The 72,089-nt window shown below is 45.2% G+C and overlaps 1 protein-coding gene across 2 annotated transcripts; it reads right to left on the bottom strand.

The window, feature by feature from the left end:
* Positions 1-15,786: 15,786 nt before the first annotated feature.
* On the bottom strand, positions 15,787-44,591 carry MFGE8 (milk fat globule EGF and factor V/VIII domain containing). 2 transcript variants are annotated; one of them, XM_055002822.1, is made up of 10 exons: positions 44,349-44,591; positions 36,583-36,711; positions 35,182-35,307; positions 33,055-33,192; positions 30,132-30,313; positions 28,620-28,775; positions 24,863-25,007; positions 19,419-19,603; positions 18,048-18,203; positions 15,787-17,302 (listed from the first exon to the last, which is right to left on the bottom strand). In XM_055002822.1, exons 1-10 carry the CDS (start codon positions 44,419-44,421, stop codon positions 17,159-17,161), a joined length of 1,434 nt encoding a protein of 477 aa, XP_054858797.1. In that variant the 5' UTR covers positions 44,422-44,591; the 3' UTR covers positions 15,787-17,158. The 2 variants fall into 2 exon arrangements, with proteins under 2 accessions (XP_054858797.1, XP_054858796.1); XM_055002821.1 differs by having other exon boundaries at positions 19,419-19,621.
* Positions 44,592-72,089: the final 27,498 nt, after the last annotated feature.

Here is a 72,089-nt window from a genome sequence, read left to right on the forward strand (position 1 = left end):
GGCAAACTGTTTTATTTTCTGGTTCAGTAGGCAAGCCCATGAGAAAAACTGAATATCATGATAGTGGTGTATAGCTAACAATCGGTTGTGTCTCTGGTAGGAGGACGCGAGGGTTGGAGTTACTTCGAGATCCGGGTCTGTGGGAACACGCTCCCAGCCGAGCCTTCTCTTTGACATTTACAAGCATGCCAAGAAAGGCAGAGCCGGGGCTTTGCCAACATCTACCTTGCAGCTGTGAACCGTCAGAGATCCAGCTGTGGATGTCTTTGGCAAGCCAGTGCTGATTTGGAGGCGAAGGAGGGCTGGAGAAGGGGGTGGGACACTTATTGCTACATTCATCAGGCGTGAAATCATTCCTAGCCAGTCCTGTTGGCCTCCTGAGAAAATGGCACGGTCATTGTTCATTACTCTAGCAAGAATATGTACAGGATTTTCCCCCCATCAGCTAATTGGTTTCTTAACAAGCCTGCAGTGAGTGCCTGATTAGGATCTCATTGGCGCCTGGACACCCTCGGGTTGCTATGGTGGCTCTTTCCTGGAATGCCTGTTCTTCGTTGCAAGTCACCCTGGCGAAAATCCATGGGGATAGTGTAGAGGGTTATCCACGGAGGTTTAGCTCAATGAGCAAAAGGACAGCCACAGTGTCTTGGAAAATCCACTGGCAATTGTGTTCCCAGGAGATGGAGAAAGGATTGTCAGCTTCTCAGCTGGTCTCTGTATTATTATTATTATTATTATTATTATTATTATTATTATTATTATTATTATTATTATTATTATTATTATTATTATTATCAGGGCTCATTTTGAGGGAGAACGTGCAGGAACGCAGTTCCCTGAAGAGATCACATGACAGGTGGCCCCGCCCACCTGACTCTCAGCATTTTGGGCCTGTTTCAGCCTGATTAGGGACGAAACAGCCCAGATCAGGCCTCTGACTGGAGGTGGATCACTCTCCCGCTCAGCATTGGCCAATCCTGACCATTTTGGGCCCCGTTTTCAGTCATTTTCAGCCCCTTTTTGCCATTTTGGGCCCAATTTTGGCCCTGAGCGGCCAGGATTGGTTCCAAAACAGCCAGGATAGGTGATGTCAAGGGGTGTGGCATATGCAAATCAGTTATGCCAATGCGACACTTCTGGTGCTGATGTAACCCCTGTGAGGTTAATTGGTTTAGCCCAGTGGGGTGGAGTCAGAAGCTAGAGGCAGGCTGCTGAGGAGGAGGCTGTTTGCTGGGGAGCTTAATAAATTATAAGCTCTTATCACCTTGAATAAAGTAATCAAATGTTGTATGTAAAATATGGTTTAAAGTGGTTTTTGTGTATTGTGTGTAGTTGGTGTTACTGGGATTGTATTATTTTTTTTCAGGGTTATAATTCCCAACCAGAAACCTGAAGCCTGGGTACAGCTGCTTCGAATGGATGAGAGAGGACTCATCATCACTTCTTGGATGTTGAACTGTTTGCCTTTTCAAGGACATTGTTGATTTGGAGTTTTTTTTTATGGTTGCACTTAAGAGTTAATTTTTTTAAAAAAAGTTGTATTTTATTAATTGTTAAAAAGTTTAAAAGAAAAAAAGTTATTTCTTAAAATTTTGTGAAAGTTGCTTTCTAAGCCCCATAGAACCCATGAAAAGAGAAGTTACACTGACAAGGGGCGTGGCATATGCTAATGAGTTATGCTAATGAGTCCCTCCCGCTCTTTTTCTACGAGATGACCCCTTCTTGTTGTTGTTGTTGTTATATCCCACAGGCTCAGGGTGGGTTACAACAGAAGATAAAATATACAAGCTTTTAATGGGATCTACAGATATTGATTCGTTCAGAATGTGCAGGAGAGTTCTACGGACGTCATGGATCTTCAGAAAGACAAATGAATACTTGTGGATCAAATCAAGCCTGAATTCTCATTTGAGGCTAAGAGAACTGAAGCTGTTGAAGCTAAGAGGCTATTGTTCTTTGGCCATGTCATCAGAAGATAAGACTCACTGGAAAAGACAACAATGCTAGGAAAAATTGTATGCCTTAGGAAATTAGAGCAACCCAAAATGAGATGGATTCATTAATTAAAGGAAGCCATGCCCTTTAGTTTCCAAGATCTGAGCATGGCTGCTATTGATAAGATGTCTTGGATGTCATTAATTCATAGGGTCACCATCAATTAGAAGCAATTTGAGGCATGTAACAGAAAGAGAGAGAGAGAGAGACATTAATAGATGTTATCACATCTTCATGCTGTGATTTCCACAGATTAATCTGTAAGCAGGCCATTTTAATCCAACTAACTTTAGTTAGTATGTTTAGTTAGTTTTTGTGTATATACTTCCTTTCAATTAACCAAGGTGGTTGGCAACACAGTACAATACAATAAAATCAATACAAAGCCATTTAGCTGCAAGAAAAATGCATTTAAAATATTAAAAGTCAATAGAGTGCCATAAAAACCAATAAAATATAATAGCATCATTCCACTTGCCACCCATTTCTTACACCTGTAGCTCAAAGGTTGTTTGGAAAAGGCAGGTCTTCAACCTATACGGAAGGCGCTTAGGGAAACAGCCTTTTTCAACTCCTGCCAGGAGGGTGTTCAAAGTCAGGGGAGCAACATTAGTTATGCAATCTGTTATAAAGCAAGGTAGCATTAAAATGTGTTTCTTGGTGATGGTTTTCTCTGACATATTCCACTTTGATCGCTGAGGCATACTATTTTTCTGCATTTAAAAAAAACCTCAGAGAAAAGCATTAGTCTTAAAATTTGTACTTTCTTAAAACAGTTGCCTGCCCCCACACATTGAAAAGGGATCAGCCTGCTATTCATGTGCTTACTTGCAAGTAAAGTCTCACTGATCTGTGCTGGTTAGCATTTGAGTTGCCAGCTCCTGAACGTAACTTTACAAGCATGACCTGGACGGTCCAGGACAAAACTGAGATGGTTATCAAAGAACAGTGACTCCTATTTATTCTTGCTGCAGCAGACTAACATGGAATTCTTCTTTAGACTTAGCAATTGATGGCAGCCTCCATAGAGGCCCTTTATATTAAAACCCAACAGAGCAGATGCTGTTATCTCTACAGCTTCTCCATTCTTTATTCTCCCGGTCCCTTCCCTCCGAAGAACATGTTGTGTTCTGTTTGCATTTCATTTTGCCGAGTGGTACCTCTCCCTCACCCCCAAGCCCACACACAACTTCCCTTCCAATCTCTATTCTGCTTCTAGGAAGTCATTCCCTGGCAGCTCTGCTATCATGGGCACAATATTTCCACAGCCACCAGACACTGAGTCACCTGCTCCATTGTTTCAGGTCAAAGGAAAAAGCTGCTTGCTGTTATGCGTGTGGCAATGGGGCAGGAGATACTCCCGGGAGGGCCCAGGAATGTGCTGAGGCACACGCTGCCCTTTCTGCTTTCCTGGAAAACACGGCTGGGGGAGGACAAAGCTCAGGGTCAGTTGCTGCCAAGATCCACAAATGTATCCAGTAGAGGTGGGCATGATCCAAAAAAAAAATACTGATCAAGCTGATTGTGGATCGGTGCCAGCAACGATCCCGAATTAATGATCCACACCGGTCATCTCCCGTTTCCAGTCCGTGGATTGTGGATCGTGGAGGCCAAAGAGGAGGGGCGCCCCACTGTTCCCAGCGATACAGGAATGGTGGCTGATGCCGGCGGCAACTGTGTTTGTGTTTGGCTGTCTGTGTTTGGCCGTCAGAGCTGCCTATCAGGGTTTGCAGGGATGAAATTGGAGTGCCCATGGCTACAGAACATCCCCTTCCCCCTCTCTCCCTTGGGTGTCTTCTCCCAGCTGGTGACTGCTTTGCTGCTCCGTGGTTGGAAGGAAGCCCTGCTGATCAAGGCAAGCTGGGCTTCCATTCAGGTTTCCAGGGTGACAGAAGGAGGGCAAACACAGCTCAGGCATTCCCCTGGCTCCGTTGCCAGGGGAATAGATTGCTGGCGCCTGAGTGTCTGGCTTCCCGATCCGAGCACAATCACCCCGATCAAGCCCCGATCCAGCCCCCACTCCTGACCGCTGGATCATTGGCTGGGCCCGAGCACGATCTGCCGGGTCCCCATTGCACAATCGCCATTATCGTGGGGTTTTTTCCGATCATAATGCGGATCATGCCCATCTCTAGTATCCAGCACTGATTGGCTGAATTGCCGTTATGTCAGAGAGGCGGCAGCAGCCATTGGCTGAGATGCTATGATGTTTAAGAAAGACAGGGAAGGCAGAAGGAACGAAGGCAGGAGATGACACCCATGCTGAACTAACAGTCCTACACAAAACCACTTTGCTCAGTACACAGGGCTGGCTGGTCCAGTGTACAAGCAACCCTGGTGGGCTTCTGAGGCCTTTGGCTATCATCACTGCGGACAGTGGCATGACAGAAAGGGATGGGCCACAACTCATGTCCATCATTGCCTCCTGGACCCACACAGCCACCAACCTGGCTTCCTTGCAACATGTCTGGTAAAGTACAGCCTTCATCTCCTCCTCTCCCACCTTTTGTGGGTCATTATACCAACACCTTCATAGGTAAACAGAGCATTTTTTGGCAATACTCAGGCCCAAAACAAGCCAACTTCTGGTCTCAGGGAAAAGGGATAGAAGGTCTTCCGAGGTGGCATACAAATCCTCTAAATAAATACAAACCCAGCAAGAAGGAAATACAAGCCTGAGAAAAAAAAGATCATTGGGAGGTTTGGAACGAGGGAGCAGTGAGGTCCAGAGAAGAAAGGGGGAAAGGAAAGCCGGGAGAGAGAACTGGTGAAGAGGAGAGGTAGAAATCGTTAGGAGCTGGAGAGCTGAGGAATGCTTCAGATAGAACTGCACGCCGTGTGCAGATCAGTGATGATTTTAAAGGACAGTTCTGTTTTCTGTTACAGACTGGGAGCTGCAATTCGTACTGGGAGAGCGGTAAAGGGAGGGGAGAGGGGATTCCGCTTTGCTAATTTTTTTTACCCTGTTTTTATCCCTCATGGGTATCCAAAGTGGCTTACCTATACAGCAAAAATTGTTTAAATAAACAGAGTACAGTGTGGCACATGCCGCATCCTGGGCTTCTTTCGGATCTGCTGGCTTGGCTCACTCAGAGTCACAGGTGACAAACCACGGGAGGAGAGCCCTTGGGATCAGGTGAAAGGGCTCGCTGCTCTAGTCGCACCCAGGTTGAAATGCCTCCATCGGAAAAGGAAACAGAAATGCAGTCTAGAGCTTCAGCTGACAGACGTGAGCCAAAGAATGCTTCCACCTGAAAAGCGCTACCTCCAAGAAAGAGAGAGAGAGAGAGAGAGAGAGAGAACAGCACCGAGTTTTGGGGAAGGCAGGACAGGGAACAGTTACTTCTCTTTTCTCTTGACCAGGCACCTCCCCCCCGCACCTCCCCCACCCCCCAATCATACCTGTCATTTGTAGAAGAAAAACGTATTTTGAAATAATCACAGAATTACACATCACATGCAGATTCCCCACCACAGCCAGTTTGAAAGACCCAGCCAGGGCCCCTTCCCTGCAAAATTTAACAAATCAGCATTTCACCACCGTCCTGCCAAGTTGTCCAGGATACCTGCAGTTGATTGAGAGGCCTGTAAACAATAGCAAAAAGGAACCAAGGCCTTTGCACCATCCTTCCCCAGCACTTGGGTTTCCCCCCCCCCCCCCCACACACACACACCCAACCTTAATTGCAGAGTTCCAGCCAGGGCATGCCTCAGCTCATGAGACAATCCCTACCTGTGTCTGGTTCCAAACAGGTCGCTCTGACCCTTTGCTCAAATCCCATTCAAAACCCGTGTTTTGTTTCTACCGAAAGGGAAGTCAGGATTCAAACGGGCCTGGAAATGCCATCAGCCTCTGATCTAGAGATGTATGGGGATTTTCTGCTGCAAGGCAGCAACAAGAACGAGCCTTAATGTATAAGGTAAGCCTGTTCTACTCCCATCTCCACAACAGCAATTAGAGGTTCAAAAACAGGAAAGAATCTGGCTCCGTGGCACAGCCTCTGCTTAGAATCTTTGAAGGTTCCGTCCCTAGCTGATTCCGCACACGTTGGATAATGCACTTCCAATCCTCTTTATAGATCATTTGGAACGGATTTTTTCATGTGCAGAACAAAAAATCCACCTCAGTCGATTGATAAAGTGCATTGAAAGTGCATTATCCAACGTGTGCGGAATCAGTCCTATTTACCCTTTCTTTCCAAAGGTGGTAACACTTGTCAGTGACCAAATAAGCCCCCCCCCCAAAAGCATTTCAGTGCTTTAGGATTGTCCCACATTCCATTTATGAAGCCGTTGACTTCACTGGAGGAATCTGCTCTTCCATTTGGCTTGCGGCTTCAATGAACACACAGTTCATTAACTGCTTTCCTCCCCTTTCCTTCCCACCCTCAGGCACCAGTTAGCTCGGCTGACAGCTCAGAAGGATGGGGTGATAGGGTCCTCACCCCAACTCTTACTGGTGCTAAGTTCCTGATAGGCATAACGTGAGGCCCAAAACACCCTAAAAATGTCATGTTTGCATGCCTTCCATTTCTTGGGACTGGAAATCTTTAAAATCCTCATGCAACTGCCTTTTACTGAGTTAGACAGTGTGGCTAGCAATAGTTTTCCTGGGTCTCTCTCAGGCCTGATTGCATGATTCATTTCTCTCCCCCGCACCCCCCCCCCGCCCAAGTACATCCCTGGGTCAGGTTGACAGAGGTGGTCTGGGAGTTTTGTGCTTCCTGAGCATGCATAGGTTTAATTCTGATCATAACAGTGGCGTGTGAGCAGTAGGGGCTTATGCCTTCCCCAGTGCTGATTTCCCAATCTAAAATGCCCTTCAGGAGCCACCATTTCTGAAATCCAGTTTGGTGTGGTGGTTAGGAACAGCAGGACTCTAATCTGGAGAGCCAGGTTTGATTCCCCACTCCTCAGCTTGAAGCCAGCTGGGTGACCTTGGATCAGTCACAGCTCTCTCAGAGCTCTCTCAGCCTCACCCATCTCACAGGGTGATTGTTGCGGGGATAAAAATAACACACTTTGTAAACCGCTCTGAGTGCAGCATTAAGTTGTCCTGAAGGGCAGTATATAAATCGAATGTTATTATTACTGAGAGGCTACATGTTTCATTTCCCCAGTGGGGTAAATAGAAGCTCTCTGGGACAGTTTCAGGGTGGTAAAATTTTGGGGAGGGGGGTGTCACAACCCTTCTTCTTGCAGACTCTGTTTTTGATCCAAATTGTGCCCATATGCACCTGGGTAGTACAGAGTCTGTGGTGTAGTGCTTAGAGTGCCTGACTAGAACCTGAGAGCCCCAGGTTCAAATCCTCACTCTGCTCTTTTGGTGACCTTGAGTCACTCACACAAGCTCAGCCTAACCTACTTGGTAGGGTTAGGATAAAATGGAGGAGGAGAGAATGTTTAAGCTAGTTATAAACTAGTTGGATTAAATGTTTTTTTTAATCTAATGCTTGTTTGCTTTGTTTCTACTTGCACTTACATTATTTATACACGAAGCATTCATGAGTTAATTTAGTTGCTAAACTTTTCCCTGTTTTTAGCATTACAGAGAGATATTAGCTATAATGGTAAAGTCCAGCAACCAGTGGGATTTTTTTGGACAGTTACCAAATAAAGTATATATGTTTGTATGCCACTTTGAGTCCCTGAGGTGAGAAAGGTGAGGTATAAATGAAGTGAATAAATAAATAAAATTCCCAGACCATATCTGTCAACCTTTCCCATGTATCAGGGAAAAATGTTTCACACAGTAAGGTCCACAGGTAGAGAATTCTTTCACTACTTACTACCTGATTCATCCCACCCCGCAAAGGGAGGCCACATACAACAGGATCTTTTTGGTGACAGCCCCAAGACTGGAATTCCCTTTGCTGCAAAGCACCTCTGGCAACATTCCCCTTCCAATCATATTTTCACTGTCTTGCAGAAGGCTTTTGGTTTAGAAATGAACTCAGATTGTGGGGCTACAAAGTCTTTCTTACTCCGGTGGAGTACCATATCAGATTTAAGGTTTGGGTGTTAACCTATAAAGCCCTATGTGGACTGGGACCAACATATCTGCAGGACCGCCTCTCCATATATGAGCCCCAGAGGATTATTTATTTATTTATTTATTTATTCAATTTATATACCGCCCATCCCAGGGGCTCTGGGCGGTGAACAGTTAAAATTGATAAAAACAAAAACTAAAATCAATATACAAATAATAAAACAAATTAAGGATGCTTCGATGCTTCGATCCAGTGATAAACAGCTGTTAATGATCCCTGGCCCCAGGGAGGCCCACCTAGCGTCAACCAGAGCCAGGGCCTTTTCGGTCCTGGCTCCAACCCGGTGGAATGCTCTGTCTAAAGAGACCAAGGCCTGGCCGGATTTGTTATCTTTCCGCCTGCCCTACAAGTCGGAGCTGTTCTTCCAGGCATATGGTTGACGCTGGCTAAGGCCTCTCCGCTGGCCGAATAGAGGAAAATGTGCCCTCCCTACCAGATGTATCTACCACCCAGCCTTCTGTTAAACATCTGTGGAGATAATTGGGTGGAGGATTTTCTCAAGAAATGCTGCTATACTGTTTTAAATATTTATGTGGTTTTATCTGTATTTTAAAGTATATATATTTTAATATATTATATTGTATGTAATCCGCCCTGAGCCTGCTGTTGTGGGGCGGGGGGGGGGGGAGATTTAAATTGGATTCAATAAAATAAATAAATAAAATAATTTAGGCTGATGTGGTTTTGTTGGTTGTTTTTAGGTGCTTTTCACCTGTCTTCCACCCCCTAGTTGCTGGTGAGTTGCCTTTTGAGTTGTTTATTGCTATGTATATTTTACTAATATTTTAAATATAGTTTTGTTATTGTTATCTAATCTTAATGTAATAGGCTTTGGATTTTATACCTAACAGGGAGATGAAAAGATTTATATACGGGTCCCGTTCACATGTTAAATTTTTGTGAGCATACACCTTAAGTTAAAACTATGAATGCACAATGGCCTATTTGCAAACATGTGTCTTGAGAAGCATGTCCGCTCACAAACATGTGCTCCAGTGGACCGGCAGCTACTACTTTTGAGTGTATGTTCAATGGGAAACTTAGATTTGCAGCCCTGTAATGGGTAAACTGATGAAGCTGAAATTGATTCCCAATCGCTTATCTGCAAATCCAAACACAAATATTGAGGAAAAGCTCTGTACCCCAAAATAAGGCTTGGAGGAGTGAATATCATACACCTTCATGTTTGGGGGACTCTGCCCTCCGAGAGGACCTGTGCTGGATCCTGCTGCATAGCCCAGTTCTTGTGCTAAGTGCTTTAAAGAAGGATGTCCCCAGGACAAAAGCTGACACTTTGAAGCTGTGCAGCAGCATTCAGTGGGAAATATTCATTGCATTAAAAAAGCGGACTTCAGCAGCAGTCCATCAACAGAGGGGTCTCGCATTGATACCTCGCTATCCTTCCCCCCCAGCCCTCTTCTGTGCTGTGTATCTAGCCAGGAATTTCCTGGTTGTGGGAGAGAAGGATGCCCAGCTCTTAACATTTCCTGCACAGCTGTCTTCCAGGCACCGGGCAGACCGATATGATAGGACTGAAGACAAGGTTTGTCTCTGCAGCGTGACCTGCTGCCCGAGGAGGCTTCAATCAATTTCCTGCCTTTGCATCCTGGAAACTTCATCTGTTTTTGCTCCCCAGAAAACATTTATGACCCCTTTCCCTACAGCCTACATGGCCTGGATTACATCAAAGTCTCAACATACCTCTGGACTCCCTTGATATTAACAAGCCAATACGTGTAAAAACATGCCTGAATTGGGGGGGGGGGGGGAGAGAAATCACAGCAATGTGCAACTCAAGAATGTTAGTATTTCTTTGTTACTTGTCTTAGTGATTTGGAATGGTCAGTGAGTTTTGACCCTGGGGGCAGTGTTGTGCAGTAGTTAGAGTGTCAGACTAGGATCTGGGAGCTCCAGGTTTGAGTCCTCATGCTGCCACAGGAGTTTGATGGGTGACTGCCCAGGCCCATACTCTCAGCCTAACCTACCTTACAGGGTTATTGTGAGGTAGAACAGAGGGAAACAATGTCAGATACTTTGGGCCCCCTTTAGGGAGAAAGGAATGGCATAAATGAAGCTAACAAATAAATAAACTTATGATACAACCAGAGATTACAGTAAGAGATTTTTTAAAAATCACAGTTACTCCACAGAAACACCAGTGGATAATCTTCAGATTTATAAAACAGCCCATTCCTTACAAAGGACGGTAACATTTTAAATTAAAAGTATGTTTTGGATTTTGCTTCAAAATTTCGCTAGTTTTGAATGATTTGCCTACATTTCATATGCCCTGTTTCAGTCATTCTTACAGCATCCCTGCAAATTAGATTTTTATTGGTGTGATACATGTGACAGATGAGGGACTGAAATAAAATACGCTCACTTAAAAACTAAAATAGCAGTTACATTTGGAGATAACCTACATTTTTAAAAAATGCCAAAAAAGTAGCCATTGAAAGGAGGGGTGCAGACTGGAGGGCGTGGAAAGGTTTTTATTCATTTATTTATTTATGCATGTGTGCGCTCATGTGCCATCAAGTTGCAACTGATTTATGGCAATGCCAGGTAGGGGCTGTCAAGGCAAGTGAGAAGCAGAGGGGGTTTGCCATCGCCTTCCTCTGCAGGGTCTTCCTGGGTGGTCACCCATCCAAGCACTGACCCTGCTTAGCTTCTGAGATTGGACGAGATCACGGCCATTTTCACACTGCTTACCAGCCACGGAACATCGCACCAAGCTCCCAGAATGGCAGTGTCTTCCTGGTGAAATCGCGCCGGGAAGATGCTGCCATTCCAGGAGCTTGGCGCGACATTCTGTGGCCGGTAAGCAGTGTGAAAACGGCCCACGTTCTACCATGCCACCTTCCCTTCCCCTTAGTTGCATTATATAAATAATGTAATCCATCTTTTCCCCAGGGACTCAAGGTGGATTGCTGGCAGTAGTGGAGAATGCCCTCAAGTCATAGGTGACTTATGGCGACCCCTGGTGGGGTTTTCACAGCAAGAGACTTATACACAATAAATCCATTTAACCCTTTCTTTACCTCCTTTTTCTTGATCTCAATCCATCCACCCACCCCCAGCTTCCCCAGTTGCTTTTAATATTGGTTTTAAAAATCAAGAGTTCATCATTGTAGGATGTGGATTTAATCGACATAACATAATCATGGATCTTTTACATCATGCATGTAGTTTGAGCTTACGGCCACTCAGCAAATTCACGGTTATGACCAGATTTGAAATAGGATAACATGTTGAATGTATGTAAGTAATAGAACAGAGAGGAGAAACAGTTTGTAGTATAATGTGTTATATTTTCTGTTTCCATTGTTTTTATGTACTGTTACATATTTTGCATATGCTATTTTATGCATTGTTTACTGTCTTTACTGTTTACTTTTTTTCCCTTGCAAATAAAATTTAAAATCTTTTTTTAAAGAAGATTTGAAATAGGGAGTTCACCGCTCATTCTCTTAACCATTACTCGTCGCAGCAGCACCATCTGCTCCCCATATCTGATGAAATCATTGGTAGCTCTTTTAGACATTCATTACTCCAGCGTCCTCCACATTTTGAGATCCTTGGCAGGGAAGGTATGAACATTAATATTACATACTTGCATAAAACTTTCAACTGGTCCATCAAAAGCCAGCAAGTCAATCTGTTTTTTTTTTAATCTCTAATTGGTTGATGGTCTTGCTTATTATGGGGAGAGGATTAGTTGGATCACAGGGTGGGGCTTTGCCAACTGGCAGGGCTGTTCCCCCATTCCCTTGGCAGGGAGTTTTATTCTATCCATCCCCGTCTCGGACAGCCGCCAGGGCTGAAGAATTTACTAGAAGCTACAGGGCAATTAAAAACTGATCCATCCTCCTCCAGGGCTGCCACCTCAAACCTTTGATTTTTAAGCAGCTGCAGAACTGCCTTGCCTTTTGGGATCTGTCTGGCCTAACTTTCCCATACATAAGGGACCGTCTTTGCTCACTCCCAGATGAACCATGTATTGGAGCTAAATGAAGCAAATCTGGCTGAACTACAAACCATACAAGGCCATCTGATTACCTGAAAGAAGCCACACACAAAAATTCCCAGCCTCCCATTAAAAAAAAAAAAATCCCACTTTTTCTCCTGAAATGGTTCGCTGCCCCGGAGAACAGGCAACGCTTGTTCAACCAGCCCTGAGACATGCTTTGATGCTCCTGGCCCGTGACACAATCTGTCTGTAAGGCCATCATAGTGCAAAGAATGTTGAGAAGCGCTGACGAATTTATACAGTTGAGGGGGCTTCCTTCTTCATAAGCATTCAAGCTAGCCTTCCTGTGGCTTGGATCCATTGGAGTGGAAAGCCAGATTTAACCCTCCTTGCTTGGCTAACAGCCGAAGGACACCTGATGCCAGGGGATCTGGGACCGGAACCCAGATGTGTAATTGAACTGCAAAAGGCAGGTGGGTGGGGATACAGACTGCAATTATGGCACCCAGGAACAGGTTTAACACTTTCCCCCCATGCAGTTTCCTTCATCAGCACTGGCTTCTTCCATGGCTTTAAGGCCGGAGAGAAAAAGACAGGCGCTTACACTGCGTCTGTCTTTTTTACCCTCTTGGAAATCAGTGGGGGGGCAACTTCACTTGGGAGGTGCGTAAAGGATGGGGAATTCAACGCTTCCTTCTCCGGTGTCATCTCTGGTATCACAGCTCTGATCCAGACTGAAAGCCTCGCTGCTTTTGGAAGCTAAATTTAGAAGCTAAATTCAATTATGAACACACATGCATAGCCGTGCGCTGCTGGATCTTTAGCACATTCACGGCTGATCAAAAAACACACCGATACATAGCCAAAGAAAGGCTTGTCCTCATTTCCCCAGATCAGCCAAACACTGGGAGCAGAAGGCCCATAGACCATTCAGGGGGCAAATGGTCACTTTTCTTGCTCCAGTGGTTTTCACCTGCTCCTACATTTTCTTTTCCATATTGAAGTCGTGCTATTCCCACATCACCCCATGCATGCCGGGCACATGCCTTTTGTCCTTCGCTCAGAAGATAATCAAAGCCTTCTGGGCATCTCCAGCTTTTGAATCCATCAAGTTTGGAAGGGGGGGGAGCCTTTGGCCTCCAGCAAGGAATTTCCTTTTCCAGCTGACACTCCTGCTCAAAGTCTCCTTTACACAGCAGCAAGGGAGTCTTCCCCAGACATCTCCAAAGCAGCTGGAATTAGTTACAGGCAGAATCCCAGGCCTCAAAGCATGGCGTTCCTGCGGATGGGAGAGTGGCTAAGAGGCAGGGAGCACCCCCACAACGACTATGAGAAACCCGACGAAATGCTGTCAGCAGAAGCAATCACATTTCTAGATGGGCCACGTGGACCAAAGCACTGGGACGAGCATGCACGTTCTCTTATAATATCCAACACTAATTGAGATTTTTCTACCTCTCCTGAGGTTAAATCTTTAAAGGGGGAAAAATCCCTTCATGGTTTTGGTCCTTCATATCTGCAGAACCACCCCTCCCTCTGTGTTCCCTTACAGCAGCTTTGCTCGTCTGAGCAGGGCCTTCTGCAGGTGGCACCCTGCAAATGGGCAAAATCAACAGCTGCCTGTACACAAGCATTCTCTGTGGTGGCCCCAACTTTATGGAATGAGCTACCTGAGGAGGTCAGGAAAGCTCCCACTCTCCCAGCTTTCTGCAATCTATGCAAAACCAAATGATTCAGGAGGGGTTTTTTTTTACACAAGTAAGGCAATGATTCTGAGAGATGCTTTGGTAAAGGGGTGGGGACTGCAGGCTACACCACTGTGTACTGTCTGTTGCTGTAAATATGCTCAACCTAGATAGTCTCCACATTATTTAATAAGACCTATAAAATATTGAATTGCTTATGTTTTGTTTCCGCTCTGGATCAGATTTCTGCTTCCCCCGCTCCCAAATTTATGCAATCCGTACCTTATTGTATTGCTCATTGAATGTCCCACCCATTGATCATATTGACTTAGAGTCTCTCTGCAGAGGGTTTGTTAATTTCTTATTTGCCTCCAAGAAGGCTTGGTCAATTTCACCTCTCCAGTCTGAAATTGTGGGATCACAGTGGGCAGCAAGGAATGGAAATGGGCTAGAGCTGCCTTCCAGAGTCAGGCTTTGACCTGGAGAGGTTGTAATGAGCTGAAGTTTCCCTTCTGGCATCGCACAGCCCCTTCACACAGCTCCCGTGTAGCAAAGCCTTTGATCTGCCGCCGGCTCTGTCTTTTTAAACTACCCTTCCCGGCTAACATTGCATCTCCTGACTCGTGTTCTTTATGTATCAGATGTCTCATGTAGAGAGACACTTACACCATAATCCACCATGATCGCCAAATCCCTCTGAATTTCTGTTGCTGGGCAGGGGGCATTCTGTGTCCTGGCTGTGGGCCTTCCAGGGGCCTTGTTGTTAGCCACAGTGGGAAACAATATGCAGGAGTAGGTGGACCACTAGGCAGACCCAACTCAGCAGCGCGCATAAGGGTGACCGCCATAACTGTGAATGCAATAATGGCACAATGCCAGCACTAGAAACAAAAAGGGGAAAGGAGAGGTGGGAGAGACAGAAAGAGGGAGTGCAGATGACAATCGAGTCTGTGTGCAGCTGTTAGTTAGGAGGGAAAACAGACCTTTAAGGGAAACACTAAAGGAGGCAGGATAATGTAAACACACTTTAGGCTTCACATCACCATCATCACCAAAAGCCAACAGTTACCAGTTTCCTCCAAGGTGGGGAACAAATCTAGCCTGAGCATGTCAAAAATGGTATTTACTGAGACCCTCTTTGCTGGAGGGGCACGAGGATCCAGCCCTCTTCTGCACACCCAGGTTCGAAACAGAATATTTTAGAGCAAATGCACTAAAGGCACAGAGGAAAATGACGGGATCTCAAGGTGGTAGCGTAGTGGTTAAAGTGATGGATTAGGATCTGGGGATCCGTTGCCTTTCCCCTCTGCCATGACACTCACTGGGGGCCAGTCACACGCTTTCCACCAAACCTACTTCACGGGGTTGTTGTGAGAATAAACTGAAGGAGGGAGGATAAAGCACATCACCCTGAACTCCTTGGCAGAAGAACTAGATAGAAATACGCTGGATAGATTTGGTAGTTCTCTGCTACAGGCTGGTGTAGCTCATCCCCTAACTAGAATTCAAGGGATGGAAGGCAAGAGTTTAGGATCACACCCCCTTTCTCTCTCTCCTTTCCCACCCTCTCCTACTGTCAGATACAGATCAGTGCCAAGTCTTAACCTTAACACCAACTTGGACTTAACATTAAACACTGGCTTTTTAAAACGCTTGACTCCATGTCTTGCATAGAACACCTGGTTAGCACTAACTCGGTCAAGCACAGCAGTTACAATCTGTGCCTGAAAGCAAGCAAACTCCAGGAGCGGGGTGGGTGGGTGGGCTGTGGTCCATCCCCAATTCCTTAACCACGATTAAGGGACAGGCCACCTCTGTGTCTGCCCTGGCTCTGCATGGAGAACTTGTTAACCTATAGAGGTCTGCCAGGTATTATGGGGGGATCATCTCAGCCATTTCTTCATAGGGTTGCCCCACTAGAAAGCAGTTTCAAGGGCAGGAGAGAGGTAGTCTTCTTGAGCCACACAATTTGGAAAGAAACCACGTTTACATTGCCCCATCACACCTCTGTTCTTTCAAGGACCAGGCCATTCTGGGGTTAAAACATGTAGGAAGAGACATCAGAAAAGCAGACCTCTTCAGGCATTTTTATACAGCATAGCTTTACTGAGCTCTGCTCCCTGCCGGGAAGTCATGGTCACCACAGTCTCTCGGCTTTCCTAGGACTTTTATTTTTGTCATTGTTTGAGTTAATTGCTTCCAGAGCTCAGACACCGTCCCCAGTCCACTGAAGCCCCTTCTATTAGGTTTGTCTGACTGAACGACAAGCCATATACACACCCATGCACCCGTCCCGCCAAAAGGACATTTTGCAAGTATATACTCCTTTTCAAAAAACAGCCCTTTCTTCCCAGCTTTGGCATCGCACAGTCCTGTTTCTTTATCATGCTCTACTAGATGTACGTGAACATGAGGATCTCTTGAACGATGCTATGGTGGGAGGCAGGAAGAGAAGCAAAGCAGCATGGGTAGAAAACATGGCCGAGTTTTGGACAGTGGGAGGGTTAGGGCAGCTTCCAAGGAAATCAAAGCATGCTGGGGGGGCATGCCATGTGCACACAGAATCTCCATGGCTTGGCATCTCGAGAAACCTTAGCAAAGGGAAAGGGGCTCTGACTGGGACTGTACAGACCCTGCCAAAAACAGAATGGAGCACGAGGTGAAGAATTCGGTTTTCATTGCTAAAAATCAAGTTTCTAAGGAGCAAAAACAAGCTTGAAAGTGGGTGTGCAACAGCTATAGAAATCTCACGAGAGAAAAGGAAGGAGGGATAGCACAGCTTCTTGCTCCTCCCCTGACTAAAAAAAACCAGATCATGCAAAACTATGCAAATCTGCTGCACTGGCAAAAGAATGACTGCTGAATTCCGCTTAAAGAATGGAGCGCTCGCTGCTCCACTTACATCCTTGGCTGCCTCTAGACTACAAACTTGTATTCATTTTATACCAGCTAAACCATCCTGGCTTCCTCCAAAGACTCCTAGGAGCTGCGGTGTTACGAGGTGAGGCTGCTGAGACTTCTCCTACTTGAAAGCCCTATTTTTCTGCTCCCAAAGTTTCTTGGAGGGAAGGAATGACAACTGCACAGAGCAGCTCTTAAAGTGCATTGCTAGAGACCCTCTGGAAATGAGAGGACCGTGGTGAGGCCATGCAGAATGGGCAGCCCCCCACAAAGGAGTCTCTGCACTACCCTGTGGTGTTTGCAAGCAACTGTGAAACCAGGAAGGTAAGGAAAAGGGAAGCAAAAAAACTTCATTTCTGACAGCTGCCGCCTCTGGGCCAGGCCAGAAAATGCTCCCCATGCCATGGCTCCACATGGCACGGCCTTTGTATCAACAGTTCCCTGGGGTACAACATGGCAAAGAAGATGTTGCAGCAGTAAGCACATAGGTCCAGGGAAAGGAGAAGAAAAATCAGTCTGCTTCTCCACTCCACAGTCCCTCGCCCACAGGAGACCTATTCATCACAGCCCAATAGCTCCACACGTAACGTGATGCGGTTGTGCCAAGATTCAGGCAGGATGCGCACAAAGCGGGCGTAGATGGGCACATCGAACACATTCTTCTTATGAGAGTAGTTGTCGGAGTTCCCTTGAAATATCTGCAGGGTGAAGAAAAGGAGGCAGCACTGTTAGAATTCGATTTATATACTGCCTTTCAGGACAACTTAACACCCACTGAGAGCGGTTTACAAAGTATGCTATTATTATCTCCACAACAATAATCACCCTGAGAGGTAGGTGGGGCTGAGAGAGCTCTGAGAGAGCTGTGACCGACCCAAGGTCACCCAGCTGGCTTCAAGGCGAGGAGTGGGGAATCAAACCCGGATCTCCAGATTAAAGTCCCACGCTCTTAACCACTACACCAAACTGGCTCTGGGGGGAAACCCTACAGTATGGCAAGGAAGCGGACTGGCCTACTTTACAGGGCTGTGATTTTGGTGGGAGAGCTGAAATGCCTTTTAAAAATGAAAAACGGCATGATGTGGCGATTGTAGATCTTAGCTATCCACCCAGAAGACTTTTCCTTTCCCATTCATCCAAGGGGCTTAAGGGCAGCATACATGGATGTCCTTTCCTCCATTTTACCCTCACAACCACCCTGTGAGGTAGGTCTGGTCAAGAGGGCATGACTGGCCCAAATTCGCTCAAAGGGCTTTGATTGGTTCAGTAGGGATATGAACCCAAGTCTCAACTCCTGGCATGATATCTGGACTAATACACCACCTTGCACTCAAAGCCAGTCACCTCTGCTTTAAAAGGGGCTTAGTAGAAAATGTTTGGAATGGCTTTTTCCTCCCTAAGACATCAGACAGCTAATGCAGATGAAGGCATCTTCATACGTACCTTCGTGCTGTTTGTTCTGCTGTCCCTGTAGAAAGTCCAGGACTTGCCATCGTTGCTGTGGGCCACTTTGTAAGAAGCCACGTACTGAATGTGCCCGAAGTCACGAGCCCCTTGCGTGATGACACCAGTCACCTGTTTCTCTCTCTTTAGGTCGATCTACAGGAGACAAGAAGAGGGGTTAACGGGTATGAGAAAGATGCGCTGGAGAACCCAATGCTGACTGCTGCTATCTCAACTGGAAGTCTGTTACCATAAAATACTAGATGTGTTTGGGGCCCCCAGGGAAACCTGTTGGGAGGATGGGTGAAGCTCTTTTAGGATTCGACTGGCATTCTTCATGGGATGATAATCTGTATTTTTGGTGTAAACTCTTTTTCATGCATTCTTGGAACTTTTTTGGTTTAAACCAAAGATGAAGTCACAAGAGAATGGGCAAAAAGCAAGCAAGAACCATTCCATGGGAGTGATTCTGCACACATTGGATAATGCACTTCCAATCCTCTTTATAGATCATTTGGAATGGATTTTTTTGTGTGCGGAACAAAAAATCCACCTCAAACGATTGCTAAAGTGCATTGAAAGTGCATTATCCAACGAGTGCGGAATCAGTGACTGGATCCATCCCCAACTGAAAGAATCTTTTACCTGCTGCTTCTAACGGCCACTGATAGAGCCAGAGGAAGGTCAAGATCCAGTCAAATAAGAGTTCACCAAGGAAACTTTCATATGTATACTTAAAACATTTGCACATACACATCAGTTATCTATATATCCCTCAATTGTGAAAGATCTCCTTGTATCTCAAACTCAAAAACAGGGTTGTTTTTGTGGGGGCGGGGCGTGCATATCAAGTAAATCTAAGCAAACTTCTATACAGTTGGTAACATTTATTAAGAAGTCACCTTGCTAGAGAAATTGGAATTTTAAAAAGTCTTGGGACGATTTTTGTTTGTTGCACTGTGTTGCACATTCCAGCATATTTGGGTAAAATCACATAGCTAGTAGCAGAAAAGCAACTTGCAATTGACAGTGCATCCTACTGAGTGCCAGAAACCATCAACTTTTTTATGATAGAAGCAACAGCCGGACACACCTAGAACATTTCTACAAAACAAGAGTCCATTTCTCAGGTTGAGAGAAGCTACTTTTTTGAGCATGCAACTCGTCTTTCAACTGAGTCAGCCTGGCTTTAATGTTACTTTTTTTTTAACCTTCAGCCTGAATTTGAACAGCCCTACCCATAAGCAGTTATGCAAAGCTACTGGTGTTAGAATACACACATGCTAAGGTCAAAGGTTCAGGTTCATAGACCCCGTTCTTACAATGGCCTTTAGTCCCGCCTCTTTCTGCCTAGCACCAATCCAGACATACCTGAAGCCACTCTCCCTGGCTATTGGTGAGGGCGGACCAGGCGTTGGTTTTGCCCGTCTTGTCGAGGCGGGCATAGCGCGGATGCCAAGTGAAAGCATCAATGCCCCACGTCTTGTACGCACTGGAGGCTGTAATCTGCTCATCTGAGATTTGGCGAGATTTCATGCCCAGGGGGTCCGAGCAACCTGCCGTGTTGAAATACACTGTAACACAACAGTTTACAGACACAAGTGAAAGGGAAATGTCCAGAAGTGACAGACCCTTCAAACAAACCCATCAAGCAGACAGACGCACCCAAACATCTTTTTATACCAGTGGCTTTCAAACTCCCAGAGAACATTTTCCATATTCACTGGCAGGAATCCCTCCACCTCTGCCACACAGTCCCTGTGTGGGGCAGAGGATTCAGAAGTGCTTTCTCTGGCATGCTTAAGTAAGGTCCTAATTATTCTTGTCCTGCCAGTGGGGCTATTGGTTGGACAGTGCTGGAAACAGCAGAAGTCTAGGGGCACCTTAAAGACTAACATTTATTTAGCTTCTGTGAGTCAGAGCTCAATTCTTCTGATAGCCTTTTGTCTCTGGTTCTCAGAGGCACCCGAGGCACCGTTAAGGGAAACAGGATGCTGAATTCGATGAACGTTGGTTTGGTGTGGCAAATCTTGGTCTGTTATGTTCACTGAACACACCCCACACTTCTGCGGCAGATGGCCACTGGAAGCAACAAGTGAGGTTTTAAGAAGCTTCTCCACAATTGCCAACTGATACATTTCCAACAGATCCCAAGATTCCTGGTAATGCAGTTTGATAACCACTGTTCCAAACACCAGTGCAGGGAGGACGAAACCACAATCCCTAAAAGAGAATTCCAACATGGGCCTGCAAAACATTCACAAGGCATGTTTTGATTTTGGTGCCTGAATCCAATCATTTTGTAATTTTGATCTGTGCTAATTCAAAATTTCCAAGACTGGACAGCCAAGAGTCCGTATTTGGCCAATGCGAGGGCTGGAAAGGAACAGTGTTACCTCTGGAGTAACTTGCTTGTGGGAGAATTGAGTCCCATGGGAACTTACAGCGCTTGCGTGGAATGGAACGGCTTATGAATTCCTTGAAAGCCAGCATGCCAAAGCAAATCACATTCAAATATTTCCCAGACTGTAAATTTCTTAAGATGGAAAGATAAGCAATACACTTGCTGAACATCCAGTGAGAGCCAGTATAGTGTAAGAAAGCAGATATGGAAGTAGTGGTTAGAGTATCAGTCTAGGATCTGTTAAACACAGGTTGAGTCCCAACTCTGCCATGATAGTTTGCTAGGTGACCTTGAGCCAGTCACACCCTCTCAACCTAACCTACCTCACAGGGTTGTTGTGAGGATAAAATGAAGAGAGGAGAAGAATGCACCGCAGTATGGGTCCCCACTGGGCAGAAATGTGGAGTATAAATGAAATAAATAAATAAATACCCGTTCTTCATTAAATATACTTCTCAGTTTCCTTCTCTCTCTCTCTTTCACCCATCCAGACCAGTATTAGGCCTGGTTTCCATGACACTCAGGCGGTCGAAACCCTTCCATGTAGAATGTTGGGCTCTATAGAGTCCCATTTGAACTACTGCTGTTGCTTGGCACAAGTGAAAAATCCCACAGGCAGGTACTTATGCCAGGTTACCGTAGGTTGCCAATCTCTAGGTGGGAACAGGAGTTCTCCTAGAATTACAGCTCATCCCCAGACTACAGAGACAGTTCTCCTGGAGAAAACGGCTGTTCTGGAAGGTGAAGTGGCATATCTGCGGGACCGCTTCTCCTCATATGAACCCCAGAGGATTCTTCGTTCTAGTGACAAACATCTGTGAAAGGTCCCTGGCCCCAGGGAGGCCCGCCTGGCATCAATCAGGGCCAGGGCCTTTTCACGCCTGGCCCCAACCTGGTGGAAAGCTCTGTCTAAAAAGACCAGGGCCTGGCAGGACTTGTTATCTTTCCACCGGGCCTTCAAGACAGAGCTGTTCTGCCAGGCGTACGGGCAGTGCTAGGCGGAGCCCCTCTGGCCAGCTGATTGTAGAAGATGGCCTCCCTACTAGTAACACCCGCATCTAGAAATTTTTTACTGCTACGATGCTCTGTAGAGGCTGGTCGGTTGGATCTGGTGCTGCTATGTACATGTACATACATGCACTTTAATTGTGTAATTTTGGATGTCTCAAGGGTTTTTCATTTATATTAACTGTTTTATGTATTTTAACCTGTATGTGATTGTAATCTGCCCTGAGCCTGCTGGTGCAAGGAGGGCGGAATATAAATTGAATATAAATAAAAAAATAAGTAAATATGGCATAAGACCCAACTGATCTCCCTCCCCGCCCCAAACCCCACCCTCGCCAGGATCCACCTGGAAATCTCCAAGATTTTCCCAGCCCAGAGCTGGCAACCCTACGCTACCATCAAGTTTAAATCGAGTATTCTGACTGGTGGTAACTCTGCAGTCTGAGGAGTCCCCCCTCCCCTTTCAACAGGGATTCTTTTTGATGGAGGTGCCTGGGACCTAGGCAAAGCCATTTCTGTAAAGCGCATACAGAGCTTCAGTGTTAACTTTGTAACTTATAAGAAATGAGTGGAGCTCCATGGAAGTATCAGGAGGTTTTTTTCCACCCCTTCTCTTCTCAATTGTGTTGCTTCCATTTGTGCTTATGCAAGAATAACATTCTTGAAAGCATTATTAAAGAACAAATTAAGATCAGGACCACCCCCAAAGACTTTTGCGTAAGGGGCCATGAACTACGGCTTGGTCAATTCCAATTGAAATTTAGATCGTGGGTTCCTTGGGGCTGCTTTTGTTGATACTCTAAAGTGCTATGTGCATTGACGATAAACAACCAACATAGCAGCAGGAGCTGTAACTAATCCTGCAGTCCTTAGCTCCACCAGCGGGTGTCACTGTGGTTATTGATGCAGATAGAGGAAGAGTTGAGAGCAGAAAGCCAAAATCTCCAGCAGATGGCCAGCGCCTGGCCCAGAAAATGGCAGGAAACCATTCAGACTTGGCTGCCATTAGGGAAGCTACTGAAGCCTCGTTCTGCCAGGAGTTGTCAGGTCCCATGCAGCTTTGAGTGCTCCACTCAAATGCAGCTTATCAATTGTGAGGGTTGTGTGTCACTATAGCCTCCTCTTAACTTCCTAGCAGTTGACTGAACATCTCTATAGGGTTGCTAGGCCCGGCCTGGTAACCAACAGGAGACTGGAGGTGGGGGGGAGCTACTGGCAAGTGTGATGTCACTTCTGGGAAAAATCTGGAAGTGACAGCACACCTCTCTAGGAATTACCAGAAACTCTATCATAAAACCATGGATTTCTGAGCAATTCCTGGAGAGGACCAATGTAGATTCTGGGAAGAACCTGGAAGTGATGTAGGCCAGAAGGCCATTTTTTATTTTATTTTTCTAATACTGCCAAGCACAGGAAATTCACTGCCTCCACCAGGGGACTGGCAACTGTACTTCTCCATGTCAAGTAAAATTGATTAAATTAGGCAAAATAGTGAAAATTTAAGAATCTATGAAGAAATGCATGCCAATTTTTTTCATGAAGTTTGCAGAGGATGCAAAATTACATTGACCTTCAGATTGCCTGGATGAAGCATTTTAATCCCCTCCCCCAGTACAAAATACACACAGCAAAGTCAGGTCCCAACCATGGGAATTTAGCCAAGGCGTTAAGAGTGAAGCCCCACTTCTCAAGGTAAGTGCGAACAGAGTCTGAAAATCAGAGATCCAGAGGAGTTAGCCGTGTTAGTCTATAGTAGCAAAATAGAAAAGAGTCCAGAAGCACCTTTAAGACTAACCAACTTTACTGTAGCATAAGCTTTCGAGAATCACAGTTCTCTTCGTCAGATGCATGATGAAAGCTTATGCTACAGTAAAGTTGGAGGGTACCCTCCATGCATCTGACGAAGAGAACTGTGATTCTCAAAAGCTTGTGCTACAGTAAAGTTGGTTAGTCTTAAAGGTGCTTCTGGAAAATCAGAGGGCAGCAAGAAGCAATGGCTTCAGCCACACAGAATCTCCCACATAGCTATAACATGGATAGTTTCGGCGCATCATTTGGTTTATTGTCGAAGGCTTTCACGGCCGGAGAACGATGGCTGTTGTGGGTTTTCTGGGCTGTATTGCCGTGGTCTTGGCATTGTAGTTCCTGACGTTTCGCCAGCAGCTGTGGCTGGCATCTTCAGAGGTGTAGCACCAAAAGACAGAAGTCTCTCAGTGTCACAGTGTGGAAAAGATGTAGGTTATTTGTATCTACTCAGGAGGGGTGGGGTTGAGCTGAGTCATCCTGGAAGAGTTTCCCAGGGTGTGGAATGCTAATGGCGGGAGGCTTCACTGTATCCTGAGGAGGTTCTTTTGCATATGGATTGGTACTTGATGTGCTAATCTTCTCTGCAGGGCTATTGTCAGGGATAGAATGTTTTGTTAGCCTGGTGTTTTTCAGAACTGGAAACCATGCTCTGTTCATTCTTAAGGTTTCTTCTTTCCTGTTGAAGTTTTGCTTATGCTTGTGAATTTCAATGGCTTCCCTGTGCAGTCTGACAAAGTAGTTGGAAGTGTTGTCCAGTATTTTGGTGTCCTGGAATAAGATACTGTGCCCTGTTTGAGTTAGGCTATGTTCAGCCACTGCTGATTTTTCAGGTTGTCCAAATCTGCAGTGTCTTTCATGTTCTTTTATTCTTGTCTGGATGCTACGCTTTGTGGTCCCGATGTAAACTTGTCCACAGCTGCAGGGTATACGGTATACTCCTGCAGAGGTGAGGGGGTCTCTACTGTCTTTTGCTGATCAAAGGAATTACTGATCAGATGGGAAAGCTTATGAAAAAGCATAACCTTCAAGCAGTATTCAGACCCACCCGAAAAATACAACAGATGCTACGATCAGCAAAAGACAGTAGAGTCCCCCTCACCTCTGCAGGAGTATACCGTATACCCTGCAGCTGTGGACAAGTTTACATCGGGACCACAAAGCGTAGCATCCGACACTGCAGACTTGGACAACCTGAAAAATCAGCAGTGGCTGAACATAGCCTAACTCTTACAGGATGACTCAGCTCAACCCCACCCCTCCTGAGTAGATACAAATGACCTACATCTTTTCCACACTGTGACACTGAGAGACTTCTGTCTTTTGGTGCTACACCTCTGAAGATGCCAGCCACAGCTGCTGGCGAAACGTCAGGAACTACAATGCCAAGACCACGGCAATACAGCCCGGAAAACCCACAACAGCCATCATTTGGTTTGTTTCTTCCTTTTTTTTTCATTGTCCAAACTCCCCCACACCACCCCCAGTTCTAACATGGAAGACTGAAGCAAACAGCCAGAATGCCGCCATCTGATTAGCCGCCCCCCCCAAAGCAAGTGTGTCATCACCCAGTATGGTGAGGCCAATGGGAAGCATTTACCATTCATTTCGCAGCCAATCAGCTCAAAGCGCAAAGTGCAAGCCCTATGGCAGACCAGGGGATGGATGCGGATGTACTGGGCTGCAATCGGTGGATTAAACAGATTGGTCACCGTGACACCGTTGTCTGAGTTGCCATCAAAGACCTGCAACCGAGAGAAAAAATGCCTTGGGGTCAGGGCTGGTATTTGACACCCTCCACCACAGCCAGCCCTTGTCCAATGTTCCAACATCAAAACAGTTTTGAAAAAATTAAAACGAGTGTTTCACTCTCATCCTAACTAGTTAATATTGGCTTCCTCTGATTAAAGTTTTAGTCAAAGAAGGTACCAGTGAAAGCAATTTAAAGCTGACAGCTGTCTACTAGTTCATGAAACCAACTCCAGATTTTTCTGCTTTCCTATGTGGTGAAGTGAAGCTGCCTAACCACATCAGTGGAAGCCAATATTAACTGGTCCATTACAGAAATAATTCTTTTAAAAGTATTTGTACCCAGCTTCTAAGATTATCGTTGTCAAGGCAGCTTCTAAGAATTGTTAAAATGACATGACGGATGAAAAACAGCAATTAAAACCCACAATAAAATAAAAAAGACCACAATGAAATCATTACTAGAACAATTACTTTAAAGGGAGGAATGGGGGGGGGGAGGAAAAAGGCTTCTCTTTCTAACAATGAGTAGTTTTTCAGTGAAATTGCAAGTTCTGTTGAGGCTCAGATAATATACCGAGGCATTTAAATGTAATCAAGTAAATAATCATTAACTGGTTACAGGCAGATGATTAACTAGGTAACATTCTTGCATGGAAAATGCTTTACACTGACAATGGAGGTGCTGTCTTTTGGGCTAATAAACCAGGATAGCTAACCTTGAGCTTCTGTGTTATTAACAAGTGTACTTCAGCATATTGTACTTTAGACCAATTGCTTTCAACCTTTCTGGATCCAGAACCCAACTTAAATCCCCAAATGGCAGAATGGGGCCTAATGAATAGTAAATGCATGATGGTGGGATACATTAGAGGACTACGATGGCTGGGTCAGGCCATTTAGGGCAAAAAGCACAGAAGGGGATACTCTAAAGTTGCCTGGGCTAAAAAGTCCTCTTCCCCTTCAAGGCACCTTGCTTCATCCTGCTGCTTGTCCCAGTATGCATGCAGAGGGGCAACGGTCACAGCGCCCTTTCTTTCAATGCATACACATTAGCTGCAGGTTCTTCCCAAAAGGGGGGGGGGGGAGAATGACTGGTGTATAGGGCTTGTGACCCACTTCCATGAGTTGAAGACCACAGAACAGAAAGCTTCCCATACATCCTCTCTGTAACCTGTGCACCGCTATCAGTAATTTTATCCCCAGATTGCAGATGGGAGAATGATGCTGAGTAGGTCGAGAATTAAGCTTATAGCAGAGGTAAAGAGAAATTTGAACAAAGGGATTTTGGTTTCTCCGCTTAAGTTTATTAGCTCTGCACTGTGCATAGAAGCTAGAAGTTTGAAGAGATGAGAACTCAGAGGTCGAATACATGTGTTACAATGATTTGTAAAAAAAGCAAAAAATTTTACAATTATAAATTTAAAAGTGTCTCTGTTTTAGTTATGAGAAAGACCTAAGCAGCTAGTCAGAGGAGACGGCAGCAAATGGACTTATCTATTTACGCCTGGTCATCTCAACTTTCAATTTCCCCCCTCTGCAAAAACAATCTGAAGATCCAACCCATGAAAAGCAAAATAAAAGAGTTCAGAATGAACGTAAGCGTATTTTAACAGTCCCAATTTTTTCCAATTGCACAATTTGCATTCCCGGGATGCCCGGAGTTTAAAATTTTGTGCACGTGTGTCTTCCACACCCCTCTTTGAAATATATATTCCAGATTTAGCCAGCCACTGTTTCCGGCCAGCCACTAGCACATTTGCTATAACAATCATCTAAATTGTTTTTGAACCAACTATTTTTGGGTGTGCCTGTGTGTTGGCTGTATACGCAAATTTCTTATGCCTAGACGTGGAACGCCTCTCGCCTTTCATGCAGAAGCTAACGCCAGTCACATGTGTTTTGTGTTGCCCTTCCGACAGGGCGAGAAAAATGTTTTAAGCTGGGGGAAAGAAGGAATGGCAACTATGCAACAAGGGGCCATGTGCTTCTGATTACACAGCTAGTCAAAGCTTGCAGGAAGGGTGGGGGGAGCAAAGAACTTTTGGACTTAAAAGGATTCAACAGCCTCCCATTAGGGGAGGGGCAGTGGCTCATTGGCAGAGAATCTGCTTGGCATGCAAAAGGTCCCAGGTTCAATCCCTGACAACTCCAGTTATAAAAAGGTGGTAGGTGATGTGAAAGACCCCTGGCCTAAGACCCTGAAGTGGTGCTGCCAGTCCGAATAGACAGTGCGAACACTGATGGACAAAGGGTCTAATTCAGCTAAGGCGGCTTCGTGCGTTCATACACCTGCAAGTAGGAAGCCGTTAATTTTAAAAAGTGAACTGAATATTTTCAGTGTTCATGAGCGAACATGCTTAGATCATTCCTTCTGACAGCGAGGGGGTGGAAGAAGTGACAAGTGACTCACAGGAGACCAAGGAGGCGTGGAGCTGGCCCCTTTTGCAAATATTCCAGACCTCTCTGCTGATTTTTCCACTTTCAGAACCCAAAGAACAGCAAGATTCAAGTCCAGCTGCACCTTAAAGACCAGTAAGATTTCCAGGGTATAAACTTTTGAGAGCCAAGCTCCCTTCATCAGATACCACAGAAATCTTGTTGGTCTTTGAGATACTCCTGGACTCGAATCTTGCTGTTCTACTGCAGACCAACAGAGCTACCTGCCTGAAGCAGCTAAAACTTGGAGCTACAGGACTGCATGTTCTGAGTTCAGGTCTCCTCTCTGCTATGGACTTGCAGAAGAAGCCTTAGCAATCTCTTTTCACCATGGGGATATCAATACTCCCTTAAATTTTGCCAGTATGGCAGTGTGGTTAGATTGTCCAATGAGGATCGCAAAAAGACTCAAATTCCACTAGGTGACTTTAACAACAACAACAACATTCAATTTATATATCACCCTTCAGGACAACTTAATGCCACACTCACAGTGGTTTCCAAAAGTCTATTATTATTATCCCCACAATAATCCCCTGTGAGGTGGGTGAGGCTGAGAGAGCTCTGAGAGAGCTGTGACTGACCCAAAGTCACCCAGCTGGCTTCAAGTGGAGGAGTGGGGAATCAAACCTGGTTCTCCATATTAGTGTCCTGCCGCTCTTAACCACTACACTAAACTGGCTCTTTTTAGGTCAGTCACATGCTCTCAGCCTGACCAGTGGTGGAGAGTGCTGTCAAGCTGTAGCTAACTTATGGAGACCTATGCTGGGGTTTTCCAGGCAAGAGACTGACCAGAGGTGGCTTGCCATGGCCTGCTTCTGCATAGCACCCCTGGTCTTCTTTGGAGTTCTCCCATCCAATTACTAACCAAGGCTGACCCTGCTTAGCTTCTGAGATCTGAAGAGATCAGGTTTGCCTGGACTATCCAGGTCAGGGCCAACCTGACCTACCTTAGGATAAACATGGAAGAATCAAGGAAGGATAAAAGCAAGGGTGGAATAAAATATGACTAGATAGTACAAGCAGCTCACATGGCACTTTGAACACTAGGAAGTGCTAAACAAATGCTGAGCATTATTAGGAAATAGAGAACGTAAAGGCCATTCAACCCTTTGCTTTTTCCTTTCCTTCCCTTAGCCACAGCCCTCCCATAACCTCTATTTTCTTACCTTATCATGATCCCGTTTTTCATCCCTGAGGTAGACAAACTCGTGTCCGTCTAGACTGTAGGACACTTTGAAGGTTCGGATATATTCTGCCCGGCCTACGCGGCGCGCACCTTGTGTCATGATACCAGAGAGCTGCATCTTCCTCAGTAGGTTTACCTGGTGTTGAGGGGGCAGAATTACCCAGATTGGTTGGCTGAACATCAGGTCTGCAAGACGCAGTCCTGAAGCACATCTACCATATAGCTAATTTATTTTTTTTTACTAAAATTTTCTTTATTTAAACTATAAACTATACACCATAACATAATGAACAATAAACAGAGAATAAGAAAAAACATACAATTCTAAACATGACACACTAACAATAGATATATCTATATAATTAAAAGGGAAAGGGAAAAGAAAACAAAAAACCTAGATGACACTACAGGTTGAGTTCCGATTTTCTCCACAACAAGTATATATCATTTCTAGAGTCACACTTATTCTAGGTTATAGCTAATTTAAGACTTAAGAAAATAAGCTAATAATAATAATAATAACAACAACAACATTCGATTTATATACCGCCCTTCAGGACAACTTAACACCCACTCAGAGCAGTTTACAAAGTATGTCATTATTATCCCCACAACAAAACACCCTGTGAGGTGGGTGGGGCTGAGAGAGCTTCCGAGAACTGTGACTAGCCCAACGTCACGCAGCTGGCTGCAAGTGGAGGAGTGGGGAATCAAACCTGGCTCTCCAGATTAAAGTCCCATGCTCTTAACCATTACACCAAACAAGTGAGCGGGTCTCCCACTAACTTCTTTTTCAAGTCTACTCAGATTGCACCTCTCCTCCTTTTTCCTGTGCATGAAGATATGCTAGTTCCAAGTTTTACTGCTGCCTTTAAGAGCCTCTCTACATGAGACATCTGACACGTGTCGGGAGATGCAATGTTAGCCGGGAAGGGTAGTTTAAAAAGACAGAGCTGGCAGCAGGGCAAAGGCTTTGCTATACACTAGAACTGTGTGAAGGGACTGTGAAATGCCAGAAGAGAAACTTCAGCCCATTATAACCTCTACAGGTCCAATCCTGACTCTGGAAGGCAGCTCTAGCCCATTTCCATTCCTTGCTGCCCTCTGGTTGCAAACCCACACAGTTTTCGATTGGAGCGTTGAAATTGACAGTGCCTTCCCACAGGAGAAGATGAAATTAACAAACCCACTGAAGAGCACTCTCTGCCTGCTCTGTCTTTTTAAACTACACTTCCTGGCTAACATTGCATCTCCCTATTCTTGATGAAGACACACTGAGGCGTTTTGTGTAGAGAGACTCTAAATTAACTGATATTTTCTCATATACAATCCCCATCCTTGCAGTTGAGCAGCATCACAACAGCACATCAGCAGCCCAATCTCAAGTGAAGTTACACCCTTTTAAGACCACTGAAGTCTATAACTCTGCTTACAAGGGCACAGTCAATGCAAACGGCACCCCAAGGACTCGTTGCGTTCATCCCACAAATACCTGGATCCAGGGGCTCCTATCATAGTTGCTCGAGGTCCAGGCATTCACGATCCCTTTGTTGTTTAGGCGCGCAAGCTCAGGACCCCAGCGCTGCAGGCCAAGGAACCCAAAATGGACAGACGAAGCTGTGAGCTGGGTGTTGGCAATGGCACCTGTCTCCATGCCCAGTAGGTTTGCACAGCCTCAAGTGTGGAATGCATCAGGGTGGGAGAAGACAGAGAGGAAGGAAAAATTGTAAATAAGGAGAATGACAACCAGGCAGAAGAGAGGAAAAATAAAATAAGAATGAGAACATCCTACAAAATCATGGAGATCACATTCCACCTGACAACGAATATTCTACCCACTATATTACTGAAATTGTTAATTAAGCCTTTTTCATTGACCAAGATATTGTAGTAGATAGTGTGTTGGATTAGAATCTGGGAGGCCCAGGTTCGAATCCCCACTGCATCATGGAAGCTCGTTGGTGACCTTGGGCCAATCACACTCTCTCAGCCTAACCTACCTCACAGGATTGTCGTGAGGAAAAAACGGAGAGGAAAACGATGTAAGATCTTTGGGTCTCCATGGGGAAGAAAGGCAGGGTATAAATAAAGTAAATACATCTTTTGAACTCAGTGGGCGAAAACCCACTTTTTCCTTCCTACTGCTCTTTCTTCCCAAATGTCAGGATTTTCCCAGGTCCTTTGGCTTCCATCTTTATGTAGCCAAAAAGTCCATTATATTCAGTATCATCCAAAACCTTAAGCAGGCCCGTTGTGCCACGGGAAGGCACTATGTCCCAGTTGTTGCCGATATTGACTGACATTGGGTAATTTGTCTTGAGTCTCAGAGAGAAAGGTGGATTATAAATAATGTATATAAAATAAAAATTACAAAACAGGAAGGCCAAGCAGGTGAAAGGCAGCCTCCTCCCAGATTCACCTACCTAACAATTAAGATTGACCTGTGTGGCCCAGAACTGTGGTTCCCCACGAGCAGCGAGCAGACACCAGAGTCAGTGCTTTGTACTGGGAGCCAGTTCGGTGTAGTGATTAAGAGTGGCAGGACTCTAATATGGAGAACCGGGTTTAATTCCTCACTCCTCTGCTTGAAGCCAGCTGGGTGACTTTGGGTCAGTCACAGCTCTCTCAGAGCTCTCTCAGCCCCACCCACCTCACAGGGTGATTGTCGTGAGGATAATAACAACACACTTTGTAAACCGCTCTGAGTGGGTGTTAAGTTGTCCTGAAGGGCAGTATATAAATTGGATATTATTACTATTACTACTACCCCACCACCACCCATCTGGAGATGTGAAATGCCCTTCCTCACAGGTAGTTTTTCTAAAGTGCCAGATGAAAACTGGGGGAGCTTTTGCCTGTCTTTTAATCAGGTCTTCCCTCACAGAGGCTGTTTCACTGTTCTTTTTATAATTGCCTGTTGAAATAGTATATTGAGGTATGACTGACCACTCTGCCCAGCCTCTCTTGAAGCAAGCAGTCTTCTTCAGGAAGAACAGTCCCTTCTGCTGGGTTACCCAGTCAAAAATGTATATCGGTTAATTAGGGTTTCAGGCAGACATGTCTCCGTACTTTTCTGCTTGCGATCCTTTAATAGACATGGACTAAGGGCCATCCAGGTGTGCAAGGCATACACTCCATCATTAAGTTCTTTCCTGCTCTCTTTCGTGTTTGGTTAAGAGTAATTAACAGCATCACTGGCTGGCTTGTTCTTCAACTGCAACTCTTAATTCTGCCCTGCAGCATATCTCCAGTTTGTCTGCAATCATTCTGAATGAGGCTCCACAAAAGCAAAGTATGTCTCTGTGTATTTAAGCTGAACCGGTTGCTTTTCAGCACCTTCAAAGGATTAGGTGTACGGCAAGAGAAAAACTCTCCCCTAGCAATGTTTCCTGCTCGCTTCTATCATGAGAGTTGTCAAATTAAGCCATCAGTGTCTGGAGGGGGGAGCCCTTTTTTAGGATCGTTAATGTAGATCAGTGTGGCTCTTTCTTACCTGGCTTGATTCTCTTTCATCTATGCAATCAAAGTCCCTGCAAAGATGAAAAGGAGCTGCGAGAGATCTTGAATACGGGTGCTTCATATTGAGATAAATAAGCCAAGTAAATATTGACATGGCAATTATCTCAAGCATGCAAATGTGGGTGGATTTCACCAGGAGCTAGCATGCACGCCCTGACCTAAGGGGGACCCAAGAGCAAGGCATTGCGCCGGGAGGATTTCTTGCCCATTTGACACAGTGAACTTTTGAAGCACCATTCAAAAATAAAGCAAGGCCTGTTGCAAATATAATTGTTGGAAGAGTCCCTCAACAAGGGACTCGGAGGGGATGAAGTAATAGAACTGGTCAAGGGAAAGCAAGGCTGGAATCTCTTACTGGGTGAGCCTAGCCAAACCACTATCACTCAGCCAAGCCTACCGGGTTATTGTTCGGATAACTGAATTTGGATAGCCAGAAGAAGAATTTTACATTTCTTTTTTCATGTGAAGCACACATGGTCTTGAGCATAATTTAATAATAATAATAATACTTTATTTATATCCCACCCTTCAGAACAACTTAACACCCACACAGAGCAGTTGGCAAAGTATGTTATTATTATCCTCACAACAATCACCCTGTGAGGTGGGTGAGGTCGAGAGAGCTCTGAGAGAGCTGTGACTGACCTGAGGTCACCCAGCTGGCTTCAAGCAGAGGAGTGAGGAATCAAACCCGGTTCTCCGTATTAGAGCCCTGCCACTCTTAACCACTACACCAAACAGGGGAGGTAACGCTCACAAGGGGGCATGCCGGGAGGATCAGGCTAACCAGCACTAACAGGAGACCGGACTAGGTAGACATTAGACCGATCCAAACAGCGGGACTTGGGATCTTTCTACACTCCCCTCTACCGGCACCAACGCACTTAGGAACTTACGGATGTTGCAGGTCCTCCCCAAATAGGGCGAAGTACATTTACAGGCGTAGTCACTCTCCAGGTCCAAGCAAATCCCTCCATTCTTACAAGGCTGCGAAGAACATTCATTCATGTCTAAGGCCGAAAAGGAGGACGATCCTGCGGAAGAGATAATCCCACCCCAAATCATTCAATGCAAGAAACCTCAGTCAATAAATCAGATGATTCTTAAAACTGATTAACTACATCTGCATGAACGTGCGTATCCATTAAACAGTTCAAAGGGGAGATTTTTTTTTTTAGTTTTCCCTTCTAACATACCATTTTACACACCAACGCCTCTCTGAAAATTTCCTGTCCCAGAACTGAACAAATAATATCCTCAAACTTTTTAATCAACTGTGAATATTTATTTTCTTAAGGATTTGTTGTCGTTGTTTCAAAACTGATACCTTGTTCATCAACGTGACACGCCAGGTTTTACGCAGGTATTTATACAGGGTTACTACTATTGTTGCTTGAAGTGCTAAGCTAGACACATTTCTAATATTATGCAAATACTTTTTAAAGAATTTACTTCCGTTGCTTGCAGTATTGAGCTAGAAGCACTCGTAATAGTATGCAAAGATTTTTTAAAGAATTGATTTCCAAAATTTCCTTACAATCTGGCACTCCCACTATATATATGTGGGAGGAAGAAGGGAGAGAGGAAGTCCTTCCTTTTCCTATAACACCAACAAAGATCTGAGGAACTCCCAAACATTTTTGACAGCTTTGGAGGTGTATACTACCACCTAAACATTAACTTCAGGCAATTTTCTCTAATTTCAACTTTCTCAGAAACATAGAAGACTTTTTCAGAAATTCTATTCCATATCTTTGGCTTCAGTCCTGACTCCATCTCAGAAGAAGCAGTCCGTCCAGCAGACAAGAGAACACTGATGTGCCTGCCTTTTGGGACCCAAGGCAGGCCCCAGCAAAATAAATACAATAAAACCACACAAAAACCACACCACTAAAAATATTAAGCAATAAATAAAATACATTAAAATGAGATTAAAAGACAGCACGTTATTATACGCAAAGACTTCCCTGTGACCCGCCACAGATTGTCCCAAACGATCAGTTCTGTTTTATAGCCTCGCCAGAAAGCCCAAAGAACAGAGGTGCTACCTGACCTTTTCCAGAAGGCCTCCTCTGCAAATTTATTATCTTCTTTGCTACAAGAGAGCACTACGCATAATAGAAGGCTGCTGCAATCTTCATGTCCATGTTGAAGCAGCTTAGAAGGATGTGGCTGGCCACTGTTGGAAATAGCCTGCTAGACTCTGCATAGAGGCCAACCCACATGTTACAGAGTCCGCCACAGCTGCTGGCAAAACGTCAGGAACTACAATGCCAAGACCACGGCAATACAGCCCGGAAAACCCACAACAGCCATAGTTCTCCGGCCGTGAAAGCCTTCGACAATACATCCTCCACATTTGTTTGTTTGTTTGTTTGTTTGTTTCCCCACCTTTCTCCCCAATGGGAGCCCAAGGCGACTTGCATCCTTCTCCTCTCTTCCATTTTATCCCCCACAACAACCCTGTGAGGTTGGTTAGGCTGAGGATGTGCCTGGCCCAAGGTCACCCAGCAAGCTTCCATGGCAATGTGGGGATTCGAACCTGGGCCTCCCAGATCCCAGTCCAACACTCTAACCACTACACCACTCTGGCTCTCGGGGCTCATAGATTCCGGTGTCTCTCCTCCACATCTTGAAAAGCAGCCTAGAAAGGCTTCAACTGGGAATAGAAGAGCAGCAAGAGGAGGGAACGAGTTTCTTAGACCTTTCTCCTCTTGCCATTCCTCATTCAACCCCCTCCCCACCCCAGCACCTTTGCTTTTCACTTCGATGCGATATCTTTTTTGCTACTGACAGGAAAACAACTTGGAGGGGCATTTTTTTTTAGCAGACAAGCTCCAGCGGAGCAAACAGGCAACCCAACTCACGCGCATCCTCTCCTGCCCTTCTGTTCACTGTTTTGGGAGGCATTTGCATTTTTTTTTAAAGTCAGGAAAGAAACCAATGCTGCCCCCTACCCTGACCCAGTAGGGCTGTCCTTGCACCCACACTGCTTTCCCTCCCTAGCTGCACTCCATACTCACTGTTCTGGCAATGTTTGCCTTCATACCCCCAAGGACACTTGCAAGCATATTTGGTGAAGACATCTCCCCGACTGGGAAGTTGCTGGCACACACCGTTGTTCTGGCAGGGATTTGGGTGGCAGGGGCCTGAGGATAAGAGAGACGGAAGAGGTCATCGGATGTGAAGGTAGGGTGGAGGAAAGAAAGTGCATAGCCATTCAATATATAGTTTGCTCTAAGGGTCAGCCTGGAAAGGATGCAGCAAGATCCAGGTGCTTCTGTCCATGGGTGTGTGTGTGTGTTTGTGTGTCCTGAATCCAATCAGTGCTACTGCACTAAAGCAGGTGCCTAACACCAATGTGAATCTCCCCTCATTCCCTTTGAGCCACTATTTACTCCAGAAGGAAAGCATACAGTAAAAAGCAGCTCCGGAGGGGAGATTTCTATCAGGAACGTGACACAGGAGGAGGAAAGCTGGGGCCTTTATCTGATTCGGGCCATCTCTTGTCCCCAGACTGCTTTATACCTGGGAGGAGGAAAGGAGGCAGTTAGGGGGAAAGGAGGAGATGTCCTACTCATGGATCTCTCTGAATCTCATCGATCTGACTGCGATTTAAGTTCACATAATAGTTCGCCTAATGCGCCTGCTTCTGGTTCGGCAGCTCCTGGCAAAGAAATATTGAACTCGAGAGCAGAGGCTGACCTGCACGTAACAGCTATAATTTGAATATCATTTGCAGTCAAAATGATAAGATCTGCATATTGAAGGTCAGCAGAAAACCTGCTGGACGCAGCCTATATTGTGTTAGTGTGCAAATAATGCCACGTGCTTATGCAGTGCTTTAGGGAACCCCTTTAATTCAAAGAGCTTCACGCGCTGGAATAAGTGCTGTTAAGTCTTTACAGTAATTCCACAGGAGCAGCTGTGTTTGTCTGCTGAGCAAAACAACACCTTAAAGACGCACATTTATTCCAGCATGAGCTTTCGTGAGTCAGAGCCCATTTCTTCAGGTGCTTTAAAGTATCACTAGTCTCCTGATATATTACTCAATAATCTTTACAACAGTCCTGTTAGGTAGGCTAAGGTTGCCCTCCGCCCACTCAAGCTCAGCTCGAGCTCAGAAACCATCAGGCCGCCTAGCAAGCTTGTGCCAGAAGTCAGGACAATCCCTTCCTCAGCAATCCTATGCATGCCCACTTAGAAGTAAATCCCAGTAGATTTGATGGGGTTTATTCCCAGGTATATGTCCTTAAGACTGCCGCCTTACACCGCAATCCTAAACAGAGTTACACCCTTTTTAATCCCATTGACTTCTATGGACTTAGAAGGCTGTAACTCTTCTTAGGATGTCACTGTTAGTCAACATACATATTCACTTAAAATAGTCTTCTCTATAGATGTGCAACAAACTACATTTTTACCTTTCTCGGTTTCGTTGCAAACAATCCCCGAGTAGCCGTCTGCGCAGATACAGAAGAAAGGAGATTCGTCAATGCCGCCAGTAAGGCAGGTCCCTCCATTCTGACACTGGTTCACTTTACAAAGGTCACCTGAAAGAAACAAGGACCAGTCATTGCAAAGAATAATTGATAAGCAAAGGGATTTCCCCCCCCACACACACACACACACCTGCCCCTTGCACTAGATCGTTCAGTCATTCATAACAACAGTCTTAAAGAATCCTGACAGTTGGGTTTATGGATCTGGGTGTTCTGCTATTATGTTTCTGATAACACTGAAGACTAGAGGTTGCAGAAAAACATTTGCAAGGAAAAGATCCCAGGTTCAAGTCCTCCCGTCTCAGATTTGGGCAGGGGAAGATGGGAACAGACCGCCACTATGAGTGGGCAAGATGCTATGCATGAGTTAGAAAAGAAGGACGCACTCCTAAATGAACAGCATTTTATTATTTCAGATAAGCAGCCTGAGGGATCCTTCTGGAGTCAAATAAAATTTATTTATTTATTTAATTGAATTTATATTCTGCTGTCCCGGCAAGCGGGCTCAGAGCGGATTACAACAATATAGAAGTATACAATAATAAAACTTGACAGCATAAATATAAACTTTTTAGAAAACGTAAAGTGGTTTGTTATTTCAAAATTCAAATTGCCATTCAATAATTATCAATATACACAAGCTTCGTATGCAGACCTATACATAAAGTGCTAGTGCGTAATAACAATGACGGTATTGCCTATGAACCATTTGACACATCTTAAGTCCATACACCTTTTTGTAGTTAACTCAAAAAGTTCATAGGGACTTGAATCGAGTATAGGTCTGAGTATGTGCAGGTTGGATTAGACCATCTAACAGGCAGACCAGTTCATTTGGAGGGTCCCGTTTCTGTGTCTTTATCAAAGATGGTTATCACACTGATGTAAAGTCCAACATTCAGAACTTCCATTCAAGTATCACTACTGCAAACGTCGGTTGCTGCTCCTATAGAAAGCTGCGCAGAAACGGGACCCTCCAAATGAACCGGGCTGCAAAACTACAAAACGGTTTATGGACTTAAGAAGTGTTAAATAGTTCATAGGCAATACCATCATTGTTATTATGCACTAGCACTTTATGTATAGGTTTGCATATGACGACTCTGTGTATTGATAATTACTGAATGGCCATTTGGATTATGAAATAATAACATAAATCACTTTGTACGTTTTCTAAAAATCCTTATTCCGTTAGTACGTCACGATTGTTGTTTTTGTTACTGATTTCCATGATTCTTCACACTTTGTTAAAATGTAAAATCAGCAAACAAATATACAATACTATAAAACAGCCACGCACGTATTGCACCCCTGTTCAGCCTAAAGCACACTGATACAATGCTTTTGGATTTCTTTTTACTGGCGATCACTTTTGCATTTGTCCCAACAAACCACCTATGATGTCACTTCAATGAGTGCAAAGACGCGTGAAATGCTCGAGTCTCGCCCCTTCTGTCAGCCTTTGCATACGGATGTGAACCTCTGTTCTGATCGCTCTGTTGAAGATTGTCTGTTTTAGTGTGGTTTAACCTTCCTCTTCATTGGCTTGCTTGCTGGGCCAGTTGATGAGTAGTCACTGATGTGAAGCCACATGCGTGCCTGAACTGGCCCCCGAAGAGTCCGCCGTTGCATTAGAAAGCTCACTCTGCTTCAGGCTGTGGGTGTCATAAGCAACAGCAACAACAAAAACCCTGCTTGCTCTAGAGTGGGCCAAGGAGAAGAGTCCAAAAATAGCCCCCAATTTCCTCATGATCCGGAGGCAGGAATTAACACGCTGCCCAGAGATGGGAGGTGAATCACAGCTTGCTTAAGCTGCTACTCCTCTGAGTATTATTACTTTGCATGGCTTTTTATAGTAGAAGCCCTTGGAGTTAATCTCGCTTCCTGGTAGAGAGGGCAAGCAAAAGCCAGAGAGAGTTCAGAGGTTCTCTGCACGGCTCCCTTCACCCAGCCCGAAGAAAAGCAACAGAGCCTGGGCACCAGATCAAGGCACCGACTGTACCGCAGCTACTCTGGCTGGCTGTAGATGACCTCATCTTCCATCAATGTGCTGACATGAGCCACAGCCAGGGAGGAGGGGTACCCACAGGAACCAGAGATGCCTTTTCCCAGCCACCACTTAGCTTCCCAGGTCAGCTTCGGCGCCAGTTTCTCAGGCACTTCGTGGCTGGCAGATCCGGGTTAAAGTGCTGTGATGGCCAAGCAGCGATAAGCAACTGCCAACCACCAGTTCAAGAAAAGGAAACAGTTGATTTGAGATGCCAACAGGGAGGGGACGAGGAAACCCTCCCACAAAAGAGTGGCATGAGATCTCAGCCACAAAAAGTAACCTTTTCATGAATCTCCACATCCATTTGAAGAAGAAAACCCAAGTTCCTAGCCCTTAAGGTTGTGAAATTGTGCTTGAAGTTGAGTGGGCATGCTTGCAGAAGTCAGAAGTGCAGCTAATCTTTCAGTGCTTAGGGACGGACCTTCAGTACCCTATTAACCCACTGGTGTCAGAGATGCAAAAGAATTACACAAATGAGCTCAATTTTCCTCATTCCCATTCGGGTTGCAGAATTCACTGTTTAGCGGCGCAGAATGCAGGTAATATCCACATAGAATGTTGAGACTTTTTCCCCTTAGCATTGAGACAGTACTGGGCATATCCAGTATGCACGAAAACGGACAGGGGAGCAGAAGAGATCATGGCTCACTGGGTGGGAGACAATTCTGAATCCTTCAGCTAGAATTAGCCAGGAGCATGGAGTGGAAGAAGCTCTAGTTTTTCATCCTCTGAGGAGTAAAAATCAGCGGGAAAGCCAGATCCCTGTTTCTATTGCAACACGTTTATGTTACGCTTTGATTTTATTGCCTTCTGAACTTACTTTTTATATTTCTTTTTTCAATATCCCACTGCAGTAATGTGCAGGCCTTGGAGACCTGGGTTCAAGTCCCCACTCGTTAGCTTTAGATCAGTCACTCTCTCTCAGCTTAACCCACCTCTCAAGATCTTTGTAGGATAAAACAGGGTGGAAGACATGCACTGAGTACCCTTGTCCTAAGCTTCTTGGAGGAAGGGCTGAATTTATAAAACTCAATATGCCAAGCAAGGAGAGCCTTCACGTATCCAATAAGAGGGTCTCTAGTCCACAAGTTTTATATCACAAAAGCAGAGCCATCATGAAGAGAGTCACTGAGGTCCATAACAGGCTTAAAAGGGTGTACGCCTGCATAGGACTGCACTGAAAAAAAACTGTGTTTTGTCTTTAAAGTGTCCCCAAATTTATTGTTTTTGCTGACATGAAGCTTCAAGCCATTTTGGTGTAGTGTTTAAGGGCAGCAGGACTCTAATCTGGAGAGCCAGATTGTTGTGAGGATAATAACAACACACTTTGTAAACTGTCCTGAGTGTGACATTATGTTGTCCTGAAGGGCAGTATATAAATCCATTATTATCAGGGCTCATTTTGAGGGGGAACACACAGGATCGCAGTTTCGGTAGTTCTCCAAAGAGGTCACATGTCAGGTAGCCCTGCCCACCTGATTTTTGGCCATTTTGGGCCTGTTTTGGCCTGGATTGGGCCCAAAATGGCCAGGATTGGTCCCAAAACAGCCAGGATCGGGCCTCTTACGGGTGGTGGATCACTCTCCCGCTCAGCAGCGGCCCGATTCTGGCCATTTGGGGGGCCCTTTCAGCCATTTTCAGCCCCTTTTTGCCATTTTGGGCCCAATTTCGGTCCTGAATGGCCAGGACTGGGTCCAAAACAACCAGGATAGGTGAGGTCAGGGGGTGTGGCATATGCAAATCAGTTATGCCGATGACACACTTCCAGTGATGTCAAAGGGTGTGGTATATGCTAATGAGTTATGCTAATGAGTTGTGCTAATGATTTCCTGCAGCTTTTTCTACAAAATGACCCCTGATTATTATTGTTATTATTATTAACCTTCTCTCAGGCATTTATGCAACAGATGATTAGTAGTAACATGGAAGATGTGGCTTGTAACCTTTTTTATGGTCAGAGAAGCTGCTGGCCAGGGTTAGCTGAAACCAACAGGTGAAGCTTCTACTTCAATGGCACACTTCCTGTGCTGGGAAGAGCTTCACTAACTCTCAGTTATAACCTTGGTTCATCCATTGTTACAATCAGATACTTTCATGATGGTCCTCTATCCTTCCTACTGCCTCAAGGCCAAGAATGAACACATCCTATGGCACTCGCTGTGCAAACACAAGCACATTCCATGGGCTCAGATAAAGGACCTCCAAGCAAGGAACAAGGAACGTATCTCGTAGGAGCGATTAGAAACCATTGTCTGTGCATGGTACCTCATGATTAAAACACCCAGAGAGCCAAAAACCAAATTTCCAACTATCACTTCATCAACATGGGAGGAAGAAAACTGAACTGAGTAACGGAACCCTCCTCCAACACAAAGAATGTTGCCTTTGCTTATCAGAACTTAAAAACATCTCAGAATCCCAAGGTTTCGTTTAAGGGAAAACTGCCAACTTGTAAGACTTGGAAACCTTGCAGAACATTTTGAAGGCATGAGGGTAGTTTCTGCTAGAAAATAGCAGGGGCTTTGGGCAGTGTGGATGCAGCAATTCTGGCTTCATTTTATGGCATTAATACCATAATTAATTGATTGATTAATTCATTAATTAATCATCATAAAGGAGCTGACAGCCTGGGGCGTCTGTGTAGTCTTCCACACAAGGACCAAGCAGGTTCGCAGTTGCTCAGGTTCATAGCTGGAACCACAAAAGATGCTTTTAAAACATTCTTTCAAATTGGGTCTCAGCACTTCCTAGATTGTTACTCCCCTCTCTTCCCGTGGGCTAATATTCCCATGTCCCTACAGTCTCCAAAAAGAAGTCAAATGCTTTCCAGTTAGAGTTTTAATTCATTGTTAGTATTAACACATATATATGAGACTGGAACTGTGATCAGTGGAGACATTGCTTGGTGGACACTAACAGATGGTGGGGGGGAAGCCAAATCTTCTTCCCCCCCCCTCCCTCCAATGATCTTCTGCCAAACTCCACCGATGGAGAAGCTTCCTATCCACACCCATATTCTGCTACTGGGACTTGCAATGGGGAGGGAAGCTGGCACAAGCTAGGGGAGGGAAGATTTGGCCCAAAGCCCACCAGTTGCTGAACAAAGATTAGGAACAAGCACTGCTCTTTTATAAACCAAGAGCAATTTGTATCCATAGCAGAATCCACAGGGGTTTTCATTCATGCAGAATTCAGAGGACAATCCTAAACAACTCTGCTGAGAAGTATGCACTGTTAGATTCAGGACAGGCTTATTTCCATGGAAGTGTTTTTAAGATTTGTATCCCCAGTCTCAAAATCTTTCCCACCTCCTCTCTCTTATCTTCTCATACCTGGTTCCTCTTTCTAGTGAAGAGGTCTCAGCAGGGCCGAGTCTGCCAAGGAGGGCTATAAGAACTCAGGCAGAAACATTTACAATACAATCCTAAAAAGGATTTACAGTACAATCCTAAATTACCCCAGTCTAAACCCATTATTTCAATGGGCTTAGACTGGAGTAACTCTTTTTAGGATTGCACTGTTAAATTTGCCTGGATTAGGGCTTCATTCAGCTGCTATGGGAGTCTTAGCTGACTAAATTGGATTACTTAGTTGGACCGATGGCTCCTATCCTCAAAAAGAGACTGTAGTCTACTACAATGTTCTTCTATGTATCACTTTGCTTTTATTGAATTGCTTCAACTTTTGTTAATTCATGTTTTGCAAAACAGTATGTCACGCCATAGATAGTGTCTGGCCTGTGTATTCCTAGTCTGATTGTGGGTTCTTTTCCCAATCTTTTGTAATCCACCTTGAGTCTCAGTGAGGAAGGCAGGCTATCAGTGACATGAGGAACACACGGAGCTGCCATATACCGAGTCAGACCATCGGGTCTTTCTAGGACAGCATCGTCTTTTCTTATTGGAAGCTGCTCTCTAGGGTCTTGGGTGGAGATCTTTCACATCACCTGCTACTCTGTTGAGCTGGGGATGGACTGAACTGGGGCCTTTGGCATTCAAAGCTGGTGCTCTAAGATTCCGTCTTTCAGAGGTGCAGGAACACAAGCATTAAAGAGGGTTGGTAAGGAGTGTACAGACCCATATTGTCACCACTTCTCTTTCTATGGATGACATCTCCAGATAACATAAAAAAGGAAACGACATACTTCTCAATCGTCAATGTAATTATTGGGGAAAAAATCCCCATTTAGTTTCCATGAAGTTTCAGTTCTACCACATTTTAAGGCCTGTTTGACACTCATTTGTCTAATCACCTAGGTCGAGTAGGAAACACCTCCAGGAAACTAGACTCAGATGCTTTTTTAATGTTGGAATGCATCTCCTTGTGTTTCATCACTGTATCAAAAATGATGAGCAAAGATGAATGGAGATGGGGAAACTGGCTAGCATAATTTCCCATTGGCTAGCAACTTTTGTTAATGTATTTTTAAGGCTATTCTATGGGACCAAAAATAGGAATAATCAAATTTTCAGGGGGGGGGGTGCATCCGCATTTGCTTTCTTTCTGTCTGAGCCAAACCTGGCTGGGCTTTCCTGTTTCAGAAACTTTTGCCTCCCCAGTCAGAAATCCCAGCTAAACAGGAAGGATATCCAGATAAAGAATAATTTAAGGCTTAATGCAACACATGGCTTGGCCTGAAAACCCTCTAGGAAAGAGCTCAGCCCTAAAAATGTGAAACAGGATTTCATCTGAACATGTGCAGAGCGTCTTTCACCAGGTGCAGCACATCTAAGCAGAGTTTCCAGGTAGAACTACGATTGTGCTGTTCATCTCTTGGAAATGAAGCACTTTACTATACTATCCTAATGCTACATCTTACACGTACGGCACCCCAACAGAACTGCACAGACATGTATAAAGAACCTAACATCAAACAGACAAACCTGAAATTTGAGCCTGAGGAGAGGTATCAAATCAAAATTTTTAAAACCTATCACATTTCTTTCACCCTACCCTTCAAAATAAATATACACCTTCACAGGGTTACCTATGAAGTAATGATATAGCTTTACTCTTTGAGGCAGGCAAGGCTGGAAAAGCACTCCCAGCACAGGTGAGCCAGCAAATGTCAAGGGCCTGACAGCGATCTGAACTTAAAGATACCCAATCCCTAGTTCATTGTGGGGAGAACAGACTATAAATCAAATCAAATAAATAAAATAACATGTCAACCACTGAACCGCACAGCCTCTCCAACAAAGCCAAAAGAACTAGAATTGCTTCAATTACGTCAAACCTTTACGGTACGCCCCTCCAGCTTTCCTTCTTACAGAAGTGTGTTGCCAACCTCCAGGTGAGGCCTGGAAATGTCATAGAATTATCACTGGTTTCCAGCCTGCAGAAATCAGTTGCCCCGCAGGAAACTGATGTTTTGAAAAGTGGGCTCTATGGTATTATCCCCTGCTCCCCCTATCCCAAACTCACCTCCCCCAGGCTATGCCCACAAACCTTCAGAAATTTCCCGACCGGGAGTTGACAACCCGATGTCAACACACCTCCCAGGGGTCACATCCACCATCCCCTCCCTTCCCAGGTAGGAAAATTCCACTTTCAAGACGCCTATTGGGGCTCCCCCTCGCGCAAGCCTAGGAAGGTCTCTCTCCTCCGCCCTTTCCAGCAACCCCCGGACCCCACTGACCTCTGGCCACAGCCAGGAGAATGAGGGCGAGAAAGGAGCCCCGCCAGAGCGGAGAGGGGCTGCGGTCCTTCATGGCGCTCCCGCCGGGGCTGCACCACACCTCGCCGCGCTCCTGTCCCGTCCGGCTCCACCGGCTCTCCGAGGCTGTTTGCGTTTTGCTCTCGCTGGAGTCAGCGAATGACTCAGGCAGGCGATCTCCGCCCCTTCGCTTTTCCCCCTCCGGCTGAGCCCGGCCGAGGAGTGACTCCAGGGCCACGTGCCCCAGCCTCCGGGCCAATACGGAGCAGGCCAGCTTCTTTGGATCAGGCGCACGCACGGACCGGCTTTGCGCGCCGCGCCCTGCTGCCTGCGGAGCGGGGAGGCGGAGAGCAAAGGGAAGATGCTCGGATCGGAAGATGCGTTTCAAATTCCGTGCGGAATGCAAACTCTGGGAAAGAAGGGGGAAATGCTGGAATGGCTCGTTTTATGAGTCCTCAAAGTAAATTTGCAGCGAGAAATTGCCCGTGTTTGTTATGTTTGGCAGCAGGAAATTATAGTGTTCTATGTATAACTTCTCTTTCTTATCGGGTATTTATTATAATTAGTTTGTTTAAAATGCTGCCCCAAACCCCTGCACCCTAAATTAGAATTCCTCAGGAAGTTTGACACTTAACAAGGCCTTTGGATTCCCCAGGAGTTAATTAGCATCGCCAAATTGGGGGAATTGTTCCGGAAGAGTAGCCCAGTTAATCAGCCACAGCAAAATCAGGGTAGTGGGACATCTGAAAGACTTTTATTCCAGACTGTAATAAGCATTCAAGGACGAAAACCACCTTTGCCTGCTGCTGTGAATGGTTGTGTGTGTTTTCATTGCGTAAATTACAACTCTCTTTTCACCACCTTGCACAGCCATTGGACCTTGCTGTTTGCTTGTTTTCAAACTCCGCATCACCTCATCTATAAATGCCTGCCGCCCACTATGTGCATCTGATGAAGCAGGCTGTGGTTCTGGTAGAACAGAAACGTTCAAGCTGTCCCCAGAGTCTTCTTTAATTTTGCTGCCATGGGCTAGCAGAGTGACTCATCTGGAATTATATGCATGCAAATAGAAAGCTAGCACTGTGGAGAGATGGTTCTATGTCCTCTCTTTTGGTTTGCTGGGCTAATTATTTGTGGGGAGTATTCCAGCATGTGATCGTGCAGTAAAGTGGATGTGGTCTGTTTTCTCATTCTTCTGCATCTGTCCTCCAGGCCTTAGGCAGGACTGACATTTCCAGTAACCAACTAGGTTAGGAGGATAGGCTAGGTTTGCATGGCAACTGTTTGCAAACAGCTTGCCACCATGACCAGAGAAAACAATGAGCATTGAAAAGTCAATCTAGAACAGTTAAGGTCTCAGGATACAGTTAAGTTAAGGTCTAGAACAGTTAAGGTCTCAGGGTACACCACCCTTCATCAGATGCTGCTTTACTGTTTCTCTGCATGAGTAATTGCTCTGAATGCCCCTCCTTTCAACACACAAGAGTCCAGTAATTCTGCCCATTCTGTTTCATTAATTGTAGCTGGAACATTCGTGCAAGAAAGCCCAGAGAGGATGCTTGTTGCATCTCTCCATGAGTTACTGTTCAGTCATGCTTCCTCCCAGCATTGATTCTGCCCCACCTCTCCACCGGGAATTATTAGAACAGGGTTCCCCAATGTGGTGCCCACCAGTACATCCCCTGAGGCTCACAGAGATTTTCAAAAAGTGGATGAGGCCACTATAAGGCAGAGATTATTATTGGTTGCCCTGTGTCCGTTGAAAGGGGTTTCCACTGCAATAGCAGCCACAACCTCTATAGGATCAGGAGGACAGGTAAGCACTTGAGCTTTCCTTTAGTCATTGTGCAGTTCTATTTCCCCTTTTCTGTTTCCCTTCCTTCCTTCAAGCTTTGTGTGTGTGCCTTCAAGTCACAAATTACTTATGGTGACCCCAGCAAGGCGCTTTCAAGGCAAGTAATAATAATAACAATAATAATAATATTCGATTTATATACCACCCTTCAGGATGTCTTAACACCCACTCAGAGCGGTTTACTAAGTATGTCATTATTATCCCCACAAGAAAACACCCTGTGAGGTGGGTGGGGCTGAGAGAACTAGAAGCTGTGACTGACCCAAGATGGCTTCAAGTGTAGGAGTGAGGAATCAAACCCGGTTCCTCAGATTAGAGTCCCGCACTCTTAACCACTACACCAAACTGGTGAGAAGCAGAGTTAGTTTGCCAATACTTTCCTCTGCAGAGTCTTCCTTGGTGGTTGCCCATCCATGTTCTGACGATGCTTAGCTTCCGAGATCTGATGAGATTGGGCTATACCATACTGCCTTCCCTCCCTTCAAGCTTTACTTCATTTATTTTTATTCTCCTTCTGTGATTCTTTTGGTGCCATCTCCTGCAGCCATTTTGTGTTTGGTTCTCTGTGTACGGCAGCCATTTTGTGGTGGCACTCACACCCCCTCTGAAAATTCTAAAGGTGCCTGCAGGATCTAAAAGGCTGAGGATCTCTTGATTAGAGCATTTGGCCACACTCGATGCATGCATACATACAGCAGAAGTATCCTTTTGCATCTCCCCACAAGTTATTGTTCTGGTCACAATTTCAGAGGGGTAGCTGTATTAGTCTTTTTGCACCCAGAATCAAACATTCAAAGAATGACAGTATTCTTGCTGTGCCTCCATTGAACTGGAAAGCATGCCCAGACCAGTCACTCATGCAAAAACACAAAAAAATGAACTCTGAGGGCAGATTCCTCCCTTCCCCACAACTTGAAAATAAACCTTCTGAGGAGTAAAAATTAAGTGTGCATCCAAATAAGATTTTTTTTTAAAAAAGTAGCAATAGTCTTGCACATTCGTTATCCAAATTGTGAAGCACCACTTTAAGAGAAGTAGGGCACAGGTATGGAAATTCCCTTGAGAGGGGAAGTAGAAAGAAAGTCCCAGAGTCATGTATGAGCAAAGGGCATAGAAAGTTGTATATAAACCACCAGCAGCTTCTTGCTGTTCCAGACTTTGGCAAGCTCTTCTAACTTTTATTTTTAAAATAATTGCTTGAGATACATCCCATCTAGAATTATTATGGGCCTTCTGACCAAATTCCTCTCCCCTCAAAACAAAAAACAGCCAAGTTTCTAGTCAGGTCAGCTGTAGACATCAGGTGGAGAAGATAGCTATAGGGGTTTTTGCCTCTTGTAAAAGTTTTTAAAGAAAGAATTCAAATGAAGAGGCCCATCTCTCTGTTTATGTAATAACAGAGCCTGAAGTCACGTTATGAACAGCTGTTTTTCCTGTAATTGCGCTCTAGAGCACCTACTGTAAATAGGCTGTGTAGAGAAATATAGGGAGTTTGAAATACTGGATACCAGCAGATTTATTTCTTATCGAGGCGGTCAGTTGGTTTAACTACAGTCCCTGCCATTTGTTAGCAGCAGTTCAGTGGGCTCTTCCAAGGAGTTGAATAACTGTATTTGGGCCCAGTCGTAAATCTGCAAAGGGCGAATTTGCAGTCTGGTATTCAGTTAAGACCATCCTGTATTTACTATTGTTACAGTCTATGAGTGGAATGCTACTGTTCAAACAAACCTCCTTGTTCCACCTCATGAACCTGGGATACAGCAGTACCTTTCATGGGGAATGTTCTCTTTCATTCAGCTGCCAAAATAAGTTTGCTCTAGTCTACGGCTGTACTTAAACCTCAGTTGGACGCCTCTCCAAAGACATCATAGTTGCACATGATTGATTGGCTCACCCATCTGCAATTAAACTTGCCCCTTCACAATTTGCTAACATTATAATTAGAGGAACCTGCTTACTTTTAAAAGCTTCTCCGCTATTACCAGAAATCAAATGGGGGGATTTCTGCCTTTTCTCATTGTGGAAGTAGGTTAGATCCCATTTACGGCAGATCATAACAAAGGCTGCATTTCGTCAAGCTCAGAACAGAAATAAAGGGTGTTTTTTAAAAAAAAAATGCATCCATGTAGGAACTACAGCAAGTGTCAGAGCTTCTGTTCCCCTATTCTTTGAAATGCCACATCTTTAGAACAATACTTGATGAGATGGCTGCTATTTGAGATGGCTTCAAAACAGGATTAGACAGGTTCTCAAGAGGTTGGGTGCCCAGATGCCATAACTACTGGATCCTCCATGTGCAGAGACAGAATAACTGGTATTAGGGATAAAAAGACAGGGAAGGACTTCTGGTAAACTTCCTGTAGGTGTCAGACTTACTGTAGTTCAGCCTTTAGTTATTTAGATATATCTTGGTTTGACCCCGCAAGAAGTACTAGGAAACTGCTTTTGAATAATGGACTGTTCCAGATTATTGTTTTCACTCCTCTGAATGGGACGAAGGCCTAATCAAAGTAATCCATTTTGTGCAGATTAACCAGAAATTCAAATCTCCAACTCAGTTGTATTAATAAACTAATAAACTCATCCTTTCCGTGCCTCCTTGCCCCGTTCCACATTATCTGTGACATGCCTGTGTTTCATATATTATTGCCGTATCATCCAGATTGCAACCTCAGGCTTCTAAAGAATGGTTCGTGTTTGTCATGATAGGCCAGAAAAAGATAAGGAAGAGGATCAGATCTCTCCATATCCTTTCCTTTTCTGACATCAGCTACCAAGTTAATCCCCACTTGCAACACCTATTCTAGTAAACCCGATAGGAAGACCTCCACTCTCAGTTCAATGGAGAGAGTCAAGGATGAAAAACCGCAAGGACCAGTTGCCTCACACGTTGTCACTTCACTGTTAATCTTTTCACTTATTCAGGCAACCAACAAGAACACCCGAAGATAACTGCTCCTGCTTGTTCCTGCAATGAACTAGTCTGTCTGTTGCATTTTTTAAAATCCCATGCTAACATGACTTACACAGTGCTTTGTTAACTCACGCTTACCTCGGGAGGGAGGGAGGCTAACAGAAAGTGGCTGGCCCAAAGTCACTCAAAGTCTGAGGTTTTCTATGCTGCCGAAATACCCGACTAAGCAGCCCTGCAGCATCTCCCACACCTCTGGACTGTGATAAGGGCCTGCTCTAAAGAATTCCTTTCATTCTTCTCCTCAGGGCTTCTTCCCACGTGACAGCAAAGTAAGATTGCCAGCGCTTTCACTGTTGTCTAATATTGGCTTTACAGCAGTGTTTGAAGCAAAGCCCTAAGGTCTGACACGCTTGCCTGAAAACGTACTGTAAACTATCCCCTCAAACCTCAGCGGCACGTTGGACATGTTTTCTGGGTGTTGTTTTCAGATGCTGAAACATTACCACACAGTTCTCTTTGTCAGATGCATCTGACGGGGAGAGCTGTGATTATCGAAGGCTTATATTTATTTTTTATTTTTTTTATTTTTTCAATTTATATACCGCCCATCCCCAGGGGCTCTGGGCGGTGAACAGTTAAAATCGATAAAAACAAAAACTAAAATCAATATACAAATAATAAAACAAATTAACAAGGTGCAGTGGTGGGAATTGGATGGTCTGGAATTGGATGGTCTGGTTGTTTTGACGCAGCAAACTCCTTTGAAGCCTCACACAAGCCAATTAATCTCCATACCAAGAGGAGATGTTTACATTTACTAGCAAAGGAATGTTTTGGTTGCACCCTCCCTCTCCCCCCCCCTAACTGCATCTTCTCTCTCCTCCCCTCCTCTTCTATATTTGACCAGTTTCTGTACTATGCATCTGACGAAGAGAACTTGATTCTCGAAAGCTTATGCTACAATAAAATTGGTTAGTCTTAAAGGTGCTACTGGACTCTTTTTGATTTTGCTACCACAGACTAACACGGCTAACTCCTCTGCATCTATGAAACATTACCTATTTACTTTATTTATATACTCTGCCTTTTCTCCCCAATGGGGACCTAAAGCAGCCTATAGCATTCTCCTCTCCTCCATTTTTTTCCTCACAACAACCCTGTGAGGGAGGTTAGGCTGGGAGAGTGTGACTGGCCCAAGGTCTCCTTCCATGGTAGAGTGGCGATTTGAACCTGGGTCTCACGGATCTTAGTCAGTCACTCTAGCCACTACAGCACACTAAAAACATTGCAGAAAAGATGCAGTGAGTGGAAATTTAAGGCCCATCTTTCCTATAACAAAGACTGCCAGAAAAGGAGAATGATTGGGGTATAAAATTCTGAGGGGCCCAAGTCCAGGACCAGTTCAAGGTTGTTCATAGACTGCAGAGCTTCTCCTTCGATGCAGCCAGCTGTGGGGTGGGAACAGGAGGCAATGTGCAGGAACTGTTCCTGTTGCTTCCTTCCACTGCCTCCCTTCTCCAACTGGGCAAAAGCTGAGCTGCACTGGCATTGCCCACACCAAGAGGGTTTGCCTTATACTTGGTTGGCAGCAACACAGGTCCGGGAGGCAGCAGTGAGGAAGATCCACATTGGGATAGGACAAGTGACTTTTTCCAATGGCCAGCTTCAAATGCAATAGAGTTGTCTTTCCCAACCTATAGTTTCCAACCCCAGAGTGAGTCAGGATGCCTGTGAAAGTAGGGTATTGCCTTTTTATTGATTTCCGCATAGTGTGTTTTTTCAAGTGAGTACATTTGGACTAGTGGTTCACCATAGCAAAAAGGCCAGGAACCACTGCAGGAGAACTGATTCTTTGAATGCAGAAGGGCCAGTTTCAGAATCCAGCCAGCCCTTCCAAAGGCTGTGTGCCTGAAACCTTGCAGAGCACCAGTAATTCGGATCTGAAAACATGGAGTCAGAGGGACCAATGGTTAGAGGCAAATATCAAGCATGCTTATATGCAGAAGGTCCATAGTACACATCCATTGGATGCAGAAGTCCTCAGGTTTAATTCCCAGCATCTTTACTTAAAGGTTCTTAAGGAGAAGATATAGGAAAAGATGGTTTTTTGAGACTTTGGAGAGCTGCTGTCAGTCAAGACAAGTAGACTAATGAAGTGTCAGAGGTGGGACCAACCATAGACCCCCAAGCTGCAGCATGGAACCCACTAAGCTATAAGCACATGACAGGAAGAGGAGGAGCCGCAGATATGACCTCACCGTGTCCAGGTCAGGACCATGGACAGCAGACGGAGGAATCCAGGGCCAGAAAAAAACCAACTATCAGGAGATGTACCACAGCCAGCGTGAAGCCAAGAATCGGAGCTATTAGAAGAATCCTCTCCATTGTTGAGTGTCTTACTTGCTATTCTCAGCATGCAGGACAAGAGAAAAAGGAGGCATAGCTCCGTTGCTTTATGCATGCACATTAGCAGTATATCAAAAAAAACCCCACTTTCTGTAGGGGTTCATAACCCAACTGAGGGCCAGTGTGTTGAAGACCATTGAGCTAAAGACCCAATGGTCAGTATAAAGTAATTTTGCATGTCTGTAGGTGAACATAGAAGGCCAGCGCCAGAGATGAACATTGAAAGCCAAAGCTTTGCAGAGCAGATGGGCCCTAAAGCAGCCAGACACGGATGCCTTGGATCTAGCAGGCGTGAATCTCCGACCTCCCCACCCCCACACACACGCCTCCAGCAGAGCTGTTACTAAAGAAAGAATGCACCAGCTCAGAACCTGGCCAAAGGGAGAGAAAGCTGGTTAATTAGCAGCCCAGAGGAATGAACTCTGACTGCGCACTAATGAGATTGTATACAGTGTGTCTTCCTCCCTGCACGGCCTTCCTTTGAGCCGCTGATGAAGTACAATTCTCTCCCCCACCCCCGTGTTCTTCTGTTTGCTCCAGGGGTGCTGCCGGACAGGGTACAGAGAGGAGCTGGGTCTTCCTGTCCTTAGGAAGGCCATGCAATCGAGAAAAGCAGCAAGATGTCAAGGGTGCAATGCCAGCCAGATGAGTTGCGGGCTTTTGCTGCCAACATCAACAGGTGGAGGGAGAGAGACCTTTGTGCAGTACAAAGTCTTTGCTCCTGGGAAGCAGAAGAAAATGAGAATATTATGGCTAGCACAGTGGGAGCCTTCCCAAGTTAGCCAGCGGTGGACGACGCCTGAAGCTGCCTTCCCACTTAGTCATGTAAGGTCAGTATTGACTACTCTGGCAGTGACGTTCCAGGGTTTCAGGCAGAGGTCTTTCAGATCACCTTAACACATGAAGCTGCCTCATACTGAATCAGACCATCCATCCATCCGGTCAGTATTGTCTACTCTGACTGGCAGCTGCTCTCCAGGGTCTCAGCTCTTTCACATCACCTACTGTCTGTTCCATTTAACTGAAGCTGCTGGGAGGTTGAGCCTGGGACCTTCTGCAGGCAAAGCTGGTGCTCCTCCACTGAGCCACAGCCCCTCTCTGAGTAAGTGGTGGCTATCAGGCTATGCACAAGCACCTATCCTGTGGGTTCTGGAAAGGGCAGGGGCAGCCAGGGCCGGATTGATTCCCAGACTTTGGAGGTGGGTGAGATGACAGTTTTGGTGCTGGATATTCAGGCTGTTCTAGAGCTGCTTGTGGAAGAGAGCTCTTGATGGCTATATAAGCAAACTCTGGGGAGGCAGGGTGCTTCCTTTTTGCCTTGGAGAGGGGGAAGGTGAGCTGTTGAAAGCACAGCATCTGTGCCAGGAAAAAAAAAGCACATTGAAACAAACCCAAGCTGGGAAAAGAGCCCATTTATGAGGCAGCTAGCACACAAGCCCTGCAATGTTTTCCTCAAGCAAAATATGTATGCTAAAATGCCTTCCAGGATATCAGCAGAACAGAAATGCAAATAGACACACACTTCCCCCTGCACCCCAGACCCCCCCCCCCTCATGATAGAGATGGAGCAGGTGGCATCCTGGACAGCAAACAGTTTTATGGGAGCCCCCCTGGGAGGAGGAGATGGAGTGTGGTAGACCAGTCCCCGTGTTGCAGCATGGTGTAGTGGTTAAAGAGCCACTCTCACCCACCTTGGACAGCAATCACCCACCTCAGGGATAGGTGTTGTCATGAGGACGAAACAGAGGAGGAGAGAATGCTGTTGTAAGCTGTTTGCGGGGAAGAAATGCAAGCTATAAAGATTTAAAAAAACAAAACTGCTTGCTAATCTGCAAAATGGACTGCCCGTCATTTGAGTCCTGTTGCCAAAGTTATGAATTCTTGCATTCTAACCTCAGGCTACCAGATGAAGGGCCAGCAGTTCTGTAGAGGTTTGAGCATTGCACTGGGATCTGGGAGACCCAGGTTCAAACCTCCCATGAAGCCCACTGGGTGACCAGGCCAGTCACCCACTCTCAGATGAACCTACCTCACAGGGTTGCTGTGAGGATGAAATGAGGAAGGGAGAACCATGCATGTTGCCCTCACCTCCTTGCAGGGAGGGCAGGATAAAAATATACTAGATGGATTATTCCTCCTGGTGCTGGTTTTGGCCCTGTGACCTCCAGTTACAGATCTTTAGTGTAAAGCATAGGATAAAGAAGAGATTGTGCGGAAAAGGAACCAAGCAAAGAGCACCAGCGAGACTCAGTGTTTGTCAGCCCTCCCTACTGAGCGATGTTTACATTCTGACAGTATCACAGGATGAGCCTTAATAAAACAGACCGTCTATTATTGGGAGAGAAAAGTGGCTTTTTTTGTTCTCTCTGTAAGAGCCTGGATGGCAAAAATCTAAAAACAAGGCACTTGCAAACAGAGAGGAAATTAAAAAACAAAAGTGAGATGCCAAATAAGAACGTTGTTGGATATTTCCCAGAAAAACAGGGATTGGGGAGGGGGGCAGTGGAATCACAGCAAATATAAAGGAGAGATCTATCTAGGAAGAGGAAAGAAAGGATTTCCATGTGTTATAAGGTGGACTGAGAAAGAAAGCCAACTTGTTGGAGATACCAAACCAGTGGAAAATTCTGCTTCCACGTATCTTCAAGCCATGTTTTCCCAGGCCAGCCAAGCCTTCAGCATGGGAGGAAGCTATTTGGGAGAGCAGGCTGTGCTGAATTGAACCTCATCCTGCGGGGGGAAAATAAGTTGCCTTTTAGAAATATTTGCAAAGAAGTTTAATCCGGGGATGCTGTGAATTATTCCTGTCTGGGACTTAACCCAGCTGAGAACTGTGTATCGTTAGAAGGGTTTCTGATGCCTTAACCAAGCAGAGATATAGATCCGACTTCTGTCCCTGCTTGCTTAGAATGTCCGAAACCAAATCTATATCTTGCCTTTTCTCCATCTCTCAAAGCAATGTTTGGAAGCTTGCAGCTGGAGATGCCGCTCATGTCTTTATCGAGAAGCGATCTTAAAAAGATCTTAGCCTTTGAATTGGATCTTAAAATTTAGCCTTGTTCAGGGTTCTACAGCTCAGATCTAAGCAACCCTGCTCCGAAGAATGCTATCATTCTCTCTGTCTCCCCATGGCTGGGTCTTTCCTTCAAGACCTTTGCCTCACTCCCTAGGTCCCTGTGTGTTGTTAGGATTACACTCGGCAGTGCTTGCCGTGCAGAGATGCATGGACAGAACATTGCTACACCTATAGTGTCTGGCCTGTGCAGAGAACAAAAGCAGCCAAACTGGTTTACCTACAGCCAAGGTAGTGCTCAGGTACACAGAAAACAAATAGGAATTTGGAAAGCAAGGTAGGTAGGTAGGTAGGTAGGTAGGTAGGTAGGTAGGTAGGTAGGTAGGTAGGTAGGTAGGTTGGTTGGTTGGTCAGTCTGCTGAGGACTGGATATACTTCATGAGTACGGAATGCTGAGCCCAGCGGAGAGTCTGGCGAAAGGTGGGGGGAAAGAAATTAGGCTGCCGAAGTTCCTGAAACCTCAGAGAACTCTGCTGGAGGAAGTTTCAAGGGATTTCCAAATGGTTTGTTCCTCTAATTGCATCACGCTTCATGGCAGCTTTCCAATGAGAAGTAGAGTTGGTGTAGGCTTCTGGCAAGCCTTGGGCGTGTCTTAAAAGACCCATATCCATTTTTTTAAAAAAAAACTTTTCTGGACAACATCTCTTTCCTTTCCTTGGATAGCAGTTAAATCTTATTGCCGGCTAACCTCTCCCTCATTCGAAGCCTGCAAGTTCCATTAGCTGTCTCCGCAGACGGCCGTTGCAGCATCTGATTTAACCTACAACACTAAGCAGACTAAAGTCCCAAGAGGACAATGAAGGCTACATTTTTTTAATGACCTGTTATCTGGGCCCCAAGGAGATTTGCCAGGGGTTTCAGATTAAGCCTGTTGCCAGCGATGGATGTGCTTGTTTCACATTGGGGGGGGGGATTGAAAATCTCTCGCAGTCCCCCAAAGGATTAAATCCTATGCCTGGTCTTAATCCTTCTGTCAGGACAATCAGTCCCTTGCTTATAAGTCTCAGCTGTTGCATCTTAACTCGTGGTGAAAACGAGCAAGTATGATCAGATAGAGTTTGGGCCTCAGGTCTAGCAGTGAAGTCAGAGTCCTGGATGCCATACGTTTGTAATGTTTCCAAACACAAGGACGTGGGGACATTTGTGGTTGGACAAAAGTTCTCTGTGGTTTGGAACTATAAATATAAAAATATATCACGCTTGGTTTAAGTTGGCATTGTCTTTAAAGACAGAGGCATGGCCAAAAATTCAGAATGTGGTGCCAAGTGGGTATAATTAAAAAAGGGACAAAGTTAAATAGCCCAGGTGAGCCGAATCTCATTTGATCTCAGAAGCTAAGCAGGGCTGGCCTTGGTTAGTAATTGGATGAGAGATCTCCAATGAAGACCAGGGTTGCAGAAGCAGAAAGCCCCAGCAGGGGTCACTATGAGTCAGCTATGACTTGATAGCACTTTCTACCACCAAAGTGAAGATACCAAGATCAATAGTACCTGGAATTTATTTACTGATCAGAGATTAAACACAGCTTGTGCCAGGTTATATTTGATATTTTTGGTAGGGATATGCCCCCTATGTAGGGATATGCCCCTGTGTTGTAGCCCCGTGGTGCAGAATGGTAAGCTGCACTACTGCAGCCCAAGCTCTGCTCACAACCTGAGTTCGATCCTGGCGGAAGCTGGGTTCAGGTAGCTGGCTCAAGGTTGACTCAGCCTTCCATCCTTCTGTAGTTGGTAAAATGAATACCCAATTTCCTGGGGGTAAAGTATAGATGACTGGGGCAGGCAATGGCAAACCACCCCATAATAAAAAGTCTGCCAAGAAAATGTCATGATGTGATGTCCCCCCATGGGTCAGTAATGACTCGGTGCTTGCACAAGGGACTACCTTTACCTTACCTATGCCCCTATGTTAAGATCATACACACAAGGACGTGGGGACATTTGTGGGTGGACAAAATTACTCTGCGGTTGCTCTGAATGCGGGATGTAGAGCCTTGATTATGGAATGCCCTCTCCATCGAGCACCTTCCATAACCACTATTAGGCACCAGGTGAAGCCTGCTTTATTCATCAAAGCCAATTAATTTTAGGTAGCTCGTTGGATTTTATCCATCGTAATTTCACTCCTCTTCCAAACTGTATGGTGCTTTTAGTTTGATGTTTTTAATTGGTTTTCAGTCCTTCTGGGAAGCTGCTTTCGAGGTTAATCATTGAGGGAGAGGAGATATAAAATGTTTTAAATAAAGCTGCCCCCTCTGTTATAACCACTATTGTGTCGGGGCGGGGGGAAGCTACTAGGATAAGTCAGAAATGGGATGGAGGTGGACAGGTGAACTTGTGGTGCTTATGGCAGCAGCCCTCCTGAAGAACTGGAGGAAGAACAAGACTGATGGAAGGGCCAGCATTCAGTCTGCACATCTGTAGTGTCATTAGCACAACTGGGAGGAAGGCAAACTTACTCCACAGCTGGATTAATTGTGGCTTTTCATTCTTATCTCTGTTTCCACTGCCATCACACTTCCATTCTGAAATCCACACATTGAACTAGACAAATTAGGGGAAAGCCTCTATTCCTTTTCACCATCCTCTGTGGTCCTGACCCTGAACACTTGTGCAGAGGTCACTCTAATCCCTGTGCTTCTGGGACTTTTGCCTACTGCCAAACTCTTAACCATTGTCCATCCAAGGGAAAAGCCGCAGAAGATAACTGTTGTTCACTCCCCCCCCCTTTTTTTTTTTTTACAAAAAGTGCATCACTTTTGTTTTCTGTTGAAGGGAATTTTTGAAAAAGTCCCAGGAGGTGGATAGATCAAGATAGGCAGCCGCATTCGTCTGTCTGTAGCAGTGGAAAAGAGCAAGAGTCCAGTACCACCTATAAGACTAACAAAATTAGTGGTAGGGTAGGAGCTTTCATGAGCCACAGCTCATGTCTTCAGATACAGCTAGAATCCAAGGCCATCTGTCCTTATATCTTGGAGAGTGGCGTGATTACCAAAGGTGAATGATAATAGCCAGTGAATGACAATAGCAGGTGTGATTGGATCGGGTGGGGTATGAAGAGGAGTGGTGGGTGTGGAGAAATCAGCATTGGTAATGGGACAGGAAGCCTAGGTCTTGATTCAGTCCAGGTGGATGCATTGTCTTGAGCTTCCTTATCAGCTGCAATTCAGCAGTCTCTCTTTCTAATCTCCCTTTGAAACTCCTCTCCAGGAGAACTGCTACTTTAAAGTCAGCAACTGAATGCCCTGGAAGGTTAAAATGTCCCCCCTTTGGTTTTTGGATGCTTTGGTTCCTGATGTCAGACTTATGTCCATTAATTCTTCGTTGGACTGGCCAGTTTGTCCAATGTAGAGAGTGGGGAGGCATTGCTGACACTCTTTTCCACCGCAAGGAGGGGGAGTAACTCCATTTTGATCAGGTCAGAGAAGGTTGAAACATAACGGGGTTCCCATAGCCGAAGCCCTGCTCAGTGGAGTACTTAACACAATAGAAACAGTACCCTTAATAGGTGAGGGCCGTTTCTCATGATGCAGAGTCCATATGGTTGCCATGGGGACTTTAGACCTGATGTCCAAAGGGAGTTCTGTGCCTCCCAGATGCACGCATGCCTCCCAGATGTGCATGAATAGAATAGCTTCTCTGCGTGTGTCCCCCATACCATTTTAGTGTCCAGAAGAGTTCCCTGCTACTGGTTCCAGTAAAGAAACTTGTAGCCATCAATACATTCAAGTTGCCCAGTGAACCACTTTTGGGACATGAAAAAGGCAGAGAGAGACCGAAGCTGCTTCATGCATCCGGGAGAGACAGAATTCCTCTCTAACATTCTGAAAGTCCTCTTGGCAGCCACGGAGAAAGTGGCTTGTTCAAGGCCACTCTAAGAGTTGCATGACTTAAGTGGGGATTTCCCTATTGTGGTTTTTGTGTCGGTTCTTACATAAGCTGCTTTAGACATCAATTCGACAGAAAGGCAGGACAGAAATCTTTTAAATGAATAAATCTGTAGGCCAACAGCCTCACCAATGCAGGCCGGAGTCCAGCTTATTAATTCCTTACTGCTATGGATGTCAGCCTCAGAGTATGACCTAATAACAGCAACAACATCTGGGTAATATACCACCTATCGTGAGAGTTCTCTTTTAGTCTGGGGTAGTCTCACGACAGAGTCGGTTTGTTGCTCTGTTAGACCCTTACCAAGGCATGTGTGTGTGATGTCTCTGAAACTCCTTACTCTAAGCTAAGCCTTATCACTGGAAAATAAATCACTACAGCAATGTTCTGAACAAGTCCAGTACTGTTTATTTTAACACAAACAAAACATGCAAGAATACTTAGTCAAAAAGGCGCCTCCCGGGACCTTGACAAACTAAAACAATAGTAAATGGAAAAACCCCTAGAAGAAACAAGCCAAACCCAAAGACAGAAAAATCCCCTCCCACAAGCAAGGAGCCCCGATCCTGGGGACACTACTCGTTTGTAGGAAAAGATCAATGGTTTTGGAGGTTATTGCATCTGTAAATTGTGTTTTACTTTGTTCTGTTGATAGCAGGGAAATATTTCCTGCACAGAGGATGTTCCCAAATGATCCATCAACACATCATTGTCCACAAGACAGTCAGTTACTTTTGATGTACAGACATCTGGAAATGTAAATTACAACAAAACTTCACACTTCCCCAAGACAGACCTTGTTCCTCTTGTTTTTCTAATTCTTTTAAGATAAGCCAGAGTTGGACCCTTATCTCATGTCCGTAGAGCAATTTAGTAGCAAAAGGCCAGAGGCCCCGCGTGTGTGATGTGCAAATTAACAGTTTGTTTCCCCACCTCCCTTTTGGCAAACTCCCAGGGGAAAGACCTCTTTCCAACAGCCAGAAGAGAACACGGCCACCTGGCCCACTGTGAGTCTGGCCAAGGCCTATGTTGGTTTTGTGTTGCGCCTCTACAATTGAGCAGCATTTCCTGATCCAAACCAGAAAAATTCTCACAACACCATCCTTCAGGACAACTTAACGCCTGCTCAGAGTCGTTTACAAAGTACGTTATTATTATCCCCACAATAAAACACCCTGTGAGGTGGGTGGGGCTGAGAAAGCTCTGAGAGAGCTGTGACTGACCCAAGGTCACCCAGCTGGCTTCAAGCGGAGGAGTGGGGAATCAAACCCGGCTCTCCAGATTAGAGTCCCTAGCATTCTCCTGGAATTACAATTCATCTCCAGACTACAGGGATCAGTTCCCCTGGAGCAAATGGCAGTTTTGGATAGTAGACTATGGTATGATAGAACCCATTCAGCTCCCTCTTGTCCCAAAATCTGCTCTCCGCAGGCACTACCATAAAATATCCAGGAATTTCTCAAGCTGGAGTTGGCAACCTGAAGGATTGCATTTGTCGATTCGGACCAGGGGGTCCTTGTCTTCTTACAACAGAAGCTTTACAACATAATAGTCCCTGCTATTAACTCTCCTACCCTGCCTTCCATTTTTATTTTAATGTTTTATATTTAATGTTTTGCTGTGTGCAAAACGTTCACATGAACACAAGAACTTGCAGCACCCATGAACTTCTCTCTGTCTCCTGTTCCTCCTTTTTCTCGAAGTCATTTTTTTTTAACTAGAAGGGAAAAGAGAGAGAGAGATCCCCACCTGGCTTCAACTGTGATTATTTTGCAAAGTCCTCTTTTGATCTCATTATCTCCAAGTTTAATAAGAGGGTCTGAATTTATACTCCCGCTGTTGCTGCAACTTGCTTACCAAGTTCTGGTACAAAACACTTGGTCTCTAGCTCTGATTTATTACAATACTGATTTGATAAATGCTACACTGAGGTTGCCTTAACCAGCCCTACACATTTTAAAAGAATATTAAATGTATAGCCCATTTTCTGCTCTAATAATGAGGCCATAGAATCAGTAACAGTAGCAGTATCATCAAAGGATGCTGATATGCAATATTTTTATTAATTTTTCCCACTTCTTTACGCTGCCCTTTCCCCAAGAAATGTGTACCTCATTTTCCCTTACCTTGTGAAATAGGTTAGGCTGAAAGAGAATGACTGGCCCAAGGTCTCTCTACACAAGATAACCTCGCATGGAGACACAATGTTAGTCAGGAAGCGTAGTTTAAAACAACAGAGCCAAAGGCTCTGCCAGTTTCACTTCTCTACACAGAGTAGGCAGAGATGGCTCCTTGGAGGATTTGTTAATTTCATTTTTGCCTTCCCCAAGGCTCTGTCAATTTCACTGACAGCTCTACATGCTGACCTTTACAGAGATGAGAATCCAAAGTAGCTTTGTAATTCATGGCCCCAGACTGTGGAACTCCCTGCCACATGAGATTCATGAGACACTGCTGGCATTCTAAAGACTTGCAAAAACTATCCTGTTCCTGAAGATTTTAAATATGTTGTTCATCGTGACTTTTGTTAAGGCCAAACGAGATAATTACATGGAGTTCCTTATCATAGGTGGCTGTTTTTTTAAACCCAGGCCAGTCTGCAGAAAGGATGAAGAGAGGGAACGAGTAGATGTGTGTTTAACTTTTCCCCTTCCCATCATTTTTCAGCTCACAAGCCAAGATATCTCTGTCCCTTATATTTTCCCCTCCACTGGCAAAAATGCACAGTTGATAGTGAATTGTATTAAGCTGATATGGTATTCATCTGTGGTCTATGTAGCTTCTGCTTTGCTTGTATAAACGTTTAGACTTTGAACTTAGTGTTTACTTTAGGATTGAACTGTAAGAGTTATTTGAACATCATCTCTCTCTGCTGCACTTAGGAGTGTGTCCTGTACACTGTAAAACTCCTTTCAGGTATATCATAAGCTACTTCTGCATTGCATAAGAACACATGTTTCTGTTTTGCTTTATCAGTCACTCCAAGGGCTGGAAATAAGTTTTGCTTTCTCTTTGTCTTGGTTCAGCCATAATACAAAAGCAGGGTGCATTTCAGTAATGGTTGGTTTGTTGACCTGGCATACAGCTGTTAATTTAAATCCTGGTCTGCCTTGACAAATGTCTTTGGTCTGCCTTCCAGAGTTCTGTCTGACACCCCAGCTTGCATTTCTGTGAGGCTGACGTTGGAACAAATCAGGATAGCTGCGTGTGTCAAGCAAAACCGTATTTAAGACTGGCTGAGGTTAATAAACCAACTTTAAACCTTGGTTTCAGATTCTTTTCTTGTTGCACACTAACCGACCAAAGCTAGCAGAATGGCTCACGTTCAGACAAGAACACAAAACAACGTGAATTTAATGCAGCTGTGGGTTTGGGCAGGGCTTTTTTTCTGGGAAAAGAGGTGGTGGAACTCAGTGGGTTGCCCTCAGAGAAAATGGTCACATGGCTGGTGGCCCCGCCCCCGATCTCCAGACAGAGGGGAGTTTAGATTGCCCTCCTCACCCTTGCGGAAATCTAACCTCCCCTCTGTCTGGAGATCAGGAGGCGGGGCCACCAGCCATGTGACCATTTTCAAGAGGTTCCAGAACTCCGTTCCCCCACGTTCCCCCTGAAAAAAAGCCTTGGGTTTGGGAGACATCTGATATGAGCCTTTGACAGTTTCCCCCCACATCACGTCTATAGCACCATCTGCATCTATTTCAAATAGAGGGAGCGCAGGAAAGCTTTGGCCATTTTAAAATCAGAGAATCCACACAAAAGTGTTCATTTTTTTTAACTTCCCCAAATGTACCCTGAGGCATTCCCACCCCAGAATTTCAGGCTGCACTTGGCACACTGGAGATACAGCTTAAAGGATACTTAGTTGATTTTGATCGCTGCCCCATCTCCACCTTAAGAGCTGAATAATGCATTATGGCACGCGCTGAGTATCCTTGCCTCGATATGCCTTTGATAATCAGGTCCTGCTGGATTTCCCAAGCCTACCAAACCTGTTTGACTGGAAGAAAATTGGACGAAGGAAGTATGTGCACATCACAGCAAATATTACTTTATTCAGAGCGCTTTTGAGCTACTTTTTGTTTCCAATGTCAGAGTTATTAAGGAGGAGCCCTAGCCATCTGGAATTGAACTAGTCAAAGCCAGCATCCACATACCCAGAAGGCAAAGGGAAGCCAGTGGAAACGGGAACGCTCGATCCCACTTTGGGATGAAGATACTGTGTCATTTCCTGTTTTTAAAAGTCAAATATTTTACAGGGCACCGAAGCCACAAGGAGAACCTGGCACGCAAGAATCCTATATTTGGAAAAATTCACCAGTGGCTTATTCTCCTTCCCTCTTGATGACTACTCCTTTCCTGGGGGGGGGAGGGGGAGCCAAGCCCCAAAACAAACATCCCCTGAGTCAGCCACATGTCCCAAATGAGATCCATGTGCAGCATGTCACTGGCAGACATCCGCCCGTGGGACTTCGCTGCCGCCACTCTGCTGCTTATTCTGCCACTGAGTCCAAGCGGATTGCACATTCCAGGAGGCGGAGGGGAGGGAGAGGAAATGTATGGAGGGGGATCTATAAGTTTGTAAACTGTAATGTGCCATGTAAGCAATTTTCAGAAATCCCCCTTCTTCCTGCCCATCTAGAAAGAGGGTGTGTTGTTCTTTCCCAAGCTTTAAAAAAAAAATTAAAAACACAAGAACCCAGAAAAAAAGGGGGGTTAAAGAGGGAGAATGGTAATTTAATTCTTTTATTTGGGACCATTTTCTCACCAGAAACCCACCATCCCCTCAATGATTTTTCCTCAGCAGGGGTCCACCATGTAGGCTGGGAAGGTGTGATGTTATGGGGTATGAAAACAGCACAAAGAAAACAAGCTAAATAACTGCCCCATCCACACACCCCTCCCCAAAATGCTTATATATCTGTCTGTTTCTTCAAATCCTCAATCCTCCGGTTGAATTCTGCTACCAAAAAAATCAGTGAGAACATTTCTAACCCTGTCATAATTGTCATCAATGTCCTACCCCAGTGGACTTCCAGGCACAATTCATTTCAAAGTGTTGTTTTTGACTTTCAAAGCCTTTCATTTCAAGAGCTCTGGCAGGTGGGGTTGCTAGCTCTAGGTTGGGAAATTCCTGGAGATTTGGGGAGTTGGAGAAGGGGAGGGAACATGGCATGGTATAATATCATAATGTCCACCCTCTAAAGCAGCCGTTTTCTCCAGGGAAACGGATCTCTGCGGCCTGGAGATCAAGTATAAGTCCAGAAGATGTCCAGCCACTACCTGGAGATTGGCAACCCTACTGGCAGGCCTTAGTATTCAGGGGGTTGGATCCAGACTTACACAGTGCAATCCTAAGAAGAATTACTCCAGTCGAAACCCATTGGAATCAATGAGCTTAGATGGGAGTAACTCTTCTTAGGATTCTGCTGACCAGGGCTTTTTTTCAGCTGAAACACGGTGGAACGGAGTTCCGGCACCTCTTGAAAATAGTCACATGGCCGGTGGCCCCGCCCCCTGATCTCCAGACAGAGGGGAGTTTAGATTGCCCTCCGTGCTTTTGGAGCAGTGCTGGAGTGGCACAGAGGGCAATCTAAACTCCCCTCTGTCTGGAGATCAGAGGGCGGGGCCACCAGCCATGTGACTATTTTCGCCAAGGGTGATTTAAACTCTGAAAAACTCCCCCCTTGCTCCATCTGACCCAAAGTGACATCATTGTGCAGTCCTGGGAGCATGCGCGCACTTTGCGCATGCGCATGTGGTGCCAGGGGCACTACCTTCTGCCAAGAGTTGCCCCTTGTGCTGGCAACCCACTGAGTTCCACCACCTCTTTTCCCAGAAAAAAAAGCCCTGCTGCTGACAATGGCAGAATGGAACTTTCCTGCCTTCCCCCTTCATGATCTCCATGAAATCCTGCTCCTAATAGATAAGGAGCCCTGAGGAATGACCTAAGAAGTCCTACAATGGGAAGGGAGAAATTGGTGGAAGTGGGGTATAGATAAAGCAGAGTATAGATAAAGTAAAATAAACAAAGTCAGTATTTAGTTGTTATAATAATTTTGCAAGTTTTCACTTGTCCTTCGAACTGTCTTGCATAGAAAACCCTATAGCAAAGAAGGTTTTGTAATGTTGGGGGGAATCTATTTTTAAGGTTATGCGATGTCTAATACCAGTTGACCAAAACGTGTGTTTGCAGTTGGCCATAGACACAGTTTGGAAATATTGTGCTAACTTCGTATGCTTATAAAAGGTAGTTGGTGACAGGGTGTGTGCGCGTCATGTCCAAATCCTAACAGCAGTTTTCAGATTTTCTCCCTTCAGGATACAACTCTACAGTATCCCGGCCTATTGAAGAAGATTCTGAAATATTTACTGGGTGCACACATTTAACACAGGAAGCCAGCTAAGCCAAGCCAGGTAGGCTCCTTGGCTCAGTGTTACCTTTGGGAACGAAGACTGCAACCTTAGAACACACCTAACACCCAACAACTATCCCCCTTTCAGAGAACTTCGACATTTTTTGTGATCTTCTCACATGGAGGCCTCAGGAACCTGCCCCCCCCCGATAAGCTTCCAAGGAATCTCTCATAAGTTTCCTTTAGGGTTGCCAGCTCCAAGTTGGGAAATTCCTGGAGATCTGGGGAGTGAAACCTGGAGAAACCTGGAGAAAGTGGGGTTTGGGGAGGGAAAGGACCTTGGCATGGCATAATTCCATAGAGTCCACCCCCCAAAGTAGCCATTTTCTCCAGGTGAACTGATCTCTGTGGCCTGGAGACCAGTTGCAATTCCGGGAGATCTCCAGCCACTACCTGGAGGCTGGCAACCCTAGATTCCTTGGAACTCAGATTGGAAAATGACCAGCGTATGGGAAGGAAGATAGACAAAAAATATAATGCATGCAAATCTGGATTTTACAGATTGCTTATTGGAATTGTAAAGTTTGTTGCAACAATATATATCCATATAATTTAGGTTCCTTGTTATAAGTGAAGTCAGAGTAATTATAACATGAGAAGAATTCACAAGGCTGGGGAAGGCCCCTGCGCTGTACTCCCCCCCCCCTACTGAGCTGTGCTTCACTTTCCCCCCTTCTGCTGCCTCAGGTTCCCCCTCCTCTATCCCACCACCCATCAGTTTTGCTCTGGCCACCAGAACTCCATCTCCCCCCCATTTATAATCTCCCCCCCCCTTCCTGTTTTTTTAAAAACATATTTCTGTAAACTTGGAGGTTCTCCTAGGTTTGCAAAACCCTATATTGCAACTGATGCTGGCCCCATTATGCCATTATTTATCTGCATGGGGCTAAGCTCTTGACAGTTAGGTATATCCATTATTATATAACAATAAAGAATTTTCTATTGGGATTTTTCTTTTCAGCTGGGCCGTTTAGCATGGAGAAAAACAGTAACATTTTTGGAAGGTACAGATGAACAGTTTGGGCTTTTCAGGGTATAGCTTATTTCAAAATGAGGCAAAATCTGTTGGCAAAAGGCAACAAAAATTGAAATAGGATTTTAATTTCTTCAGAGAAAATAAGTGTGTAAGCCAACAAAGTCCTGACTTTGGAGGTAAAAGGAAACCGTTGTATTTCCTGTAACACAGCGCCCCCTAGCACCTTTGCAGGGCATTTTACATTCTTGTACTGTATGGAATGGATGTAGTCAATCAATTCAAGGTTGTAGCGCTCTTATTTTCTGTCCTGTTTTCTTGCGCTAGTGTTTTTCAAACATCAGTTCCTTGTGGATTATCTTCTGGGATCTCAGACACCAGGGAGCGTTATAATACCTCAGTGATGTTTGGATTTATGAGTTGCAGTTTCACTTAGATTTGGAGTACAAAAAGCTGTTGGGAAATTAAATGACTCTTTAGCATGGATCAGGTCTAAATGACTATCAAAACAAAGGGGTGCCTTTGAAGTTCTTTAATTATATTTATTTACTTCATTTATACTGCACTTTTCACTCCATTGGGGACTCAAAAGGGGCTTACGATATTCTCTCCTTCCCCAATTTATCCTCACAACCACCCTGTGAGGTAGGCTAGGCTGAGAATGTGTGACTGGCCCAAAGTCACCCAGCGAGCTTCCATGGCAGAGTGGGGATTCAAATCTGAGTCTCCCCCGTCATATTCTGACACTTCAGATGCATGAAGCGTCATTTATTTATGCAATGTTACAAGCACCAGATGGGCAGGAGCAAAGAGATATTAAAAGAGAGACCACTCTAAAAGAGTATAACTAATTGCTGTGCAGGTACAGCCTTGGAACGAGAGACTTTATGCTAGAATAAGTCTTTAAGGTCCCCCTGGGCTCCTGTTTTATTTTGCTGCTACCAACCAATACAGCTACTCCGTGTGGAACAATCTGGCACAACACTTTTGAGCCAGTCCCAGAAGACAAAAAAGAGTTTTCATTCTCCGGAGGGTGTTTCTGTTTCCCAAGGCTACTTATCCCCCCCCCCTCTATGGTTACCTCCTCCCCCTGCCCGTATTCCATTAATTATGCTCATACGTGGCTCTATCAGCAGCAACAACAATTTTTTTTAAAGCTGAGGGTTTTTAGAAATGGTCTGGCAATGTGTCACACACAGCATTACGCCCACAAATGCGTCTCAGAGCCACATGCTCATCTGTGTGAAAATGCAGTTATGGGAGCTTTGTTAACAGGATGAACGCATCATGCCTCATTCTGCACTGGAATCATAACTAGAGCATCTACAGTATGTCTAAACATTTTCCTCCCAATCTTCTGAGGATTATTTTTTCCCCGAATAAAGACTGAAGGCATTCCAATTGGCTGTGGAAGGGAAGAAGAGGTTTACGTTTCAGCTGTGTCAAAATGCGAATTGCCTGTTTGCAGAGAAGCTGTCCCTATGTTTTTTGTGAGTCAGTCCTCTGGGTATGTCTGTCAATTGGAAGGAGGGATATTTTCGAGAGACCCAAACCCCTGTATCCTTCCCATCCTTCCGGCCATAAAGGGAGAGGGGGAAATCAGGCAAGGAAGCGACCTCACCCATACTAGAGTATCAGGGCCGAACTACAAGTGATGCCTGACACAGGTTGGACACTTGACAGCTTCCATCAAGTTCTGATGGGAAATGTAGGCATCCTGGTCTTGCAGCGTGGCTCTCCGACTGCTGTCCAATGGACTTTTCAACTGTCACTTGTCCAACATTCCGCCAAGCTGCCTACATTTCCCATCAAAACTTGAGGGAAGCTGACAAGTGTCCAACCTGTGTCAGGCGTCACTTGTAGTTTGGCCCTCAGAAAGCAGCCTCATCTGAAAGTGGTCTTTATATCAGGAATGAGTGACAGCATCGATGCAGGGACAAAGCAGCATTATCCACCGGCAGCCCTTCAAGGAAGAAGAGCATCATACAGAGACACAGTGGACAGCCTCCATTATGGCAAGGCTGTCACCGTTTCCATCCGATTCCCATGCAGGGGTAGGGAGCACTCACACATGGCTGGAGGCTGAATGCATCCTCCAAGCTGAAGAAATTAGCTGTCTCTACTTTTATATTTTCATGATCAAAACTATTAGTGATTACAGAAGAGAATGGGCTATCCAAAGTTTTACTGTTTTAAAGACAGTTCTTTAAATGGAAAGTCTAGTTTTTGAAAAAAATATTAGGTGGGGCAAAACAGTACACCAGGGCCGTTTCCAGACGGCTTACCTGCCTCCGGAACGTCGCACCATGTTGCGGGGAAAACGCAAAATATCGCATTTTCTCGCGCAAGTTTTGCGCGGTGTCGAGCAACATCACACAAAACTCGTGCGAGAAAACGCGATATTTCGCGTTTTCCCCGCAACATGGTGCGACGTTCCGGAGGCAAGTAAGCCATCTGGAAACGGCCTAGGTGGAGCAATACACATACTAACCTCAGCCTGGTTACCGCCTGACTTTGTGACTAAGAGCCAAACTACAAGTGACGCCTTACACAGGTTGGACACTTGTCAGCTTCCTTCAAGTTTTGATGGGAAATGTAGGCACCCTGGTTTTACAGCTTGGCTCTCCATTACAGCTGCAAGACCAGGATGCCTACATTTCCCATCAAAACTTGAGGGAAGCCGACTAGTGTCCAACCTGTATAAGACGACACTTGTAGTTTGGCTCTGAGTGCTTTGGGCTCCCAGAAATAAGCTAAAGGTTGTTTTCTCACAACGTGGAGTTTGGGAATTAATGGCTCAAATATAAGACACTGCTCTACCGAATGGCTAATATTTATTTGCTTCATTTATATCCCGTCTTTCTCCGTAATGGGAACCCAAAGTGCCTTACAGTGTTCTCCTCTCCTCCATTTTATCCTAACAATAACCTTGTGAGGCAGGTTAGGCTAAGAGTGTGTGACTGGCCCAAGGTCACCCAGCAAGCTTCTATGGCAGAGTAGGAATTCGAACTTGCATCGCCCAGATCCCAGTAAGGCACTCAAATCAGTACACCATACTGGCTCACAAAACAACTTTTTATTGCCTTTTTTCACTGGCAGTGGCTCTCCAAAGTCTCTGGCGGAAGTCTTTCTCCGCCTTTATTTGACATTTTTTATCTTGCAAGGGCCGTGTCTCTAGGAAGTATACTTCCACAGAGCAGATGATAAATGAACAATGCTTCTGCTGCTTTATCTCAAGGTAGGTCTACTGGCAAACAATGCCCTCTCATATTAAACTGCAAATAAAGGAGGCTTCCACAAACAAACGTTTGCAGGCAGATGAGTAATGAGCCAGAATCAGACCTAAAGTAAACGTTTGCATTTTAAAGAGAAAGTAATGCAATGAAGGTTATGTCTGCACTCCTGCACAACTAGAGTTGCCCATTTTGGCCTTTTCGGTCCTGGCTCCCACCTGGTAGAACGCTAGGGATCCCAGACCCCCGGTGGGGGCGGGGGATACCCCGCCCCCGCTTCCCATACCCCGCCCCCGCTTCCCATACCCCGCCCCCACTTACCTGAGCAGCGGGGGGGCGCACACCTTCCTTGTGCGCTCCCCGCGGCGCGGCGCACTCCCGTGTGCTGCAGCCACCGGGATCAGGCCCATTTTGGCCTGGATCGGGATCGCTGTGGAACGTGGGAGCGTTCCTGCGCTCTGCAGTGCTCACAGTGGGACCGATCCATGGCAAACCGAGACCGTTGTCAGCAGCTGCAGAGCGCAGGAGGGCTCCTGCGCTCTGCAGCACCCCAAAATGAACCTGTTCTGCCACATTCTGCCTCAAAACGGGCCCGATCCGCGGCAGAATGGCCTATTTCCAGAGCTGTGGAGCGCAGGAGCACTCCACAGCACCTGAAAATGGGCCTGCCCAGGGGCCGCACAATGACGTCACTCCTGAAGTCACATCATCATGCCTGTGCGGGGGCGTGCGCTCCCCCCTTCTCCCCAAAGGTAAGTGCCAGGCCCCTGTCCCCCACCGGGAGGTTGAGGGGGCCTGGCAACCCTATGGAATGCTCTGTCTGCTGGAATCAGGGCCTGGCAGGGCCTACTATCCTTCCGCTGGGCCTGCAAGACAAGAGTTGTTCCGCCAGGCATATGGCTGAGGCTGGGCCTCCGCCAGCCTGAAAAAAGGGGTGTATAAAATCTTAACCCTCCGTGAAGGCTGTCCACCATCCTGTTTTAAATGTGTATTAATACACTGTTGTTTTAATGTTTTAATGTAGGTGAATTTTTAATTGTATTTTAATATTTTGTTATCTGCCCTGAGCCTGCTCGCCAGGAGGGCGGAATAGAAATTTGAAATAAATAAATAAAATGCAAAATTCCTGGTGTTTGGGGGATGGAGCCTGGGGAAGGGAGGGCCGGGCCTCAGTGGGGTATAATGCCATAGAGTCCACCCTCTCAAGCTGCCATTTCCTCCAGGGGAACTGGCCTTTGTAGTCTGGCAATCAGTTGTAATTCCGGGAGATCTCAAAGCCCCACCTGGAGGCTGGCAGGCACCCCTATAAAGTTCAGTATTTCAAAAGGACTCCTTGATTTCCCCCAGTTCAAGCTTGAGTGTGTTCAAGCGCAATGCCATCCTGGCTGAACTTCAGGTGTGATGTTGAGCTCAGAATCTAACAGAAGACCCCATGATGGGGTCTTTCCCGCATATAAAAAATAATAATAAATTGCAGATGCTGGACTCTCCAGTTTGGATCAGGGCACCAGCACAAGGGAGAAGGGGTAACTTAAACTTTCTCCTTCCATGAGTTTTCACTTGTTGGAGCCAATCCCCTTGCTCTGATTTTAGCTTTGGAAAGGCAAAAGGGCAGGCAGAGAGAAGTTGCTCCCCTTTCAGTGATGCTAACAGTAAACGGAGATTGCCTTCTATCAGCTGAACTGCACAAGGAGAGAAGAGTTAAACCCTCCTCCCTCCACCGCTTGTAGCCTTGATCCGAATCGGTCCTAAAGTGATATCAGCCAGAAGGACACTGCTTATATGCTATCAGGAAAGCCTTCTCCAAGCCACTGATGATTGACTGAAACATTGCAGAAACAAAAACCTACAAGGAAATAGGTCATCTATTGCAAGATCTATTTGACTGTGATGTGGAAAGATTCTGTCTCCCTTTCGTAGATCCAGAGGAGTTAGCCATGTTTTAGTCTGTAGTAGCAAAATAGTAAAGAGTCCAGTAGCACCTTTAAGACTAACAAACTTTATTGTCGCATAAGCTTTCGAGAGCCACAACTCTCTTCATCATGCATCTGACAAAGAGAGCTGTGGCTCTCAAAAGCTTATGCGACAATAAAGTTGGTTAGTCTTAAGGATGCTACTAGACTCTTTACTATTTTGTCTGCTTTCATTACCTCCTAACCCCTCTCCGCCTTTTTCTGAGCCTGAGCTCCACTTGAGCTCTGTAAGCTGAACAGCCAGGCACCAGGAAAACAACCATTAATAGAATGTTATTTTCCTCATTTGTTTTTATTTTAATGACTGCAGTGAACGGAACTTGTTTCGTGTTTATCTGTTAAAAAATGAATGCATAAACACCAAATACATATTTGGGGTAGGAAATTGTTATGCAGAGGTATTGTTAAAGATGGGCAGGATCTTGGTAAAGAATCCAGTCTAGCAAAAAAAAAACCTTCATAGTTCTAATGACTAATGTAAATAAACCTGTGTAAAGCTGCAAACATATGTACAATTACACACCCCTAATGAATTTAGGTGTGCCCAGTTCAGCATAGGACTGGGCTGAATGCTTCCAGTTTAGCAATTATCTTTCTTCCTAAAGCATCTGTTCTCTGCCTCCACAGTGACTCAGAATCCTTCTGACTTAGTCACCTTAACAAATGTACTACTACTATTTGGAAACTTTGACTATATTCTTGCAAACATGATTTATATGGGTAGTTTCAACACCAGCAGGAAAAAGCCACAATGGAGAAAGGATATTTTTATATAAAGCAGCCAGAAGATTCAAAAATGCAGAGGAACATTGAGGAATCGTTTATAATCTCAGCCCAACTTCTCATTTTAACTGGAACAGTTAAGCTAAATCAAATGCCTTTCTATCATTGTTATCCACATACACACCCAAAGTTTCCGGTTTGGCCAAAGATGACCTGAACATACAAAGCTGCCTTATTCCAAGTTGACTGGCAGTACTCTCTAGGGCCTCAGGT

This window comes from Eublepharis macularius, chromosome 18, assembly GCF_028583425.1.
Source record: "Eublepharis macularius isolate TG4126 chromosome 18, MPM_Emac_v1.0, whole genome shotgun sequence".
NCBI classification, from domain to species: Eukaryota; Metazoa; Chordata; class Lepidosauria; order Squamata; family Eublepharidae; genus Eublepharis; species Eublepharis macularius.

Bases quoted from the DNA above. Each gene is read 5' to 3' on its own strand.
- MFGE8 (XM_055002821.1), bottom strand. From the start codon at position 44,421: ATGAAGGACCGCAGCCCCTCTCCGCTCTGGCGGGGCTCCTTTCTCGCC. The intron at 33,193-35,181 runs GTGAGTATGGAG...TCTCTTCCGCAG, and splicing joins AGGCAAACATTGCCAGAACA to GATCGTCCTCCTTTTCGGCC. The intron at 18,204-19,418 runs GTATGTCTGGAT...TGTCTCCTGTAG, and splicing joins GCCAGGGAGAGTGGCTTCAG to ATCGACCTAAAGAGAGAGAA.